The sequence below is a fragment of the Pezoporus flaviventris genome, unplaced genomic scaffold (assembly GCF_033815535.1).
Source record: "Pezoporus flaviventris isolate CSIRO_AGI_PZ_B2104156 unplaced genomic scaffold, CSIRO_AGI_Pfla_v1 ptg000029l, whole genome shotgun sequence".
NCBI lineage: Eukaryota > Metazoa > Chordata > Aves > Psittaciformes > Psittacidae > Pezoporus > Pezoporus flaviventris.
The window spans coordinates 7621879-7693678 of record NW_026892577.1 but is presented as its reverse complement, the minus strand read 5'-3'; the positions used below and the strand labels follow the sequence as shown (position 1 = coordinate 7693678).

Below are 71800 nucleotides of genomic sequence, written 5' to 3'. Positions count from 1 at the left end.
AGCAAGGAGTTTATGAGCCCTGGTGGCAAGCTTCCCACCCTGCAGCACTGCAGTCAGGTCCAGCAAATGAAGCCTCACCAAATTTACAGGGACATTGCTGCTTTTTTAATCCTTAGAATGGAGAGGCAAACACTGCAGAGTTGAGGGATTTGTTTCCTTTTTCTGTATGAGAAAGTCAGGAAAGATGCTGTAAAAAATCCAAAGCTGGGATTCCTCTTCTAATCCAAGCCACCTCCTCCCTACACAAGGGAAGCCCTTGAGTGTAAATATTTCCCTTTACAGAGTGACAAGGACAAATATGCCCTGCACTGTCTAAATGTACCAGCAAAAGTTTCTTCCTTCTGGGGACAAACCAGACCAGGAAAGATGATCTTGTGATTAAAATTCCAGCCTGAGACTCTGGATATCTTGGTTTACTCCTTTTTCAGCATTCACTTTGTTTATGATACCAGAAAGGACACTTAAGCTTGCTATGAGTAGGTTAACCATCTGTAAAAGATGCATAACCGTATTTTCCTTTTTACTTCCTAGAATGTAAATTGTTTGGGTGATCTCCCAGTACTAGGGGGTATTTAGTCATTGCTGCAGTATAGATATGTAAAAGCAATAAAATAACACACTGGAAACCAAACTAAACCAAAAATCTGCTAGAAATGCACAATCTCTCTCATTCCCCAACACCAGTATGGCTCTAACTCCATCGAGAATGAACCAGCTCTGAGGGCTGTCCTGACCCAAGGAGCTCAAGTGGGCCACCTGCAATGAGAGGAAAGCACTGCTGGTTTACCAGGCTCCACGTGATGCTCATAGAGGTTACAAGACAGGTCTGGTGAACTGCCTGTGCGTGAGGACATAAATGGAGTATTCACTGTGTTTATAAGGACTGTAACTTCTGAAAGGATGTGGTGTAAGAACACGTGTCAATCAGTATCAGTGCCCGATATCTGAGGGAGTAGCATTTCCACCTTAACCTGGCATTTTCCAGTCAGTCTAAAACACTATACATATAGAAAATCTGTGTGAGTGTGTGCATACATACGTATGTGTGTGTGTCTGTGTGTATACACACTAAAATTTTCCCTTCAGCAAAGAAACCATATCTAAAAGGTCTTGGAATACAAAATAACGAACTCTTAAAATCAAAGAGCCACAGGACTTCATTGAAGTCAATTGAGTTGGACACAGGTTAGGAAGAGATCCAAAACCTCTGTGAATTCAGCAAGACTGTACCAGTAATGTCTCTACTCATTTATTGCAGAACTCTCCTAGAATGACCCTGCCCAAGAAGACATGAGGCATTTCAGTACATCAAAAGGAGAATCGTCAAAATAAAGTTAGTGAAATGAGAAATCATGCTCAAGTATTAGACATTGAGAAAAGTATTGAGCCCTGGGAGCATTTAGGAGAACAAAATTACTTGGAGTTAAGATTTTGCTCTATAAATGACCAAGAATTTCTCTGGACAGTGAGTTCATGAAACTAAGGGTGAAATGTTTGACAGCTGGGGGCAAAACCTTAGCTGGTAATAAGATGTGGTTTGAAAAGCATCTTCCAAGGAAGGTTAACTTAAAAACCAGTACTGCCACCTTTTGGAAATATCGCCAGGTTATAGTTTGAGCTCTATAATAGACTAACATTGCAGTAATAGCACAGGTTTGGAAAAAAATATGAGCAAGTTCATGAAAATCTGTTTTTTTCACAACTGTTTTGAAAATTCATCTCATAGAAATGTACTTTTATGTAAATAAATGTTACCCTAGCCCCACATATGTGCTTAGGGCTTAGGGATGCACAGTCTCCATCTCCCTGCTGATCCATGGTAAATTGCTGAAGTGCAATAAATTAATCATGTGCATGAACCCTTTTTGACAAATGACCTCTCATAATTATTCCTTTTCTTAAGGACGCTTCGAGACTAGAAATTTAATCATAAGGAAAGAAAATCCAGCAAACTATTCCTTCTGGCCACAGACATCAAATTTCATATCTATGGTTATACTGTATGCAGAAAATGCCATGTTACATTAATTAGTGGAAGCTTTTGGTTCACTACTTTGGCAATCCACATGTACGGTGCCATAGGGGTAAGACACACGAGGTGCTGTATTAAAGCGTACTCTGTGAATAGCTACTGCTGCTGTTCAGTAATAAATATCTTTATCCAGATGATAGAAACATGACTGACCCGGGACCCTCCCAGTGGAGATTGCCCCTTTCTAAGATAACCTCAGCCAACTGCTTCCTACAGCAGTAAGGAAATCACTTCCTTTCAATTCCAATCTGGAGCAATTTCCCTCCACCACCAGCAGAGCAATCATGTCAGCAGGAGCAGTGCACATCTTGACCCCATTTAGTGTCTGCAGATCCAGACCCTTGTGTTTGTGCCCCTGCTGACACAGGGTCAAGCAGCAGTCAAGAGCCTTTGCTACTGCAGCAGCCTCATCCCACACATAGCACAGGGCTGCCCCTATGCCAGAAGCGAGCTGCTGGCCAAACCTCCCTGTGCAGGGAGACCTGAGAGGGAGAGATAAAACAGTTCTCCAGCCACAGCTGAAAGCAACGAAGCTTTTTCTCACCAAAGGCATGAGAAAGCTGTAAAACAGCACGATATGTGAGAGAAGGAAATGGAGCCTGACAGGTTTATATCAGGAAAGCACCAAGCGTAACCCATTAAAAGATTTTGCTATTACTTAGCATAGCTGTAGCATGAAGGTACTGCAGGGTGGGAATCTAGGTATGACCACACGGGAGAGAGCCAGACCTGCTCCTCTGTGTGCGTGTGTGTCTGTGTGCCATGCATCAAGAGGGCTCTTTCAGAATACAGGCACTGTTTGTTTAACATTCCTCTCCTCCTCTCAGAAACGAGGAAAAAGTGAGAAAGGGAAATTTATTTGTCCATGAGGCCTTTTTAAACAGACGAGGTAATTACCTGATTGCATCTATTACATGCAGAGCTGCTCCAATCATCATAAAGCACAATTGCCAAACTACAGTTAACTGCAAAAAGAACCCCTCCAAACACCCAACCCTGTTTAACTAACCCCAATGCAGGGGCACGGACCAGGAATTTCTGTTCTCAACCTCATCAGGCCACATCAGTGAGAGGGCTGGAAGCCAAGAGCAGGGCTTCATCCTGAAATACACACCCTTGGCTCTTCAGCTCACTGTGTCAGAAACCCTTTGCACTGTATTTCTTTAGAACTAGTCTGCCATGGAGAGTTACTAAACATACATCATCAGCCCAACAGAGCACTAACAGGAGTATGCGGCAATCAACTAAATGGACCGGGCAAGAGCAGGGAGGAAGATAGTGTGGGAGGATTTTAAGTGAACTGGTGTGTTCATAAAGAATGACAAATGGCCCAAAAGGCTCAAGGTCCCTGTTCATTCAGGAAAGACAGAGAGGCAGTGCAGGCTCTGAGAGGGGGGTTAAAGAGTGCTGGGGCTGCAGAGCTTGTGGAGCTCTCAGGGCATAAACCCCACTTTTTGTCCCCACTTCTGTGCAAGTGCTGGACTAAGCACGGGCATTTCTCAAGACCAAGTGCTGTGGCTTCCACAATTGCCTCCAGGGGAAGGAGGTTTATCAGTGGGAGCTAGACAGCTCCCCGGGGTCAGCAGTACCAGCACCGCAACAGCAGTGCTGTGATGGAAGCCCAAACTCCTTCCCTTCTTGTTGCTATTTGAAGCCCCTCCTGGTGATGCAAGGAGTACTGGGTTGTAATCCTCTACTCCCATTTCTTCCCCAGACCACAAATACTGCCAAGATGAACTCTGGAAATACAGGGTTCAACACCGGCTGAGAGGGCAGCTCAGTCACAGCAATCCCCCATCCGGCACTGCGTGCTGTAAGGAATAATGCAGCAGACATTTGTCCTTTTTCTCATAGGAGAAAAAGAATAAAATTTCCTCTCTTTTAGGTCTGCCCAGTTCAGTTTCTACAGCTTCAGACAGGCTTTAGCTTCACTTCTTGTACCTCTGACATCTATGCCCGGGAAAGGCAGGAATTCAGCAGGCTGCATCCCTGTTGCCCATAGCTGGAGCCCAGTCTGACCCAGTCCCTCCACACTTTTTCTCCATTAGGAAACTGGTGCAAAGCCAAAGACAGCACCTAAATGGGATGGATAACAGGAAGGTCTGAGCCTCTGTGTGCCCAAATCCCAACTTGATGTGACATTGCAAACACAGTGTTGTTCACAAGCCTATAGCTGAGCACCTCTAAGACTACAGAGACTGTCTCCAGGGAGAGAGAGGTTGCCTGGAAAAAGCATTCCCCAAGCTCAGCTTTGCTTTCCCCTTCTCATATGGCATCACATCCCCCCAGATAGCAGCTGATGTTCCAAGGCAGAGCAGCATCAGAGCAGTGTGCACCACTGGAAAGTGGCAACACGGGCACATATCAGCAAACATGGTCCCCAGTGCTCCTCAGACAGTACTGGGACCTGCTCCACAGCCTGCCATGGACAAACCTCTTGGATCTGTGGAAATGCAGCTGCCCATGGAGGAAAGATGTCCATGAAGCACTGGGGCAGGGGGAGGTAGCTAGATAATGAAACACCATGAGAGAAGTGCTCATACATCCATAGGCTCAATACTGTCAACTCTCAGAGGCATTGAACTGGACGGGTTCTCACTGTTGTCATTACTCCAATAACACTGTGCTAGGCACTTCTCAGACCTACTGGGATAAATGATTACGGCCACAATTTAGTTCTGTTTGGAAATACATGTACCTACAATAGGATAAGTCAGTTGCTACATGAAGCTCATGCATTTGGATTACAGCCAGCATACTGTACTCACAGAACAGCAGACAGGAGAGCAGTAGCAGCATATCAGGTCACTACAGCTCGTTCCCTAACCCACATCCAAGAATCCAGTGACTGGGGAGAACTCACAGAAGTCCAGAGCAGGCAGAAACATCTCATTTCCCCAGCCTCGCTCCCACGCAATTCCACAGAGCTCAAAATCAATTTGTCCTGACTTCCACAAGCATGGAAGGAGAATGAGGAGCCACATATCTATTTATTACAGTGCTAAAAGGGGAAAAAATCAAGCAGATGTGAAAGCAATGGCTTTTTTTGTTTGTTTATTTGGGATTTTTTTTTTGGGGGGGGTTACCTTTCTCCAGCCCAAAAGTTACTGGGACATGCATTCAAGGAAACCTCCAGAGACACACCAGCCCTGCATTTGACTTCCTCCATTGAACAGATTGCTTAGTTGCATTTACACTACCTGACCCAGTTTTTACCTCCCTATTTGAAGAAAAACCAAAATCATACATAAAACCAAGCACAGACCAAATACACTTAGAGAGGCTTTGGACTGTGAATCACATAGAAGGAAATTAGAGAAAAAGAGAGATCTTAATTTGCCCAGTGTGCAAAAGGGACTGATATCACATTCACTTCCAGTGACTTAACCTCCCCTCCCTGACTTCCCCCTTGCACCAGGTTTCACCTTCACTAACTAGGTTATAACCACACACGCCTGTTCTAAAGCTACTCTAATGTCATGTTTGTTGTAGATCAAAGCAAGCAGTGTGTAAGCAAATTATCATATACACTATGCACTTACTTCTAGCAGCAAAGGATGCTCAAGATGTTTGTCTGCAAGAACCTCAAAGCTGCCTGCCAGTTTGAGGGGGTTCTCAAAAGTAAAGAAGCTAAAAGGGCACTGACTTCAGTGTCGGAAGCCTGGATACCCCATCACTTCACACATCTCACATCCTTTCCTGTGGCTGAAGATCCAGTCCCCAGGCCCTCAGCTCACAGCTAAGGGCACATGCATTCATTTTGAGGGGGCCACTACAGAGAGACCAACTTTCCTATCAGTTTGTGCATGCCCTACCAGCCTCCACAAACCTAAACTAAATCTACTCCCGAGTCCTTCCTCACATCATGCGTTGTGACTGGTCTGGCCACAGCCTGAGGGACTGTTCCCAAAGCTCTGCCTAATGAATGTCCTCATATGGCCTCACAATAAATTTTTCATCCAAATGAGAATGAAAGGACTTGGGCTTCAAATAAGAAATAACTTCCAGTTTTCTAAGGAGGAAAAGCTCTACTTCAAATGTATGTGTGTGTGCACACGTACTTGCACATACAACAGACCAAATTTTGCCCATTTGCAACCAAAACAGACAAACCTCAAGCAGTCCCCCACAGCAAAGATTCTGTGTTAAAGAAACGCATCATAGTATCCTATTCCCCTTGCTTTTTTAAATGTGAGAGCTCTAGAGTAATTCAATGTCACTGTTTGCCACACTTTTTATTGAACACGGAGATCAATAACAAACTGCTGGTCAATAAAGAGCTGCTCACGGAAGGGAACAGCTTCTTGCAGGTGCTAAAATGGAAAAAATACAGAGGAATAATTAATATGTGTTTGACAGTGGCCACTGGGCTGTAACTAATAAGGTAAATGTATCATCTGTTAGGAGAAAGTTTTCATTTCACACTGTGTTGAAGGTCTGGGGACACTTCTCTGGCTGCCTGCAAGAGGCAGGCACAGGTAGCTCCCATCTCAGGTGGGTGTTTTAGCCAAGCAAGGAAAACTTTTCTGCATCCCTTTCAAAGTATTTATTGCTTGCACAGAATCGTTTCCTCCAGTCCCCAGCAAGTCAAAAGCCACTTTCACATTCCAGCAATTCGGATGGATATTCTAATGCCCTCATCATTGTCATGAAGCTGTATCTATCTGTTATCTTATCAGGTTTTAGATCCTGCTTCCTCACTGACACAGACCTAATCTTTATTTCCTGACTTCAAGGCAGATGCTAGTTGCAGCCTGTCACCCAGGGTTGAGGGATCTTGGTATCATCCAGAGGAACAGGCTGACATAAGCCCTTTCCCGTTCATTACAGTAGTGATTCTATTCTGCCCACATTGAACTGGAGAGCATCCCAGTCACCCCCAACAGGCTGGCTTCAGCTCATGAGAATAAACCAAAAGGGAGAGGAAGAAAAATGTGATGGTGCATGCTCTGTAAAATGAAAGTGCCCATAAAAACTGAGCGCTTGAACTGATGGAGGAATAAATGCATCAACTGAAATTCACAAATGAGTTATTATATTTTAATATATAACATATATATACATTTATATAGCACATATGCTATATATATTTTATGTATTTATATATATAAAAGAAAGAAAGAAAGAAAGAAAGAAAGAAAGAAAGAAAGAAAGAAAGAAAGAAAGAAAGAAAGAAAGAAAGATTAGATATATAGATAGATAATTCCCCCTGCTTTCCAAATCCTGCCACAGAGCACTCCATGTAGTCAAGGCGCACCTATCACCTCTGCTCAACCTCTCCTTTTAGTAACCTAGAGATCCAAACGGCACCAAGTTCGCATGGACCAAGGTGCTGTGCACAGTCTCTGTTTAGATAGATAATAACCTGATTCCTTTATTTCCAGATGAAGACAGAAACATGAAAGAAGGGAACTGCAGCAGGAAATAGCAAGTCTACAAAGCAAATTTCAAATCCTTTGCCTTGACAGGCAGGCTCTATTGATAAGGTTTTGTGGACATATTCCTGCTGTGTTGTATCACTATCCAAACAAATAGAGGTTCTGCTTTCTTTTGCTCCATAGCCTTTTATTATCTCCCTCAGTGCTATCATATTTTAGTTAGAAGTGATCACTCTACATTATCCCACTATTTTGACCCCTCAGGTGCTTCAGCTATTATACTACCCCATCCCTGCAGACAAGGATATTGATATTATCTGTACATCCATCCTGATGTACTGCTAACCACTACGAGATCACCTTGAGGGAGGAGTCATTTAAAATGCCCAAGAAATTAAATTTAGAGGGGAGAAAAGACAATGCCAAAAAGAAATGAGGTGTTTGACTGCATGGGGTACAAGTCCATGGAACAACAGCCTTCAGCAAAGGTTACCTCCTTCCAACAAGGAGAAGTCATTCCTGCTGTTGTTTTCATAGAAGCGACTATGAACAAAGGACTGAGCTGTTGAAACAGGAGAAATAATTGAGCCTGTAATCAGTTATATGTCTCCATATGGAGGGTCATTAGCTTTCCAGGCAACATACATTAAAACTAAGACAAATTCACACCAAAATCCAAACAACTCAAAGACCTTCCCAGCGTGTCTGTGGCTTACAGAGGTCCCTTTTAACCCTCGATGCTGTAGTGTTTTAGTTAGAGGCAATGAGGAGGATGCTTCAGCTCTCAACTCAATCCATATACAGCAGCGATATGAAGGCATTGGAATGTAAACAGACATTTCATATGTTCAGGGTTTAATCTATATGGAAATTTCCTGAAAATACCTTAATAAAAAAAAAAGTCACAAAAATTTATGCATGATTCTTTATGTCTTTAACTAATGATCTCAGATTTGTGCTGTTGTGTGTTATAACACAGAGCTGGTAAGTTGAACAGGAGCAGACCTGAACATTTCCTTCAGTAAAAAACAAAGGAGACCTGAGAGATTATTGCTAGATGAGTAACAAGCAGTGGTAAGGCTCACAAGACCTCTGGTGAGTTTAAGTCTCTTGGAAGCTACGCATTTGTGAACTGATGCAAGAAAAATGTAAGAACAGCTTGGACATCCAGCTTAGCTTTTAAACCATGTGGCCTGCTGAACCCTCCCAGTTTGCCTGCTTCATCTCCACATGTTTATTGATGTGAAGTGCACAAACCACTGCTTTATATACATTACACATGCAGGGTGGGTTGTTATTCCAAGTACTGGGACTGACTCCAGCTGTTAAGCTATAAATTCAAACCACTGGACTTTTCTCACTTGGACTACACATACTACAGCTGGGATTTTAATTTCACATGACACAGGTGAAACGAGCTGTGGCTTGTAGAAACCTTAAATCTTTGCCCATACAAGCAGTGGTAAAATGTGAACAGCCAAAAGTAACTCCCAGTATGGGTATAAGAAACATTACAGTTGAGACCACAGTTGGTCTCCCTTCACTTATGGTCTCTACCAATGACCAGCAGCAGATGCTCATGGAAAGCATAAGAATCAGAGCAAGATCAGTGATCATTCTTGAGAATGGACTCTCATTCCCTGTGAGCAATGGCTGAGTAAATCCTCTCTCACTGATCTCATGGGTTTTGGTGGACTACTTTGTCCTTAAGTCTTACTTGAAGTACAGGTGCTTCATTAAAAGAGGTTGAAGTGGGTGTCCCTCTGAGGCCATCCCAGCACATGAGATGTCTCACCCTAGCTGATGCACTGTTTTGAGGTGGTAGAGGGACCAGCTGACTGTGTAGTAAACACTTACCAGCCTCCAATGGTTCCTTTAGCACCCAGCTAACAGCTTGGGGTTTCCACTCTTCTCCAGTGGAAAGGAGCAGGTAGAAGATCCTATGTCCCCTACATCTCTGAACAAGTTTCCCCATCTATGAGTGGTAGGAAGTTCCCCAAGGGCTAAGTTGCTTCCACATTCAGGTGCATCCTTATGTGGGGAAGGGACATAGCTGTGTGGTATGTGCCATGTACAGCTTCCCAATCCTGGAATCTACTCCACAAACATGTGCAGCTGTCCCATCACCCTGACTCCCGTGGAGAAGAGGTACCACCTCTGCATGGAGAAGATGGTGGCAGTGTATTAAAGTTGTGATTGTGCGTAACCTGGGGCACTCAGGAGAGCTTCCCAGCCTAAACCCTAACTCAGTGTCAGCACACACCTCTTATCTATCCCTGTCTCTCAGCCCAGCTGTGTTTTGAATAGGCACACAGACCAGCAGGGATGGTCCAGCTGGATCCCCAGTTTGGAGAATGAGAGATGAGGGCTGGAGACCTCTGTGTAGATCACCTGCCCCACAGTCCAAGACTACAGTTACTTGAAGATTTACAGAAAGTGAGAAAACAAATGTCGTGGAGCTCCACAGCATTCCCTCAAGCCAGTGTCAGAGCTCCAAGAGCATTCCCAAAGACATATTCAGCACCATCAGCAGGAGCTGACACCTCCAGAAAACCTAGCCAGACTGAGCAGAAAAAAAGGTGTTTACATCAGAGACATCGTCTTAAGGCTAGAAAAGGGCCCTAAAAAAAGACATCGGTCACTATCTCCTCTAGTTCCTCCTACAATGAGAAATAACTCTCCAAGATGGCCACCCTTGATTGAAAGTCTTTAAGCAATGGAAATTCATCATTCCATTAACTCTCACAATTTCTTCAATGTCTCATTTCCATGGCAGCAGAACAGCAGTTTTCACGTACGCTGAGAAGCAGGCATATTGAGAGGAAATGCTCATACATGTAGAAGGAATGAATCACAAATGCTCATACTTAATCATAGAATATCTCAAGTTGGAAGGAACCCGTAAGAGTAATTGAGACTAACTCCCTGCTCTTCACAGGAGTACTAAAACTAAACCATACAACTGAAAGCATCATCCACATGCTCTTTGAACTCTGACAGACTTGGTATTGTGACCACTTCCCTGAGGAGCCAGGATAATAGCTGATAAAATAACGAAGAACAATAAATTGTGTTCAGGGAATTATAAACCAGCTTTAAACTTGGACATTGTCGGGAAAATGCAGAGATATAAAACTTATTAGCATTTAAAAAACCACCTCGCAACATACAAGATGCGGTTCTGCTGCTCTACCTGTTATGAATGAATCCCTAAGGCACTTCCTTTTGCATTAAAAATATATAAATTGTATAAAGTTGGATATTTTCCTGACAGATCCATCAACAACAAAAAAAATATCTTCCATTCTGAAAAGGTCTGTCTGTCTGGGACAACATTTAGATGTGCTGCTTCAGATAAGTATCATTCTCTCCTCCGGCTTTAGGAAACTTCTGTGCAGCAAATTTGATAAACACATAACTGTGGTGAAAGCTCCTTTCAGAAGCATCGTATGTGACAAGAGAAGTGAAAACATCTGTGAGTTAAGAGTCCAAAGAAACCAGAGAGGATTGGGAAAGCAGTATGAAGAGCCATCCTGACACTCTTGCAACATATCAAAAACTACAGCAGAACTGCACTGTGCTGTTTTTATTACCGAAAGATGAGACAGATGTGGGAGAAATTCTTCCACACTAACATGCAGGCTATGAACAAGAGACCTAACAATTTTCAGACCTTTATCTAGCTGCAAAAATGTTCTTTTTAATCTTAAATCCTGTATAAAGTATGAAATACTTTTGCAGACAACCAAGCCATTCTTATTCAGATGGTTTAATGCCTAGTTCATTAGGAGCTGTGTTAGCTGCATGTACTTTTCAGACTGTTTTATTCATATCATGTTTAAAGAAAGACTGAAAAAGAATTGATGATATGCGCTTTGATGTCTTTGCCTTAAAAAGAAGGAATATTTGCATGCCATATCTGATTAAAAATTTGCCAGTTGGTAATAGTGAATTGGGAAAATTTAAACATTATCTTAAGGCAAACTACACAAAGAGTACATATAGGTGAGTTAAGAGCAGACCTGTTGCAAGCAAAATCAATAAAAATATTCATTAAAACCCTTAGCTGTTCAGAGTTAATGGTTCACTTAGAAGGTTCTCAAAAACCTTAAGGGGAAGACAATGCACAATGAAGACATTTAATTAACCTTAACTCTGACCCCCATAGCAATTGCATTCATGTATCTTGCAATCATTATTTTTTTCCTATCTGCTAGGTACCCCTGAGAGCACACTTTCTCATCACCTTCTCATCAACAGACCTTTCCACCTTTTCTAAATTTCTCCAAGATAAGCATAAAGGATGCTTAATGAAATCACATAAAGAAGCATAGGCAATGGAATGAGATTAAAGGTAAACATAGATGGAGATCATCTCTTCTGCTGGGATGGGAAAACCTTCAAGATAGGAGAAGGCTGCAATAATGCAAATGCAACCGCTCCTCTCCCATGGCTGTGCCACAACAGGAGATCAATGAATAAAGGGCAAGATTTAGAGGAATAGGCAACCTTTTCTTTTACATGCAAGAGAAATTACATGATTCTGGGGATGAGGAACACTGCCAGACCACCCTCTTGCCTTGATGCCCCTGTTTGTAAGAAATAATAACCTGGGCTTTCCCATGGACAGCAAAGTGACAAGCCCTGTAGAGGTAAGATGAAGTATAGGACTTCTACCTGTCCTATCCTAGATAGGGTAGTCAAGGATGGGGAATAGATTGGTTCAGGCTCCTTCTCAGAGAACTTCCCGGGTTTCTGCTAACACTCTTTGTATTCTCCTCACCACCAACACTGCAACCATGATGAGAACCTCAGACTGGGAGTTAGAGATTTATTCGCTAAAAGCTTTACAACTCAGCATCCAAATGCACAGCAAATTCACACACAAGTGTCAAGAACTCCTGAAAAAAACACCATTTGGAAAAAGGAGAAGGCAGGATTTTGAAGAGGTGAATGACAAGTGCCTGATTTACAAACAAAATTCCTCAGTGTTAGCAGGGGTCTATGAGGACACAGAGGTTTAATGGAAAGCAGAAAGAGCTCCACACTTCAGAGAAATGCTCTGCTATGGGAGGTGATGTAAGAAGAGTGTCAGTTCCCTGCCCAGCAAAGAAAACTCACAGAGGAAACCAGAAAGGTCTTTAAAAGGCAGATCTGCTAAAAGCCGACATGCATTAAGCCTTCAGCTGCACTGAAGGAAAAGCAAAAACCACAACTGAAATGTACATTTAGAAGTTATTTGGAGGAGAAGAGACCTATGTCTTCTGCAGCAAAACAAAACAGAGTTTCTAAGACATGGTAGTTACAGGAAATAGCGCCAAAAAAGAATGCAGACCATTTAGGTGAGTGAGACTTTGTATAACATGGATTATTTTTCCTTGACTCTTTCCACTGCAACGGGTAGTATCGAAGAAACTAACCCAAAAATCCTCTAAGTCAATGAAGAGGCTGCCATTGACTGTATCTGACAACAAATCCAGTCCCAAAGAAGATAAGTGCTGTGTGTGTACTTTCTGTCATTGATAAATGATGGAACTGAGAAGAGCTATTTTCCAGCCTTAACCAGTTCCTTTGAATTCAGCCAAGTGCAACTCATGGCTGAATGCAACATCCTCTGAAATACATTCTCTGCCAGGGCAGCACACGGCTCTTTTAAACAGCACGATATAGCAGCATATCCTGCTGCAGAGATGAGAGCAGCTCAAGCACTCAGACATTAATAGTTGGACTTGATGATCTTTTTTCCAACCTAGTTGATTCTACGATTAGTGAAGAGCATGTACTGTGCTCTAGGGGATTCGGTTGATCCCCCTGGCCCATGTTTGCCCAAAGATGTATGGATACATTTTAACATCTGGAAATCTCAGAACAAACTAAGTGCTTGCATAGCCTCCCTCAGGCTGCCCAGGATCTGGAACTCAGTCTCAGCAGAGGTTATATGGTTCCTTCAATCACCAGACCCACTCCCTCGGAAGATGTCAAAATGAAGTCAGCTCAATCCTGTTTCATTTATGAGATTTGACATGACGATAGGCCAAGACCTCACAATCTGAGGGAATAGCCTTTTACATCCATATACAAAGAAAAATCTGAACCCATTACTTGCTGGAGTAGACAGCATCTGTATGGTGTGGTCTTGATGATCTTATGGGTATTTTTCAGCCTAAACAATTCTATGATTCTATGTCACAATAAATGACTTGAAAAGATCGACACTGGTAAAAGATAGCGGGGAGAGACAGGCACTTGGCTCAGATGGGAAGAGCCAAACTTTTCAGCAAGGCTCTGATTTATGCCCATAGTGCCTTGGTTATTCCTTAGACCTGACTTTTCAAAGACTTGCAGACCTGATTACCACCGACAGACTTGCCCGCAGGTGTACTTAGAAAGCACAAAGAGATAGTCCAGACCCTTCCTGTGAGAGCTGTAATATCACTGCTCTTGTTTCCCTGGTAGAAACTAAGCCCTGCATTTAGCTCCAACACCCAGGCTTTGGCTGTGCTTGCTAAGAGTGAGTCTAGTGGCCCATCACAGCAGTAAGTTCGGTCCCTTTCTTTGAACCAGACATGGCAACACCCCTAGCCTGATCTACCGCTCTTGAACACCCATCCATGTATCCTGGGTGCTAGACCAAAACCCAGTGACTCCAGGGACTTTTTGATGGAACTGCAGAAGACTCAGCATGGAATAGAGATGAATGACTTTCTGATTGATAAATACTCCCTCTCTTACCTTTGAAATGCATATGTTGCTGATAGCCCAGCTATTGCATCATGTTGGAAAAGAGTGGGGACTTTTTGCTCTGCCAGCTCTTGCTTTGAGCCTACCAGCTAGTTCAATGCTGCTGTGAACTTTTGCCTTCATACTTTGCATGCAGTATTTTGCTATCCAAAGCATGAAAAGTATGAGAAAAACACCCAGCATCCTAGAAGAAAATTAGCATCCGGCAGCCTAATAACCCATTCTCTGCATCACATGCAGGGTGGTGTAATTAAAGCCATAAAATATTCAGAATTGATTTCTGCATTTGGAAGATACACGCACAACATAACTAATGATGGCTGCTGCTGTGTGCCTGGGAGAGGAATTCTTCCCCCAAAAGGCTGATCTCCCTAGGAAGCCTGCTGGCCCACCCTGCCTTTCCAAGGGAGATGAAGGTCAGATAACACAGGCAGCAAATACATTCAGCTCCTGCCCAGCCACAGCTCAAGCTCAATGCTTCAAAACTTGAGATGGGCTGTTCTGCTGCAGAAAATCCCTTGGCCATGCTTATGCTGTCACTCAGATGCACACTCAAGCCCCGCAGCTTGTCCTGCAGCAGCACTGTGCTAATGCACAGCAGTAACCAGCCTCTGCTCACCCACTTGGTAGTGACTGAACTCATCCACAAAGCAAGGGTCACCAGACACCAGGACATTAACAGGCTGCACCCACACATTCACAGCACTTGTGGAATTGGTGCCAGCTCCCAAAAAGCTCATTTAGCCATGCAACTCATGGCACAGTGAAGTCTCCTCCTACTCTGATAATATCAGCACTGCTCACTGTCATAATATGTCATAATACGGCCTCACAATTAATTTTTTATTTAAAAAATAGTTTTTTCTGTGATTTCCCATAGACAGAAAGACTTCCCCGACCAAGGATGTGTTTTGATGGTCCTAGTTTTGTTTGGTAAGTGTGAAAGTTTCCCCAAGTCTGTCATGATCCCTTTAAAGGCAGAACGAATTCCTTAATTTAGAAAGTTTTAAAAGAAGCATGAGAATTCAAGATGAAAAATCTTTTAAACAAAGTCAATGGGCAGCAGTGGTTTAAGCTGTACAGTAAATACGAAGCATCCTATCTGCTGTAAGAGATCTTTAAATGCTGTATTAACACTTTTATTCCTCTGCTTTCTACCCTTATTCCAGCCACTGCAGTGGTAGCTTTGCTGGCTCTCACTCACCACGCTGCAGGGCAGGGTTATGAAACTCCTTGCAAAGCCAAAGCAGGTACTTTCTTACGTGTACTGGTCTGCTTAAGAAAACAGGGGAGGAGAGGTAGCTGCTGCAGCCAGAAATGATACAGACATGAAAGAAATAGGATCTATCTTGGAACCTTTTGGTAAGAGATCTCCAGACTGATACATCCTGGTCAGTCTCCATTCACCTCAACAAGAGAAAGAAGCTGATGGTCCAGATAGCCAAGGTCATCTCTGCTGCGCTAGACTTGCTGCAGAGCAGCAGTTATCCCAACCTATTACATGGAACAAAACCCATTACCAAAAACCCTGGACACCAGAGCCAGCAACTGCAAGAGTTCATTTTAAAATCCAATGGTTTCTCACACTGTGTTTGATTATGAGAACTAGAAATTCTTCTACCATATGCAGCTGATTGAGCAAATGCAGCCTGAGGTCCAGCCTGCAGCCAGCTCTGAGCTAGGACAAAACTGTTCCCACAATTCAGCTAAAATTTGCTGCTTGTTCTTTCAAATTGAAAAAACAGGAAAAGAATAGCTGTCTTGTAGAGCGCATCAGATGATTCCCCTTCATTTACAGCTACAGCCTTTAGGAGGTGTAAGAAATAATAATGACCTGCTTCTGAAATGTCTTGCTTCTGAAAGCCAAAACCAATCTGAATAAAACATTCATTGATCAATATCCTCCCACCATTTTCCACCAATTAAGCCTGTAAGTTAACTGTACCTTAAGAAACGTGCCAGAACAAAGGCTTCATGGGCTCGGCCTTGGCTGTTCACCGGTGGAAAATCAAACCTGCTTAATTTTTCTGCAATAATAATTTTGTAACTTATTTCTGGAAGTAAATAGTTGAGGAAGGATGTGATGCGCAGCACAGGAGATTGGGCTCTGCCTGTGTTTCGCCTACTGATAAGGGACAGTTTTGCTGTCCCTTTGAGTGCCTGCAGCACCAGCGTTAACCTCTGCAAGCATCTGGAGAGAGAAAGGAAAAAGAACCCTCCCAGCAAGCTAAATCCCACTGCCAGCTGACATTTGTTTCTTTTTATCTATACATTTGTCTAATTAAGAAGACAAAGTGCCGCTTTAATTTTCATATAAACTCTTAACTTCAATGGGGATGCATTCTGCAAACCAAACAAGGATTTATTAAGATAATAAAGCAAGCACTTCATAAAAATTTAAATGCCTGCTACGAGCATCTTTTCCATGGAACGAAGAGGCCAAGAAAATCTCTTAAATTAGGGAAGGGATCTGCAGTAGTAAACACCCTCAGCGAGCCCATGCCCAACACGTGTGGGATGTCCATGTGCGCAGTGGTGGCTTCCCATATCTGAGGCCGCTCTCCCCTCACAACACTGAGGCTTCAGCAGGGTTGTAGCTGTGTGCCAGCTTCACACCTTTTCAGGCACAGGGGTGCACTAGTTCAAATTAATTGTTTCATTTAGAAGGACCTCAGCTAGGGGGGAAAGCATATTATCTTCCCTGGCTTGTGCTGCATCATCTGTTTACAGCACCACAGTTAATCAAAGGAAGGGGACACAAAGTTTTTTTTGCCAGTGTGGCAGGAAAGATTGTGAAGCATTAATTGACCCCTAGAGAGACGAAGTGAAAAGCTTATGGAATGAGTTGAATTTTTAACACAAGGGCACGTTTTCCTTTCAGTTCTGCTCTGGAGACTGAAAGAAAGGGTCACGCTCCCAGCTCCTGGCTGTCCTGGGTGCAGGTGCTGTACCACCTCCTTACCTGAACCCTTACGGTAGCAATGCAGATATTAATACCTATGGGAATGACTCACAATAATCCCTTAATCCCCATAATTGTAAAATGATGAGTAATGATTTTGGAGGCTGGGGCATAATGAATTGATTTCTGCATAGCATGCCTGAGGATGTTAGAGTGATCTGCCTCACTTATCTGGGCTAGGCAAGGCGTTCCCAAAGGCAACATGTCCTGGGTTAGTCAGGCAAAATGGTATCCAGGTCCTCGCACCGGTAACCAGGACTTTGAGGGACCAAGGATGCTGTCCCATGTGCCACGTCCCCCATTCCCTCCCAAAACATGGAGGCACTAAGGTGGATTTAGCAGTCACAGCACTACAGCAGGCTCCCAGCAGGGTGGGTGAGGAGGGAAGATGGCCCTTGTCACTGACGGAAAACACTGCATTTACCTGACAAACTGTTCCAGTTATCTCTATCAAACCAGGTTTTCCAGCCTCCCCTTTCATTCTGGGACAGAGACAGACCAAGAGGCTAAACATACATGGAAAGAAACAGATGAGCTTCCTACTCACTCCTCTCTACAGGAAGATTGCACAAAAGTGAGGACAGGCAGAGATCAACTGGATGGCCAGATGAGGAAAGGTGTGCTGCAGGGTAGTTTGTGATAGTAAGACTTGATAACGTTTGCCCTCCATAAAGTGTGCTGTCACATCTGGAAAGATGGACAGCAGATTCCAGTGGCGAATGTTATTGAGGACTGCGACAGTTTGTTCCCGGTGATGCAGGAGAGCTCTGAACCTCCTTTCTTTCCCCTCTCTGAGTTAACCTGAAGCACAGAAGCAGCAGTTTCCTTAGTGGACCTGGTAGTCAATAAGTTGCCACAAAGTCAGCTGATAATCAATGGTTTAACATGCGGAATTTCCTGGAGAAGTTGAGCCTATGGCTATGTCCACGCTACAGTGAACAACTCCTCTAGGCAAAAAAGCAGAAGACCCATTTGCAATTTGCACAATCACTCCCCAAATGTAGACACCTATGTGGTAACCATGAAAAAGGTGCTTTTAGGTAGAGGCAATAACTTCTGTTACAACTAAAAGCTATTACTTCTCCTTACAAAAATCATTTTGCCCTTATACCACTACACCTCCAACAATGCTATCATAAATAATGGACATACTCAACTGTGTGACAAGAAAGTCTAAACACCAAGGCTGTTACTCACTTAACTTAGATTATTCTAGTTATGTTTCCTCTCTGCTGTAACAAACATTAAGTTTCCCCTCTTCTCAAACCACTGTGACACTCATGACCACATCTGAAGAAAGTTCCCTGCAAGCCCCCAGCATTATGCAGCCTCATTAGTAGCTTTGATTATTTATTCAGCTCATCTCCAGCTTGCCTGCATGATGTTAGACTGTCAGGCCTGTGCACTGATTCATACTGCTGGTGGTTAATACACTTCAAGCGCCAAAAGCAAGCCAAAGGGCAAAGCCAAAAATAGGTGGTAGCATCAGCTGGGAAAAGTAACCGATTGACTTAATGTCAGTGACCCCATGATGATCCTGTTGAGCTGGTGTTTTAATAGAAGGCATTGAAAATGAAGACTTCATGCCTAAGGACATATTTATAACTTCATGGAAATGACCATTACCCAGCACTGCTATTCTGTGAGTTGTCTTTTTAATGATTGCTAATCTTGTTTAAGACAAGAAAAACTGTAGTGTGTTCCAATGTTCTGGGTCTACAGGGAAGTTTAATTTTGTCCTTCCTTTCCTTTCTCCGAAGCACCAGATGCTAGATGGAATTAGACAGCAGTTCAAACCAGAATGCAAAAATATAGCCATCAGAAACATTTGCATTGCCTTAAAAATGCTGCTGGAACCAGACATCCAGATGCTGGTCCTCATTTGAACCAGCTTTTCTTTTTTCTTCACTGCAGCAGCATTAAGGATGTTGACTAAGGATGTTACCAAAGTTGTCTTACATATAATGCCTCTGGGACACCTGACCAATGGCCCATTGACCGTCTCCTGGTTTTAGTGAGCAGGGCAGGAACATTACCTTCAGCTTTGTGTGGAAATGACCAGTTTTGACCTCTTTATCTAAGGAAAATGCCAGCCCACTCTTCATTTTGTGGGCTGAGTTTTCTTCGAAGTGTTTATTCTGACTTTCCAAATCAAATTGTCACCTAGAAATTCTCCATCGCTGTAGCAAATTGTAAGTGATAAGCATTGTCGCCAAAGGAAGCAATAGATGCATAAAAAAACAGCTTTATTTTTAACTCATCCCTTAAAAAGCATAATGACCCCAGAGCTGTCCCACAGGAGTTATCCTTTATCACCGCTGGATGGATGTAAATGTTTCTGGTTCGCAAAGCCCAGATCATCCATATTCATGGCAAACACATAAAGTTCCTGTCAAAAGGCTTTAATCAGACACAAGGCGGAACACAGGTTACTCTTGCACCAATAGCTCCTGATATGGTGATCTACAAAGTGTCATAGCAACCAGTCCTGCAATGGGCTGAATTTTCCCTGAGTTATGCCAACAACTCAAACCACGCCTTGGGATGCAGGCCAGAGTGAGGAACCAGCCCCAGGGACTGTCAGCACCCTCCTCTTCAAGCTGCTAAGTTCCTAAGTTAACTTACATGAGGGAAAAAAAGACATGAAGTGAAAAAACAAGAGGAGTTTGGGCTGAAAATGTTCTTTCCCCTGGAGATAAGCAGTACACAAAAGCTGAAGCATTATATTCAGGAGGAGACATTGAGAAGGCAGGTATTCCACTGGTTGCTGGGATGGGATCTGCCTTTAGACATAACATTCTTCCTAGCTGTCAGTCTTGAGAGCACCCTTAAAGATTAGCTAGCTGCGCTGTGACTTTTGAAAGGTACCAGCTTCTAATAGGAGAGACACATCTATCCTCAACTACACTGCTCCAGCCCAACAAAGCTCATGAGGGACCAGCACTAGAGAACTCTGCACCCTAGAGGATCATGAAGGGGGGCTATAAGGATGCTGGGAGCGACTCTTCATTAGAGACTGTGGTGATATGACAAAAGGTAACAGGTTAAAACTTAAACAGGGGAAGTTTAGATTGGATATAAGGAGGGACTTCTTTACTGTGAGGGTGGTGAGGCACTGGAATGGGTTGCCCAGGGAAGCTGTGAATGCTCCATCCCTGGCGGTGTTCAAGGCCAGGTTGGACAGAGCCTTGGGTAACATGGTTTAGTGTGAGGTGTCCCTGCCCATGGCAGGGGGGTTGGAACTGGATGATCTTAAGGTGCTTTCCAGCCCTAACTATTCCATGATTCTATGATTCTATGACCTGGACATTCAGGTGCAGCAGAAACGCCAGAATAACAGTGTGGCCATGATGTGGCCTCAGACATGGAAGCCCAGATGTTCTCCAGCCACAAAGCATCCCACTGCAAGGCAGTGTTATGGCTCCCACTATGTCTGCAAAAGGCACCATGGGACTCCACTGCCTTACAGCAGGCAGCTCCAACAGTCAGGCAAGACAGCTTTTCCCACATTGTTTTTCCCGTGTTTCCTCCCAAGTCTACCCATCACACTGCAATCAGCCTTGACACCCCTCATCTCCTTGAGACTCACATTCTCATCTCTTCGCACAGACACCATGTGCTTCCTGTACTCTGCTGGGGACAAGGAGAAAAGGGGAAAGGGGTCATATCCCCCTTCAGGAACTGCTGATTGGATTATTTCAACCTCCTCCCTTCAAAATGGACCATTATAGACCAACAAATAGCACACCCAGAGGTGACATTCCCCAAATAAACGATTACTTAAGGATTAGTCACGCAGCTGTACCGAAGGCATATGGCTGGCTTTGCAGGAAGGATTATTGCAGCAAAGATGAATACAGATGACTAAAGCAGCCAGGGCAGGAATCCATCCTTCTACTTCAGCTGGGTACAAAGCTTCTGCCTTGAGGTCTCTTTACCCGTGTTTAGCATCTCGTAGGTGTTTTCACAGCACTGCACTTGGTCATTATGAGAGGAATCTTTTGCAAAAAGAAAGGAATGATGCACGCAAAACAGAGATTTCCCAAATAATCCTTGATCAATGCACTAAGAATCTTTCCCATCCAGCTGGTAGCTTCTGAAGGACAGCAGAAAGACTTTCTTTCTGCTTTCGGTGGCAGAATTCACAGGGGTACCAAGGGGGCTCTTGTCACAGCCTGAGCACACATCCTTCAATACAGACTCCGCTCCAAAAGGCAGTTCCTTCCAGTGAGCTGAGGACAGGGTGTTCATGTCCTCCTTCAAACCCAGGAGCTGCACTTGCTTTGAGGGAAACTGTTCTCTGCAAGGCCCTAATCCACGTTTCAGCCCCAATAAGGGTGGAAAAAGTGCTACAGGCAACTACACTAAGGTTTTGGATCAACCCCTTGTCTGTTGCTTTAATAATTGCAGCGTTTGGTATAGTGGAGACCAGCGGTTTCTTAGGATGTAGCACATACCTTTGGTTGCTCTGCTTTTTCCTATTGCTAATTTATTGACCTTATGACTCCATCAAGAATAACCGATGGGCATTTCTTTCTTTTGGAGGGGGAGGATGAACAGGGTGATGAGGGTCACCTTTAATGCTGGGCCACCAGCAGATGTAAAGGCATATGGTGTTCTCCAAGAAGAGACCAGACTCCTGCTCTCACCTAAACCCATGCATAACCACTCACTACTTTTGTCTTAGTGCCCATAAAGCATGAACAAGACTGTTACAGAACAGGTTTGGTTGGTAGCAGAGGGCCTTAATTTTATCAGAGCTCCTCTGCCTTCATAATTTCAAATGCTTGCCAGCAGCAAAAGAAGAGTCAGGCAATGCGCAGGTGACCAGAAAGACTCGATTATTATTTCTCTTCTTACTTTTCCCCCATAGCCATAGCTCTTTCCGACACTGACTCCCCACGGTAGGAAGCAGATGAGTTACGCCGGGTCCCTCGGATCACACGGCATCGCTGTGCAATTACCGCAGGTTTTCCTAAGGGACACACACCCGGAGGAGCGGAGGTGGATGCAGCACGTGTTTGACATCTCCGTGCCCAGCCCGCGGGTTTCTGCTTGCTCTGCCATCCTGTTTATCGTTACTGAGCCCCATCCCGGGGGGCTCCGGCGGGCACAGCTCCGCCTGGCAGCCGGGCCCCGGGCAGGGCTATCCCCAGCGAGCCGAGCTGGGGGGATCCCATGGCTGGTCCGAGGGGTCCCTCTGGTGATGGGAAGCGGCGGCGGTCGGGAGCAGAGCAGGGGCTGCTCCGGCTCTTTCCTTGCTGAACGCTGCCCACGGGCGGGTTTGTGTCCCCGGGAGCCGGCCCCAGCACCGTGCCCTCTGGATGCCCACCCGAGTGAGCAGCCTCCTCTGGGAGCCCCCGGAGCATCCCAGCGGGGCGGCAGAATCGCAGAACCACAGAATGGTTTGTGTTGAAAGGGACCTTAAAGCTCATCCAGTTCCAGCCCCCTGCCACGGGCAGGGACACCTTCCACTAGAGCAGGTTGCTCAAAGCCCCATCCAACCTGGCCTTGAACACTGACAGGGATGAGGCAGCCACAGCTTCTCTGGGTACCCTGTGCCAGCTCCTCACTGCCCCCAAAGGGAAGAGCTTCTGCCTAAAATCTCATCCCAATCTCCCTTCTCTCAGTTTAAGGTCATTTCCCCTTGTTCTATCACTACATGCCCTCAGAAAAAGGTCTCTCTCCAGCTGTCTTATGCCTTTAGGCACTGGATCTGCTCTAAGATCTCCCTGGAGCCTTCTCTTCTCCAGGTTGAACAACCCCAGCTCTCTCAGCCTGTCTCCATAGCAGAGGTGCTCCAGCTCTCAGAGCATCTTTGTGGCCTCCTCTGGACTCATTCCAACAGCTCTGTGTCTCTCTTGTATTGTGGGTCACAGAACTGAATGCAGTACTGCAGGTGGGGTCTCATGAGAGCAGTGGACCAGAGTCATTTCCCTCAACCTGCTGGTCACACTCCTTTTGATGCAGCCCAGGATACGGTTGGCTTTCTGGGCTGCGAGCGCACACTGAAGCCGGCTCATGTTCATTTTCTCATCGACCAGCATCCCCAAGTCTTTCTCTGCAGGGCTGCTCTGAATCCCTTCTCTGCCCAACCTGTAGCTGTGCCTGGGATTGCTCCAATCCAGGTGTAGGACCTTGCACTTGGCTTGGTTGACCTTCATGAGGTTGGCATTGGTCACCCCTCAAGCGTGTCAAGGTCCCTCCGTTTGACATCCCTTCCCTCCAGCATGTCAACCACATCAACGGAGACCTGTGGGATCTGATCCCATGGTGGTGTGGGGCCCATTGGGTCGAGCAGGATTCACCAGGCTGATGCTAGTAAACCCCATGTCAGGGGATGTAGGATTACTTGCCCCTATACCAGTGCAGTTCATGGTGTGGCCCCACAGCATCCTTCCCTCTCTTCCACCTCAGATCAGGGGAGCAGGTCACATCTTAAAGGCAAAATGAGGCACTGCCTACACTCAAGTTTCTCAGGCTGCAGATAATCTGTCTTTTAACGGTTAGAACTTTCAAGAACAAGAAATACTATTTCTCCCTGGGCTTAAAGAAATGAATCAACAATCCCACCACACAACACAGAAAGCAGGGACACGGTCACATATCCCAAACTCCCACACATGCAGCATTTTTGGAAGAAAAGACAGAATGGGGAAAGAATGGATGATCTCAGTGCGGTGGGCAGAGGATGGACCAAAAGTGATGCTCTGATCACTGCAGCTCAGCAGCCAGTACCAAACGAACTGGCTTCAAATACCTTTCCCACAAATCACCTACAGCACATTCCCACTGATGTAGCCCAAAATAGCAAAATCTTCTTTAGAGATTGAAATAGAGCCACTATTTACATTTCCAAATGGCTAGATTGAAGGTACGGCTGATTCACCATCTCTAATGACCTGTCAAACCTGTGCGAAGCAGGTCAGATCCAAGGAGGATTTTCTAGGCCCTCCCCGGGCTCAGGGGAGACTGCAGAACTCTGCTAAGTGGAAAATAACGTGATGCTGGTCCCAGTCCTCTTTTCACATTCATTTAGGCAGGTGTGATGCTCTCAACAGCGGTAGCAATGCATTACTTTAACACAGGTGTCATTTAGCAGAGGATCATGTGTGCTTTTTTTCCCTGAAGAGCCTTTAAAAAAAGCAATCCGTCAGACCTTCCTATTTGGGTCATTCCCAAATTATGTTCTGCGATACAGTCATAGAGACAGATGTACAGCGTTTTCACCTTAAAGTGTGGCGATAAAAGAATACCTGTGGGAAATTTCAAGGGGTGAAAGCAGTCCTTCCAACTCCTGTGGGGAGTCTGACATTACACACTCCTCAGGCAAAGGACTTACTAACTTGTTTCATTCATGCCCTTTAGCAGGAAGCAGAACTAAGTGCAAATCTGAGTCCTGACTACTGCAGATTTCATGCCTAATTTGGCATCTTAGTTTTTTCCAGCTCTCATAAGTCAGTGTTTATCATCTGAGAAGCTCACCTCTAATGGAAGAAGAAAAGTCTGCCTTTCAGGCCTCCCGTCTGCAGAATACAGATGTTTGCAGTTGCACCCATTCAGAGGGCAGGGTGCTAGCTCTCAAGGCAGCAGGAAGGGGTTTTATAAACCAGTGAGGATGGTGGCTGAGCAAACCCTGCTGAATCATGTCTTAAACAGACCGCATGGATGGAGCTGCTCATGTTCCAGCACTGACACACTGCAGAAAGGTCCCATCTGAATACATCCCAGATGGTGGCAATGCTCCCTCTGACATCTCGAGTCTCAGAGCTCAGCCTTGACACCTCTTGGGTACTTTTGCTCTATGATGGCTATTGTCCTTATGTCCATAGCCAATGCCCAGAGCTCACATCATGACCAAGCATCTCACTCTGCTGCAGAACACAGACAGCTTTGCGTACAAGCAGTTTTCATTGCAAAGGTGCTCACACTCTCCATATGCCGCTTATAGCCTAACAGTGAGGAGCTGCAGATGCCATGCAGCAAATGCTTTGCTCTTCTTATTATTTATCAGCAGTATCAGGTATTACTGCAGCCTTAGAGCTCTGCTGCCCATGGTGCACTCGTGCTTTAGTGCTTCCTCTGCCTGGAAGAAAAGCACTAGGGAGAAACTTTATGCTGCGTTTTATTCTTATTTTACTTTCTTCACATTAGAACTGCATCAGGTTCTGCTTCAAATGCCAGTCTTATTCCCCAGCGAGGCAATCCTCACCCTCAGCGATGCAATTCCCTCCACAGCTCTTGCAGTTATTAATGAAATTCTCTGCTTTCTTGGCACCATTAACAACCAAGCACTTGGGAGCAGAGAGCCGGTGCCCCATTGAAGCAAGCAGCCATACAGACAGACTGCTCTTGATTCTAATGGGCTCAAATTGGGCTACAAGTTCAGCCTCAAACTGTGCATCTCTACCTGTGGCAGATGCAGGCTCTTCACCTGATTTGCAGAGGGCAAAAGTATAGAAACAGCTTCGTGCAAGAAGATCTGAAGATTTAAGTGTGAAATCAGTATTAGGGATACTAGGTTTGACCCAACAATGTTTTAATTGCACGTTCTCCCTTTTCCCAACCCAAGCTGGGAAAGAAGAACTGAAATTTGTCTCACAACACTGCCATGCCAATGACAAAGCAGCAAGGACCTTGCATTTCAGAAGCTCTCTGGAAGCTTTGGTGTTACCAAGAAACGTTGAGGAACGTCAACACCTTCTCCAAGTTTAGCACATCACAATGTGCTGCACAAAGAATCCATAAGCTCTTTTCTGCATCCAACTCTGGGACGAGAAAATCATCTGAGACTGAGACAACTTCCTAAAGAGTCACCTAGTGGTTGCCAAGGTCCAGCACATGCAGAAGTATTTGTTTCTGCTTTGAAGATTTAAAATGTTCCTGTGATATAAATAACGGGGACATCCACCCCTGTCATTTCTACCTGCTGGGAGTGGGAGGACATGGCTGGAAGGGAGAAGAGTGGTGGCTCCATCCAAATGGCGGTTAAATCTCACCATCCCCTGGCCCTGACAGGCAGCGGGTGAAGCTTCTTTGTGGCACCCACGTAAAGGTCAAGCTATTCAAAATCTTGCCCTACTGTGGCTCTTGGAGGATGATTTTCCTACACACCTGAAGGAAGAAAATGGGCCCAAAACAAAATTAGGATATAAACATATGAAGTGTGAAGCTGAGGGCTTATGGCACCTTTATGATGCCTCAAAATCCATTAAAAAGTCAGTTTGTTTTCCAGAAGGATTCAGTTCTACTTAGGGAAACGGTGGAGGTGTTCACTGCACTTGACTTCAGGCTTCCTAGAGAATCCTCTCTCTTTTTCCCCCCATGGGGAGCAAAGGCAGGCATGGACCCCATATCTTTAGCACATCCAGATAAGCTGGTACCTATATACACAGACGTGGTATTTACACACAGTGTGCCAGATTTGGGACTGAAAAGTGTAAAGTTTTTCCCTGCCTAACTTTGGGAGAGAGGTGGGGGAATACTCATCCTTGTCCAGAAAAAAATAATACAGCCATGAGCACATCAGGATGTCCCAAAATTAGTGGGTGATGCGCAATATTAATTTGGTTCCTAACCCATGTGCACCAGGATGCTGCCTTTAATTAAATTAGCATAAGCTATCCCTGACATTCCAATTTAATATCAGAGACTCAAGGCTTTATCCCAGTAAATGTAGAAATTGTGAACTCATCTCAGAGTCATTTTTTCACGTTTCTCTGTACACCCACTGTTTCTATTGTCTTAATGATCCAGTTTGCCTCTGCCAGCTGGGACGTGTGTGTTACAGACCAAGCCAATGCCTGGTTCTCAAAAGGAGAAAGTAAATTACTGCAGCGGCTTCTTTATTGCAGAGTTGTGAGACAGAGGAGCCTTACAGCTGTCATCTTCCCAAAAGTCATCCTGAGCCTAGGGAAGAAGTGTTAATTGAGAGCAATTTGTGCTGGGCTTGAATCTTCTCCTGCCCTATTCTCTAGGGCAGAGCTCACATAGGTCCCTTGACCGTTCTGCAGCAAACAAGGAGGGCTGCACAAAGGCTCTTCTCCCTGGGCTATTTTCTCTCTTTTAAAAGCAGTTTCACACTGTCGAGTGCTGTGAAAAATGCCATGGATAGCTGGCAGCCTTATTCAGTATGCAGTGTACAGCAGGAATAGGTCATGCTGAATTCCTCATGCAAGGAGCATCCCTGCACTCTCTTTGGGTAGCATTTGCTTCACGCCTCTTGCACGTGAAGCCTCTGGACCACACTGACCCATCAGGCCAGGATCCCATGTCCAAGTCACTGCCCACCACCTCCTGAAGGCCTCCTTTCTTGCTGGGTTTCTGCCACCCAGGCAGCTGAGTGCCAACCCAAAACCCATCCTGGATCCTTCACCACATCAGCAATTTGCTTCAGATGGTGTCCTGCTTGCTGGTTTTCTCATGTCAATAAATGCACTGAATGCAGAACAGTATCATCCTTACAGCAACTATTTCCAGCTCTACAGCAGATTAAAGCTAAATCTGCTGATGTTTCGAAACTGGCAAAATCATGCATCTGTGGCACAATTTTTCATGCTAGGCAGATTGTTATTAATGGGGGGATGGCTCATATTAAAAATTCTAGGTTTATGAAATGCACTTTGAAATGCTTGACCACAGCAACATGAAGCTCACTTGCTTTGTTCTTTAAAGGTAGCAGGAACCTACTGCAGGGTCATCACCAGCTTAGTTCTGACTGCTGCTTTTCTGGTGCCATTGCATTGAATCATAGAATAGTTAGGGTTGGAAAGGACCTTAAGATCATGAAGTTCCAACCCCCCTGCCATGGCCTATTTTGATTCACCAGTTGGATCTTTTCTGGGTTTTCCACATTGGGAACTCACTCTCTTCTCCTGCTATAGGTCTAACTGTGTACCAGATATGTCAACCTACAAAGACTATCATCTGACCTGTGATCAAGCAAGCAATGTCCATTTGCACACAGAGAACTGAATACATGGAGCCAGAACGCTGCCTTCTAGAGACCCTCCTCTGTACTACTATTGCTGCTTTCCTGCCCTTGCAGAAAAGCCTCCTACTGTTTCAGGAGCCATCCCATTTATCCAGATCATGCACAACAACCTGCGATTACATGTGTTGCAAGATAACTTCATCTATTCAGGCTCAGGAAAAGATGGGTGTCCTAGCTCTCCTTAAGACAGCTCACATGGCTCAGGAGGAAGACTACAGGCTGGGGAGGGTGGGTGAACCCTGCCTCGCAGCCCATCTTCCATCCCAGGACAGTGGTCACGATGATGTGACTGGGGCTGCTCTTGGACCAGGCTGTTCCCTGTGGACAGCCCACGTTTTGACGGTGCCAACACCCCTTGCTAGAGTGATGTATTCACATAATCTCCATCTCTCAGTCCATATAACAGTTAATGAGCCGGACCGGCGTTACGCTGTCCTGCCCAAGACAGCAGCAGAGAGTGCAGTGTGCTCAGCAGATGATTGAAGCAAGATCCATGTGATTTTACAGCGAGGCTTGGTAGGATTCAAGGTTTATTTTTACTGTGAGTTGATAGTTAAAAGCAACATTAATTTCTGGTTGTCAGCTTTTACTGGCAGTTAGCATCACTGCTCTCCACACTGTCTCGGGGCCCATGGTGGTCCTTTCTGATGCTGGCACCTCCCTGGTGCTCAGCTGGGGTCGCTTGCAGAATCCAGAGCTGATGGAAGATTATAACCAGTGCTGCAGGAGCAAGAGGCAGCACCAGAAGTGCTGTGTCTATCGATGTTTCACAATTAAAAACCGAGTCCTACTGAGCCTCCTTGTAGCTATGCTGAGCCTTTAATATAAAATAGCTTTGCAGATATAAAACAGGCTTGCAGCTTTTGGTGGAAAGACCCTGTGAGGGAGCTGGGTACCGCTCCATCAGGCTGCTCGCGCTATGACTAACTAACAATGCTTTCAGGTTTGCAGATGTTACATTTCAGCCTGGCTTCATAAGGAGCTGGTTATCCCAAAATAGCGACGGTCTTACCCGTGGCTTCCTGCCCAGGAGGGGCTTGTTAAGGTTGGACTTGATGATCTTAAAGGTCTTTCCCATCCTGGTTGATTCTATGATTCTATAATTGTGTGGCTGATTTGCTGTGGGGCAAACACCTGATGTTTGCCTTACAGTGTTATGGAAACAGCCAACTCGGCTCCCACAAAGCATCTTTAAGCAGTGCACTTGTGAAGAGGGGCCATTTTTTAAGCAACAGCACAGGCACCTGCCTCCTGTTACCTCCACTCTGCAGCAGAAGCAGGGCAATGCTGTCTGACTTAACCCCAGCAGGCATCTCTGTCACATCCCCTGCACTACAAGGTGTGCAGGTACTGTTACCCATGGCCTTTAGCAAAGGAAATGCAAAAGCATCAATATCCAGAGTTACTTTGCCAAGTGGAAGCGCTTGTTCTCATTCCCCTGTGGGAAACCCAAAGACAGTAACAGTACCCGACACCTGCCCCAGGAGGTGTGAGCCCTCTTAAACTGCCCTGCCACAATCTAGACAAGAGGTTAGAAGAAACACATGTAATCATAGCTCAGCTTTAGGTAGCAGAGGTGGGATGCAGTTTGCTCACTAGTCTGCACTGGCATACAGTGCTGCCTGCACATGGATGCCACTGCAGGTCTCAGCATCAGCAATAATGCCCACAGGCATGGTCCATCAAGCTGCTCACCTGGCTCAGCATTTCTCACCCAAAATGTGTTCAAAATGTGATTGATTCAGAGCTGCCCAGTGCTGTTGGTCTGGAATTGAAACATCTTTTAAATCTGAATAGTTGAGAACTTTGTAAAGGATGTGAGTGCTTCATAAGTGATAAGGCAGCACTGTGCACAGAGTGGGGCTGGTGAAGGTCCTATGTGGGAACCATTACCTGAAGCAAAGAAGAGTTACTTCTGAGTCTCCTCACTTGAACACAGGTTTATTTATTCCACCTAGCTGTAACCGTTTGCCTGAGATAGCTGAGAGAGAAGCCTTGTCTGCTTGTCAAGTCAGTGGAAAGTCTGTAATTCCAAAAGGATGCTTCCACTCATAAGTATGCTACATCATTTCTGGGGTTACCTATCTCTCTCCACTGAGTATAGAGAGCAAACAGAATGTATTCGCTCTGTTTGATAGGATGAACATGCTTTGATGCATCTTGGCTACTAGTGCAATCACTGCAGCAGGGATTTTTTTCAGCAAAATGTTTGACTTCAAGGGAGTTTTTTATGGGGTTTGTGTTTCTTATCTGAAAAATTCAGAATTCAATCTGCACAGGGTGTTTGGGGCAGGTTTCAGCAGGTTTATGTCAAAAAAGAGATTTTAATACAGTTTCAGCGATGGTCAGGCTGCCTCGTTGCACAGGTTTTAACTGGAAAACTCCCAACTTCGGTTTTCTTTGAAAAATAATCCAACCTTTCAAGTCTAACAGCCAGTGTTTACGAAACGTCTCCTAAACCAGCAAAACCTAAATGGTTTGATGGATATCATCTTTCAGCCCAATCATTTTTCCAGGTTTTCAGTTAGCAAAACTTTTCATGGTCTTATCATGACCTTATCGCCTTGCCCCAGAACAGAACAGCCCTACAAAACATCCTCAAAAAGGCAGGGAAGAGAAGATTTCCTGTTTTGACCAACTGAAGTTGCAGTGACTGCCACCGTGTTGAGCTCCCACAGGCGCTCAGTCTCCTGAATGAAGAAATGGCAATTCCTTGGTTGATTTTACTTTATTAATTACAAGAATATTTGGTCAAATAAAAGAGGACTCTTCCCAGACCGTGCCCTGATCATCAAGCTGTGCTCAGAAACATGCAATCTGATTATCCTCATTTGAGCAAGCTGTCAGGGTTTGTGACCCAGCAGGAAGAGAGGTTATTAACAACTCAGGTATTTATAGTGCAGATGTCAGTAATTTGGAGTATTTAATCACAGCATACTTTGATTTGTCCTTGGCAAGCTGGTTGTGCCAAGGGTCAGGGATGCATATGGAGCTGGTCTGGGACTATCTAATATCATTTGATATTGCCTCATTCTTGTATATGAAATATACAAGGAATACTGGCTCCAACCTCTAACCAAATCATGCTGAATTAACTCATCTCCATCCAAGGCCAGATCCTCTATATCTAAGACTCAGCTCCATGTGGTCTTAAAGAAGCTCTGGATGGGGATGGGGATGATTTGGTTTTTTTCTGACTATGGGCATATATTTTGCTTGCAAACTGTCTCAGATATGAAATTTCTCACATATTATAAAAAGGTCTTTTCCGAGTGCCCAGAGAAGGTGCACAACCTAATCCTGTGGCACTGAGATGATAAAAGCACACCCTGAAGGAATGAATAATTGAAGCCCAGCCCTAAATATTAATAAGATACAAGGGGAAGAGGACATTTCCCTCAACTTTGCACTTACCGAGCTGCCTGCTTGCATTTAAGCAGAGATACCCTCACAACCACTCCAAGCTCCTTATCCCCCCCTCTCCCTCCCCTGAGAAGACTGTGGATTTCCAAACTAATGCTATCTTCATCTGAAATTCCCCAGCACATTTTGTATTCAAACCTCAAGAGGAACATGGTGGTGTTTATCAGAAGATGTGCTCCAAATGCAAATGGAAACAAAGGATGCTCTCCGAGTCCCCTGCCACCATGGAGGGGAGAGCAGGATGCACAGAGGGATGGGACACAGTGAGCAGGGGCTTTCTCTAGCTCCAGAGATGCCCAGCCAGGGCTGCTTGACACGATGCTGGGGTGATAGGGGGGATATTAAAGGCTCCTAGTAGACCCTTTCCTCTTGGTTAATACTCTGGTTTGGGATATGTTTAAAACACACTGACCCCAGACTGGCATACCAACCCTGGGGTTAAATTTATTATTCTTTCAAAAGGCCAGCTCTCAAGGAATGTGATGGTTAAAGCCTTTTCTAGAGATCACAGCATCTGTGCCTTCTGACCACATAACACAAGGCACATTAGGGAAACCCCCTCATCCCTGCAGCTCATGAGAGAGTTGGGTGAGCTCCCAAAGGATGGTGTGACACGGTGATGGGACAGCCAGAAAACAGGTAGGATAACTCATCGCATCCCTTCCAAACATGTGCCATGAGACTACACCAGCTGTCCAGGCTGTATGTGCCAAACCAACACATCCCACTGCCAGGATGCAGCCATCCTGCAGCCACCAACCCCCTGCTCCTCCTGCAGCAACACAGAGAGCACATTAAACAGAGAAAACATAAGAAACAGGAGGGGTTTTATGGGGTCAGATGGCATTACCATCCCCTTTCTTTCCAGTGCTGATTTTCATCGGGCAGACATCACTGCCTCTCAGAAGCAAATGTGTCCGTGGGCATCCACCACATCCCAGATTTAGAATGATTTTTAACAAGCTACAAGGAGCAAAATAAACAGCACTTGATCTGCAAGCTCCCCATTCTTGACAGCATCCCCAGAGGTGGTGGAAAGCCGAGGAGATAGCTCCTTGCTTTAATTGGTACATTAAAATTCTTCCAAGCCGCTACATGACTCTTAATAGGCAACTTAATTAAGCACTAACCCAGTTCATACTTCTACCCTCCAGAGGTTCTTGTTTCAGTTTTTATTTTGTTTTTACTTTTTACATCCAAAGCCATGGGGAGTTTTGTCCTAATCATGTAAAACAAGCTGAGGCCAGTGACACCAGGCAACTTATTTAACTCCTGACACCTCTGCCAGATGCCCAGGCCTGCAGTTTCTTCCCTCGAAAGAAGACGGAGTGCTCTGGGAATGAGGTGTGAATTGGAACAAGAATGAATGTCAGTAATCCTTAGCACAAGGAGCCAACACACCCCCACTGACTGCAAAAAGGAGACAGTGCTGGGCAAAGCCAGGTCTTCTCCAGGCATCAGGTACCAACAGGAAGGTGGTTTTTACACCAAATGACTGAGGAGCCTCATTCAGCCTCTCCTGAGCATCTTCCGAACTGCAGCTGCACTCCACACTGTCCTCAGCCACACACCACACAGAGGAGACAGCTCAGAGCACCACACGAGAGAGAGGAAGTACAAAAGAAAGGAGAGTCCATCCCCTGATCCCCAGGAGACCTTTAATAACCTTTCATAACCCCAGCCCCTCATCACTACTCACTGTGTGTATCCTGAATGTCAGGCTGGGTTGGTGGGTTTGCTGAGGAGGTCCTCAGCAATGATGCTCTCAGAAGTTTTCTTTTTCTTTCTAAGGCTGGGCTGGGGTAAATCAAAACTTGCTCCAATAGCTGTCATGGAAAAGGATGGGTTTAATAGTCACACGAACAATAGTGGGGCTTCCATTAAAGGTGAGTTATGAGCCATTTAAGTTAAAAAACAACTGGATTTTACTGCTGCCAGGCACACTTAAGGTAATACCCACACACTGAGGAAGGAGTAACTGCAGAGAAGCCAAGTAGTCACCCAGCCTATGAAGGGAAGGAGCATTTGTTGCTGGTGATGAATACACATGAATACCTCTGCTTAAGGAGAAATGGTCTATTTGCCTCAAAAGCCTTGTACACCAACAGGCACATTGACAGTGCACACATCATGATTCCTGATTGAATGGTGAGCCCTATGTGGGTTTTCCTCAATGAAAAATACGATCTGTCTCCTGTGCAATGTTTTTATTCCAAAGGGAACAAAGAATTCCAGAGCCTCCAAACACAGCAGTAGCAGAGCTGAAGACTTCTGGCACAAACATGGACAAACAACTGGGCAGGGGACAATGAGAGAAGTCCTCTGGTGACATGAGTCAGGGTGGACACATGCACCTTGAGTATAGCTTGCACTTGCTGAAGTCCTGTCCCACGGGTAGAAACAGGATCAGGTGGTGGTGAGGTACAACTACCCACTGAGCTCCTGGGCTAGATGAAATCATCAAGCATCCCTGTAAGAGAGGCTGTGTAGTGAGCAGAAATGCGCTTTGCAGCATGATCTAAACCTATGAGACATCCACTGGGTTAAAAAAACTGCAAACTGAATGGCTTGAAATAGACCATTGCGAATCTTGTTAATGAAAATGCCCCTTCCTTCCCACAACAACAGAAAAAAGCCAATATGGAAAAAATAAATGAAATGACACTTTTGACTTGAACAGTCTAATTTTATGGTATTTTTCTGTGGGTGGCACTCAAACAAAAATAAAACCCAAACCTGACAGGAACTTGGTCTCCATTCATTCTTCTTGCTCCTCTCTTCCTTAACTTTTTCCTTCCACCAAGAGAGGGGAAGGGAAAGACCCCCCAAGGTAAGCATGCACTGATGGCATAAACCAAAACCTGCGAGAAGGGAAATTAAAAAAGGCATCAAGGAAAGTTTAATTCCCATTAGAAACCTGAGGCTCAGAGAGGAAGAGATATAAAATGTAGTTGTGTTTTCAAGGTGTGAACAGGGAGAGAGGCAGATGCCTTGGAGTGAGGAAAAGTGTGTCAACCAGCTCAGTCCATGAAACACACTGTGCCCTTCTGCTGAGGTGCCAAATCCAAGAAAGGGGTGAAGATCTCCAAGCTGTGACATGGCAGATTCCCTGTAACAAAAGCCCTCAGGGGTGATGTGGCATGGAGGGACAAGCTGGGGGGTGAAAGCAGGAGGTATCTGCTGAGGCTCCCTGGGTTGGTGCCTACAGAAGACAAGTCTGGATTGCTCCACTTCTGGCCCTTGTGTACGGAAGACTTTGGGAAAGAGCAGCGAATTTCCGGGATCCGAGTGGGAATGGCCCCAAGTTGACATCTGACTGAAAAGAGGAATCCATGTGGGGAAAAGGTCTAATAAGGCCACTCAAACCTAGCAAATTGCTTTTGGTGCTGTGCTCCCCCTCCCCATTGAAGTGCCTGAACCAAACACAGTGGATTTGGGTCAAGAGGACAAAATCTTCCCTGGCTGCTGTGTCTCACCATTTGGTAGAAATCCTCCTCTTCCACCTTCCTGTGGGAAGCACCTGCCCTTGAGTTTGAGAAGAGACCTACCAGGGCTGGGTCTTTGCCAGGACATCTGGGACGCCGCTCTTGGGAACATCAGCGGTCAGCAGTATCTGCTTCAGCTTCCACCACTAACCTGGAGAGCAGTTTCCAGCCTCAGAGGTCTCCCACCATTCCCCATTTGTCAGAGCACAACCTGGTCAGACCCCTCACTCGCCCTTTGTCCCCATGGCACAGTCAATACCTAGAGGCAACAGAAGCTGGCAGATACGTTGTCCTCCATCTGTTCTAGTCCACAGCACAAGCTCATGAGACAGTGTGGCCTGGCTGATGTGTGAGCTGGGTTTCCACAGGCACAGCTGAGATGAAAGCAAATACAACCAGGTGGTGAGGGCAAACCACCTGGATATGTAAATATATGCTCGTACCTGCAGGGGCTGCGGTGTGAAAACGACCTTTCCAAGCACTTACTGCACTTTTGGTTTATCACTTTCTTTGATAACATAGCTAGGAACCTAGGCAACTTTATCTTCCCAGGCCTTTTCTGTTTGGCTGCATGATACTGCTTCCAATTTCCAGAACTCCTGAGGGAAATGCTGATTTCTATAAATCCCTATAGAGATTTCAATTAATCTCTCCAGAGATTAGCATTTCCACCTCAGAATTTCTTGGGAGAGAAAGGGGAAGAAAATTATGTATACAAACATTTTCATATGCACTGAACATCTCTTTAAAATACCAGGAATTTGAGTTGCCATTACCTGATTGCTGTTTCTAGATACGATATTGAACTTAGGTTTGATCAAAACACCTTCAGCATGTTAAGAATTACTTCTTTTAATAAACATATTCTTACCCCATCATGTAACATCATGGACGACACTTTGATGCACCTGCACACAGTGATTTTCAGACCACAAAGCACAGAATTTCTCCGGTGAGGGAGCTCTCCTACCTGCTTTTAACTTGCAGCAGCTCACTTCACCACTAGATGTCTCTGAGCGCTGCTTGGGATGCAGAGCACAGTTTCTGGTGCCCAAGGCCAGGCCGCTTTCAACCCTTCTTTTGTCCATTGTATGCACTGAGGTTTTTTTAACTTAATAATTGCTTTGTGTCCAGGAAGAGCTGCAATTCCATGATACTGCCCACACACCCTGCACTGCCAAGGGTTATACAAGTATAACAATGGACAGAACTGGCCTGGGTGGCCTGCACACATAAACCTCTGCCGAGTGTCACCACGTCCCTGCGCGATCTGTCACAAAGCACAAGAACAACTGACTACTCTGGTCCGTAATATCTGTCCAGTGCCTAGCACTGGGCAGCCCTGCACATGTTTTGTTACTGTCTGAGCTGGATGCACACATAAAGGTGGAATTATCTGGTTCTTGCCCTTCTTCAAGCTGTCACACCCAACACGTCAGACGGCAAGAGAAGGCAGATGGAGCAAAGAGTGGGTTGCAATCTTTTATTCAGTAATCAGTCCTGCTGTGTGGTAGCATCTTAGCAACTGGAACCCAAAAATGCAAAAATACTGAGTTTTCAGCAGTGAAAAAACAGGCAGTATAAAATATTCCAGTATTGCCTCTTAGAACCATTATTTCAGTAAGAGCCCTGTTTCAAAGGCAACATGCTTATTTAGTTTGCTTGCTTTCTATTCTCAATCCCTCCCCCCCCAGAATTGTTCAGACAGTAACCTCGTGACCCCCATCCCACCTGCACACATTATGGGGAGCCAAACACTACATGAATCTCCTCCTGATTCCCAAAGGTTTACTGAAGAACATTCTCCCAGTGGTGTCAACGGTCAAGAAAACACAGATCGTTGTGATACGGAGTGGTCCTGATGTTCTACACACTGCAGACAACCATGGTGCTACTGAGCTCCGAGGAGAGGCTCTGTCTCCCGAATGAGCCACTGGAGAGCTTCGTGCCGGCCTTGCCTCTCCAGTTCTGCTCCAACTACTTCTCTGCACTTCCAATGGTAGTTGTCCACCCAGTTACGCTAGAGAAAGGGGCGGGTATGACATTCAGCATAACCACAGAGGAGTCGGTGCCCTTACAAGCTGTGTTCAGGCAAACATTTGTAGGCCCTTAAGTGCTTTGGGACTTAGAAGTTAGGCTGGGATGGGATCCTGTCCCAAAGAGACAGAGCTCTAATGTATGGAAGTGACTTGTAAATTTGGTATGAGTAGGAACTGAAGCAATTGGTCCCAGGTCTTCAGAAGAGCCAAGGTTCAGTTTAGCTGACAAGTATTTAAAGCCTCTGCAAATCACTGTCTCCAGCAAGCCAGAAGAGCTACACTGGCATAGTCTAGTAAACAGCTTTGCAAACTTCTAACTGAACAATGCCGCCCTGAGACACAAGTTGCCCTATTGATCAGAACACGTAACCTTACAGCAGATTCTGATACTCTTCACAGTCCCCTTCAGAAAAAGGAAACGCAAACAGGATTGTCATTCAGAAAAGGAGGATGGATTGAGGCAGAATAAAGAATATGGTAGAAAAACAAGGCAAAACACTAGTGAAGGTGGTGGGAAACCTGAACAGTAAGTTTAGAGTATGAAGCTATTCAGGACATAAATGCTGATGAGACGTATCACTGATGTCTGCTCAGAGTCCATAGGTACTAAAAATGTGGTGTGGCTGAATGGGACTGACCATAAGCAGATGAAAACAACATAAGACATAGTGTAAGTCTCTGGGGAGAAAGCACGATAGTCTCACAGAAGTAAATTAAGGCAGGAGTAGGAAAAGAGGAGAGATGATAGCAGCAAATAGATCCAGTGAACTATCAAACAAATCATTGGAGGGGCCCTTGCTGCCTGTGACGACATAGAATAATTTAGATGGGAAAGACCTCTGGAGGGCTCATCGAGTCCAGCCTCCCACCCAGAGCTGGATCAAGTTTAAAATCAAATCAGATTGCTCAAGATCGCTTGCTGGATCAACCAAATTGAACAGAGGCCAGTGGTTTTTATAAAGAGAACAGAAGAAGGTGGCGCTAGTGCAAAGAAGGCAATACAAACCTATTGTTTCACTTACCTCTTTTTGTGTTAGCAAATTAACATCAATCATTTTCGCCTGGATTGGAACCAGGGTTAAGGGTTCAAAAGTCAGGCTCCCTCTGTTTTTGAAATTATACTGCAGCAGAAAGACAAATGGGGTTGTAAATCTTTAGGAACAGCTCCAGTCAGATCACGCTTACCCCACAGTTCATGCCATCACTACAGAAAAACCCATGTAACATTCAGATGAGAGGGCAGCAACTTACTGTTGAAAATAACATTTTTCTTACAGCTCAAGCAAAGAATCTCAACATAAACACTAGTTATTTCCTTTCAATAGTCACTTCTTAAAGGTCATGCCCCATGTCACAACTGAACAGGACTGAGCTTGATACTGTACAGTCATTTTCAGTCTGGCATTTCTAAAAGCATAACCCAGCCAGACTGGCAGTTATAAAGTCAAAATCTGACTGCAGTTTTGTTTCTACTGCCACTGAGGACTCTCTATCAGAGAAGAAAATCCTGACTTCAGAAGATCAGCTAACTCTACAGCAATAACTTCAAGGGGCTGAACAAAGATGTTTTGACACCCACATGGAAAACATTTTGAAACTACTATCACATAGTTGTTTTATATACACATATGTGTTTGAAAAACACATTTCAACCTATGGAAACTCTGCAGAAGCAGAACAGAACTGTCATCTGTGTCTCTATTAGCAAGGGAGACTTAGAATCAGTCTTCACCATAGTGAGGTTTTGGAGACCTTGTGTAGGATTCAACTGTCTGCAGCATGGTCCCACCTCAAGTTCCAGTACTTTAAAGGTTTACAACCAGTGAGTCATGGAGAAAGGTGCATCTGGAGCACGTCATTCACCTTGGTTTCAGCAGGGATCACAAGGACGACATTTTCTATTCGGATCCCGAAGGACCCATCTTCATAATATCCAGGCTCTGCAGAAACAGACAGTAATTAACTAAGCCACATAGCTTCACTGTGCAAATACTTATTCCCTATGGCCAGACTTCCACTGCATGGGTTTAGTCCGCTGAAGTCACTAAGCAATCTTGACATCAAGCATCCACAGAGGCAAACAAATTTCTTACTCTGCTTAATCTGCACATAAGCCCTGAGCAAGGTTAAAGCAAAAGTTCTCAAAGAGAGGAGAAACAAGACAGACAGCCTTCAAGCTCAGAAAGTCTCCTTGCAAGTCAAGAGAGAGCACAGAGTACATGTGCTCCAAATACCTGATACTAATGGTGCCCTTACAAGTTGCGTTCAGCCAAAGACAATACTAATGCCTTTACAAAAGGCAAGTGGGTAACACCTTCCCCAAAAACACTTATTTTAGAGAGCGCTCCCAACTCCCTGACAGGACTATGCAGCCCTGAAGGAATGTGCTGTCTCTCAGCAAACCTTGACAGGCTGCTCATGTACTATTGGAAGAATACGGCATGTAAAGATTTAATAGCTGCCTCAAATAGCTCATAGTAAAGACAGGATTAGCTCCTGAAAGCTTGGTGTCCAGCTTGTACTGCAGCCAGCTCTTCCACTGCAGAATGGGAGGCAGCATGCCAGAGCCTGGCTGGTCAGCAGCACAACTCTGCTGAGGCTTGCACTGTAGAGAGCAGGCTTGCAGCACCCGACTGCAAAGATGCTTTATGGAAGGTGAAAGAGTTAAAATAAGGATCTTTACCTAGAAAGTTTAAATGACAATTAACACGCTGAGGAGGCAGGACTAGAGCTTATGATCCCATCTTTCTTTTACACTGCTGTCAGATTTATTCCTTCTGCATCTTAAAGAGCTTGGTCCTTCCCCAGTAACTAGAGAGAATCACCAGTGATAAATACCATCAGAGACAATCATTCCAGCCTCCAAGGGCTCGTCTGCAAAGGTTTTGTAGCTAATGCCACAAGGACCCTCATGTACATTTAGGAATGAGCCAACTCCATGTCCTGTCCCGTGCAGGTAATCCAAACCACAGTCCCACAAGGCAGAGCGGGCAAAGGAATCTAGAAGGTGACCTGCAGGCCAAAGAGAAGAGACGGACATGGAGAGAGAATGTGATGAAGTCAGGCTCCCACAGAGAAGCTGATAATCACCCTGAAGGTTCAAACCTGGAAAACATGCAAAAAACCCCCAATCAACCAACCAAAACCCCCCACCATCAACCAAAGAAAGCAAGTCATTGGATTGTTACAAGTTACAGGGTAGACTGGGCAAGCCTCATGTTCAAGCCCTTTCTAAACTAAGAGCCCCTGTCTCTCTGATTGCACAGTTCTTCAGAAGATGGTCTGTAACAGAAACATTGCACTGCTGCTTGCTCCACAGGGGTTTTCATAAAACAATCTAGTGGTTAAATATTGCACTGAGAATTCAGCACCTTTCTTAAAGGTAGCTGCACTAAATAAACTCAAAATAGATGACTTGCCAATTGTATTTGGTGAACTAATCAGCCAGACTTCGTCTGGATGGCCAGTCATTTCAGATTGTTTCAACCTGCCTGTGAACATCAAGCCCGTATGTTCAAGCTCAGACACCCTGCAGTTTTAGTTGGGGTTTCTTGTACCACTATGCAGCTGCTTTTTCCTCACCTACACAAGAATGCAAACTGAAGAAAACTCTAAAAAGAAAAGTCTTTGTGCAAGGGGTCTCATCAGGGGGAAAATAGCTCTGCAACAAATTCACCAGGGGTGAATGTATGTCACAGCTTCTCCTGCACAAAATCAAAACAGCTCCTTCCTGCGTCATTTTTCCATGCTGCTCACTGACAAAAGAGATTCCACATTAACTGGAACAGAATTACCCTGTCCTTTTGGAGCTGGAAAGTGACCTCTCACTTTGACAGGGCCACAAGGAAAGCATAAAGACAACTTCCAAGGACAGAAAGGCCACAGATGTGTTAGAGTGCCACTGAGTGATGAAAGTCACTATCAACCTAAATGCATTTCAAATGCCCTTCAGACTTTCTCCCTCAAAATTTTCAGCACTGGTTGATGTCGAGAGAGGTGGCATCCGTAATCCAGATCCAAAATATTGTGATGGAAACAGACACAGATAGTTACATCAACATCTGCCTAACACATATGGACCTGTCAACCATAATGTTGCTCTCAGACCACCAGTTCTCCAGAGGTCACTGCTGTGGTCAAAACACTCCAACTCACCAACCCACCTTTGGTTCCATTTGGGAAGATGGCTGCACTCACAGCTATATGTCCCTTCAGTACATAGGTGAAGCATTCCTGTCAAAGAAATGTGTGCCATAAGTAAAAAGGGAGAGTCAAAACTTCCCCAGGAATGGAAAGAAAGACTGCATCTTGTGCAAATTGCAGAGGACCTCGGAAGGCTTGCTCATGCTTCCCAGTGGCTGGCAACGCCAAAGCAAACCATGAGCAGAAGGACTTTAAATTACTCTGAAGATATTTCTCTGCTCGTTACAGAGAGTGTCACTAACTCAGAGCGCAGGTTTAGCAGCAGGATTCACCTGACCTACTTGACTGACTTTCTCCGTGGCTGTAGTTTTCCTTCCTGAGCATACCCTACAGCACATTTTCATCACCCGGTGAACTATAATGATGAAATTAGTTTTAATTAAAGAAGCAATTTAAAATAAACAAAATTACACTGCTGAATTTCCAACACAGACCTCCTCAAGTAAGTCTGAGACTGTTTTTTTATATGGTACAGTAGACACAAACCACTACTGCAGCCTTGCATTAGACATTGAGCTTTGCACTAAATTAAACCCCCATGTTGGACAAGCCAGTAACATCTATCTTCAGCCTGCTGATGTGATTATTTAGAGAAGACATGTCACTTTGCAGATGAAAGGTGTGCATTTTAAGATAGAAAGGTGTCATTCTCTAAATCACTTAGTTTATGTTTTGGAAGTATGAAGTCTGACAGCCTCCTTTTCAGTCTTTATCAAGATGCTGTCACATATCATTAAATAAATGATACTTGATAGAGTATTTTGACTATATAGCAATAGGACACATTACTCATTTGTTTAAGTATCTCTCATAATAAGTGTCAGATCACAAGCCACACTGAGATGCCAAATTACCTTTTCATAGGCTGATGGTGTGCCAAAATGCATTGTCCTGGTCACATCTGTTGTACCATCTCTTCAAAGACAAAAAAAGATGCAGGAAGCAGAGGGATGGGGGAGAAAGATCAAAGTGAGAATGCACAAAAAAAAATAGTCGCACTGCAGCAAAGCAACCAAGCTCAAAACTGGGTAAAGTCATCTGCTCATGATGTAACAGCTCTTAATCTCCAAAATTCCTGAACATACACATCCCAGATGTAGCAGTAAGGATTTACAATTCAAAATGTTATCTTTCATCCATAAGCATCCCAAAGCTCTTCGCAAATTAGAATCTAAACTGCTCATAAAAATGATGCTAATTTGAGGTTTAGCAACTGGTACCCATCCATAGAGAACAGAAAAGGCCAAATTTGTATGGAAGATGATTCAACAGCAGTTTAAAAAGATATACTTATGCACAAATGACAGCTACCAGCTCAGGGAAGAGAAATGTAAGGGGGTACAGCGTCCCTTCCATCCTCAGGGAGTCTTGTTCTAAGATTTCTACAAGTTATCCAGCATTTGGATAGGGGTTAGTCTGAGATGTCTGAAACTGGCTCTAAGTTCCTTCTAACAAATATCAATTTGAGCCTGCTGCCAAAAACACAGAGGCTCTTAAACAATGAGTTCCCTTTGAAACACTCCTGTGCCTACGCTTTTCCCCGGCACACACAGGCCATGGTCACAAAGAGCTCACGGTTTAACTTCTTAGCAGGGCCAAGCAGAGCATCCCTGTCACAATGCTGTGGCGCCATTGATGTTCAGCTTATATTGTATTCAAAGGGCTGCTTTTCACAGCGGCACTAAGGAAATCATTAATTAGGCCATCAGAGGAAGGAAAAAAGATCTCCTTGTAAAAATCTTATCAAAGGATGCCTGTATGGTTCTTCTGCAAAGTTCTTCCTGACTAACAAAAAAGCATACCTCTAAAGACAAAAGCTCATCTCAAAGAAGCAGCCAGGCCTGTTCTGCATCTTAGTGAACAAGCCATTTCTCATCTATTTACACTGGTTAAAAATACCACTTCTTTCATTTTCCATGGAGTCAAGAGTTCCACAGTAAACAGCTGCAGAGATTTAAGGCCACTGAATGTCACTGTCAAAACAGTACTGAGTGAGTCAACAGACATATGACGCCCTCCCAGAAACACACCTGAGACCCAAGTATCCACTGCAATGAGACACCCTGTCTCTGAGTCTCTCTCTGGAAAGGCACAGAACACCACAAACCAGTGCTGTCCTCCCTTGCTCTGACCTCGGCATCAGTCAAATCTGCCCACAGGGCAGACCTGGCAGGGGAGGTGCCTCACTCAGCTGTGCAGGCTGCTGTGTAGGCAGCCCAAGCCTAAACAGGGCAGTCAGGCCTGTGCTAGAGCACAGCTACCATTACCCTGGTAATGGGACTTATGTGAGAACTGTACTTTTAGACCTCATCCCCTACCCCAGACAAGGCTTGTCAGCAGCCCCAGTCTGCTGCCCTGAGCCCAGCTCAGAGCCTCCTGTCACACATCAGCCACCCACTGACTGATGCATTTGGCTTTATAAAGGGGATACAATGAGCAGGCTGTGAAATGGCACTGTGCTCAAAACTACATGTTACCATGCCCGCCATAGCAATGGGGAGCTGACCCTGCAGGTGGTCACAGGGAGCAGAAAATATAGCACCATTCATCCCACTCACTTGTATTGTGCTCCTGAGTCAAGGAGGTAGATCTCGTTCACAGACAGCGTTCTGTTGGTCTCAGGAACTGGCCTGTTCAGTTAAACACAAAGCTTTTTGTTCCACAGTTTTAAGGTCTCCAGCCCATGTCTGCAGTCCAGAAACCATATTAAGTGCAAGCTTGGATGTGTTGGCTCTGATTTCTTGTGGCAGTGATGGAAAACACACACGCTGAGCCAGGGATCATACTGAGGAGTGTATTTGTCTACAGTAAAATAGCACTACAGTACAGTATAGCTTTGTTGCTCACAGCAAAACCCTCAACATCTGTTCCTGGACATATTTCAGAACAGTCTGCAGTTCATACTCCTCTTTCTCAGACTTCTACCCCCAAAACAGCCCTTTTCTATGGCCCCTGAGCAGATCAGCATGATAATACATGCATGCTGCCAGCAGGGAGAGATTTTAATTTAGTAAGTGTGGAAGCTCTGGTGGAATAAAGAGAGATGGCAATCAACATCTCCCTAGAGTACTCTGTTGTGACACCACAATGAAGCCTGACAGCTCCTTCCAACTATGTTTGCTGAAGGATGAAAGGAGAAGCTGTGTTTCTCTTACTTGTAGTGAATGATGGCTCCATTTGGACCTGTGCTTGATATGGTAGCAAAACTCAATTCAACAAAGTCTTTCTGTTGGCTGAAAGAAAAGATTGTGATCACTACAGTACAAGTGAGAGGAGCACACAGGCACCTGAGGTACCTGGAGTGCCCCATCATCAATTTCACATCGCCTCAGCCTTCCCCTTAGCCTTGAAAGCCATCTGGGCAAGCATACTTGGGTAGGAGAGTTGTACAGATTGAAGCCCTATCCTCCCAACCATGTGGAAACCTGCTTTCCATCTCTTTCTTACCAGCAGAAAATTCACCACCCAACCCACCTATGAAACACATGTCCTGAACAATTTCTTCTTTGTTACTTATTTACTCAAAGGCATTTTTAGAAGTCTTGTTGATGTACGTATGTACGTGAGTATCTCCCAATACAAATGGTGCTCACTCTCCATCAGAAGAGAAGGAAATTTAACTCTCATATCAGCTCCTCTGTGGTAACAAAGCAACTGTCTTATATTTAAGTGTCCTAACCTGTGGCATTCCTCATTGCTATCTCAAAAGAAAACTGGATAGGATCCAGTGGGCTGGGACTTCTATCTCCCAAGAGACCCAATTCTTTCCCAACTCCTTCAAGCATTCAAAGAAATCCTGTAGTAATGGTTTGTCCTCAGATAAAATTTATTTGCGAGTGAGGTGGATTTCTAAGGAATGAAATAAAAACAAAGTATAAAAACACCACCCAGAAACCATCCTCACAGGGGATTTACTTTTTACCTGCGGAACTCCTCTGCTTTGTCTGCAGCAATTATTTCTGTTACTGTTCCTTTTGGAACCTAGTGGACAAAGATGTAGGTTGAATTAGCACACCAAGAAAATGCTAAATGCTTAAGCACTTTGTCTGTGCATTACAAAACCCAATCTTGAAGTGACCTCTTTCCAGGCTTTTTGTCCTCATTCCTCAGTACTGACAAGCACCAACCTAGCAATATTGTGCAGGGCATGTGAGAAGAGGAAGCAGAGAAAGACAAAGCAGTATTGCTGAACCCTGACTAGGAAGCAGTTAATGCAGTGTTAATTTCACTGAGATATGTGCAGAGGTAACATCTCACAAGACAACATCTCTTCACAGACAGGTTACACTAAGCTTAAACAGTTCTCTCCAACAAACCATGGTATTAGCAGAATTTTTATGCTTCTAAATAAGAAATGGAAGCAGTTGCAGGAAAAACAAAGGACGTCAAATTTTACTTTAGGCATTTCATAAATTAAAACCTGTGACAACCTCCTCAGGACTGGACAACAAGCAAAGGGAAGCAAGAGCTAGGTTTCATAGCCCCTGAGGCAGACTTCTTGAGGTACTCAGACATGTAAAAAGGTACCTTTGGGAAGCCATCAAGCCATCTCCATAGGTAAAGTCAATGGACTCAGACATGCAGTAGCACAGAAGGAGCACAGCTTAGTAAGTTGCTGTGTAACACTGGGCACTCTGCACCTTCACTGTGTACTTCCAGAGAAAACATGACTAATTTGTCTTTATCCCATTTTCACTGCATATGGGCATGACTGCACCTCTCCATTCATAAACGCCAAATTTGTCCATACTGCCAGACAATACTGATCACCATGAGAATAGTGCTGAAGTATTGCACCAAACTGGGTATTTCTTCATGATTTATACTATCAAGCCAGCACAAGACAGTATTAACACTATATTAAGCCTATTCAGGTCATTTCTCACCTGCTCTGGCTTTGGTCTGTGTAAAATGAATGGGGGCCTTGGATGAAAGCACGATTGAAATCCCCACCAACAAAAAACAGATAAAACCCCAACTGTTTTTCCACTTTTAGCAAAGGCACTATAAAGACTATAAAATTTTATGCTCATGAAGAATTTTACATAGTAATAAAATCTCCAAGTTAAAAAAAAAAAAGAATACACTACCTCTTTCTCCAGCCAGTTAAAGAGCTCACACAGGGCAACAGCATCTTTAATCTGTGTTAAAATAGGCAGAAGGGAATTGAGAAGACAAAAGATTTATCAAGCCTCAGTATAAACAGGTTTTAAGGCAAAATAATTTAACCTGCAAGTTTCAGAGACACTAAGAGATGATCTAAGAGGTCTTTCTGGGTTCTGTCTCCTGAAATTAATAAAAGCACTGGAAATGTATCTGGACAATTAAATAAACATTAATAAAAGTTTACTGCTGGAAAGTACCATATTGTGAAGAATTACCAAGTACACAGCAAACCCTACACATGACTTTCAAGTCCCTTGTGCTTCAACACGCAAGACCTTGCATTTCAGCTTGTGGCAGGCAACCACACGACACATCTGGTGATGTGACAGGGGAACATACCCTTTGGGCACATAGCACCACAGTCTGTCACATAGCTTCTGACTTTTCTCGTGCCTGATAACCCCATTTTTTCTTCCTTTTTTCTACATGCTTACAGCATGCAGGGGCAAGGAGACAAGTATACAAGAGCAAGGCACAATTTTGTCCTCAGGTGGCCGGTGACAAAGTGTCTGTTCAGTACAAGTATTTTTACTTCCCATTACCTAACAGGCAAAGAAAAGCACTGGAATAGAAAGCAGCAGTTCCCAAGAAGCTAGCAGAAAATATGGAACAAGTCCAGAACTGCCAGCCCTGCTTTAACTGCCACACTTCTCCTCTTGTGAAAACTGCTGCTTGAAATTTAGCAGGAAATAAACAAGAGAAAATTTCAGCCCCACCATGAACCTGTTTCACAAGCAGCTTTTTTTGTTTGAAAATATGAAGCTTTCTGGGAAATCAGTCTCATTTCCATTGTGTCATGATGATGACACAAAATCAAGAGTGCTTTGAGGACACTTGACTGCTCCTGAGCATCTTGAACTGTGTTTTGCACCATGTGTCGAAGAATTTCTCTGTGTTCTCTAGGCTGTGTTTATACAAGTCATAACAGTTTGAAGACTCCACTGAGAAAGACAACAGAACTAGCACAGGGGAAAGAACAGCCTTTTAAAGGCTCATACTCTCAACAACACTTCTCAAGTCTGCAGGGTCTTCCAACAGAGCAAGGCTGGTTCCTCACACTATCACAAATGTTGTTCTTCACTCCAAGGGATTGCTAACCAAGCAAAAAACACTGCTTCAGCAGCAGTAGATATGTGACAGAAAACCACTTTTACCCTGCCATCCACATTCTTATTTACTTTTTAGCTGAAACACTAAAACTGGATGAAAAATGTAATTTCTCTCCCTAAATGTAAAACAAACCTCTTGCCATGTGCAAGGAGACTCTCAAAGCTTCACTTACATGTGCTCTTCTCATTCCTTCTGTTTCCGATGCATTCTTCACAGCTTTTGCAATGCAGATGGGAGTATATGGGGTGAGGTATCGGTAAGCCTGCAGTAGAAGGACAGGGATTACTTGTGGATTAGCCAGACGATATAATCCTGCAGGTTTAATAACTCAGCCTGGCCACAATTTGTACTTTGGCAGTCTCTCTCAACCTTCAGAGCTGGGAAATACTGGTTGTCAGTAGGCAGCTAAGTGCACTGGTGAATAAAGAGGAGAAACAGTTCCTGACTGAAGGAAGAACAGCCACAAGGAAATGCAAGGAGCTTGTCATGAAGCAGGGTGAAGATTTGGATATCCTAATTAGAATATATATCAATGTCTGAGCCATGGGTTTCCTACTGCTGATGTACACTAAAGTCCCAGAGACAGACAATGAGAAACACCAATCCCAGGGCTAAGGTGGAATTTAGGCTGTGCAAACAGACCAAAAGTCACCTTGACTTGTTACCTGACTGTCACCCAAGTAGCAGGAAGCAAAGGGTATCCAGCCCAAGTTACAAGCACTGGAGTTGAACCTGGTGGGCCCCTCAAGGGTCTGGCTCCTCCACCACTGACCATCACCACTTCTAATGATCAGCAGCTCTAACAAATACCCCAAGGCCCTAAAAAACATGAAGGGCCTTTGCAAAGCTCTCCACATATGCTGTCCACTTCTGAAAGAAGCTTACATCAGCAGTTTTGAGACAAAACTTTCCTGTGCCTGGATGGGATGGCCCTACATTACAGTAACTGATCCCTTACCACCTCCCCAGACGTCAGCTGTCCTTAGATTAGCAGGAATGCCTGGCTGGTTCTGAACATGTCTTCAGAAATTCACCAACTGAGGTGACTTGCCCAAGCCTTGTCACATTTGGCATCAGAAGAAGGATCAAAGACAAAGTCTTTTGCCCCAGAGCTCTCCGCTCTACTCATTATATATGAGGATAGGGGATGAGCACCTACACAAGCACAGGCTTGGCAGACCTTCAGCAAAGACCAGTTTCACACAAATCCTACAGGTCTAAAAATAGCAAGACAATTACACTACGTTATGCAGGAATTAAAGTACTGAAGAAGCCACAAGTCAGGAAAGTTCTTTTATCAGCTTCAGGGCAATACTTCTCAACTGTCAGATTCTTAGATTGGTTTGCCTTTTACAGATACTGGCAGGTTCTACTAATATTTACATGCAGCTGTAGGCAAATCTATAAAGGGTTTGCAGATCTGTGTTTAACAATGGACTGGATTTTTGCCAGTGTCAATACCTGGCTTTGATGGAGACAGACAGTAGATGGACTTCCAGCACTAGGGCTCTTCAAAGCACCACAGACCAGCTGCTCAGCTGGTGTAAAGCTGAAGAAAGAAAGCCCAGCATGAGGAACCAGGAAACCTCTGGCTCTTCCAATGACTCTCTCAGTGGTTTTTAATCAAGACATTTCAGTCCTCCCTCTCATGCTTTCTATTGCACAGAACTCCTTGAGGCAGGGCCTCTCCCATTGCAAAGAGAGAGCATGTAGCACTGTAATGACTCAGTACCAGCTGAAATTGCTAACAGGGTAAATAATGTCACTACAACTCATTACATTCCTTAAGCTAGGCCAGATCTGCTGTACTTCTCTATATGGATGCTCTGAGTAAATCATCTACAGCAACTTAGCCAAACTAGGGTTAGTCAATTAACTCCAATTACAGCAATTCTACTCTGAAGTCAAAAGAGCAACAACAATTTAACCTGAATGCTCCCCAAACCATTTGCTTTCTGCTACCCTAAACAAGAGGCCATTTGTACCTAGAAATGGATTAAAAGTGTCAGAAGATTTAACCCCGAAAAGGGGCAAAAAAGGGTCTTGCTCACGTACATGTCTTCTTGGTTTTTAGAACAAAAAAAACCTACACAAGGCAAACTTCACATTTCCCTCAAGTCAGTGCAAAGGCACAGAGAGCCACATCCTGTATTAAGGGGATACACTGAAAGTAACGAAACTTTCCAGACCTGTTTGTCCTCGTGCACCAAGTGCAATGAACCTATTGAAGTATATAAGTGGATGTCTTCACTGGAGAAAAATAACTCCTTCTAGTTTGGCCATGACAGCCAAAGAGTGTAAGCAGAGATGTGTGCTGGCATCAAACTGTGGCAGCCTAATGACACACTAACAGACCCTGCTCTTGGGGATTTGTTTTTCAGAAGACACAAAGCTGATACCACTCTTAAAATCCCTGTATACAGAAAAAGCCTTCAGGCCCCATGAGTTAGCTTTTTTGTCATGGATATGGCTATATCATACACATACCTGCAGCACACCCCTGCAGTACATGAAACAGGCAGGAATCATCCTTCCCCAAGTATCTTCTTTCATGACTACTGAATATCAGGTGGACTGCAGGACGCCCAGACTGTCAAGTTCAAGGGTAAGATATAGCAAGTACAGCTGTACTGAAATTATTCTGATGTCTCTTAGCAGATGCACTCACTGTATGGACAACCACTGCCTGCAGGTTATCTGTGTCCTCACAAGGTTCCCTCGTGCAACAACTCTATTGCCCTGTACTTCCTGTCTTCCATACAGGATGTCACATATTGCCTGATATCCTCAAGCCACTGAAATAAATAAGGAGAATGATCTTCAGACCTTCAGATCAAGCCAAATGCCTGCTCCCGAATGTCCTGCTCAACTTTATTGCTTTAGTTTCTGCAAGTTTCCAGCTCTTACTGCTGGTCTGCATAAGGCTGATGCTCCATCCCTGGGCAGCATGACCCGAGTTCACCCTGTTCCCTCTCTCCCTGTACTGGCTTTATCTTAAGCTGACAATTCTTTGGGTAAATCAGCTTAGCGAGTTGGAAGGGCAGCTCTGTCAAGAGCAACTCCAGGATTAACAACCCCTCAATACTCAGCATGGCTGGATCCCTTCCGCACAAGCTCCAGCCTGAATCATCCTTTGCAGACAGGAACCTGAGTCCAGCTGCCCTCATTAACACCATTCCTGACCGTGCTGGGCAGAAAAGAGGAAAGCATTTTCCTTTTCAAGGGCCACTAACCTTGGGAATGGCCTCAGTCAGAGCATAGCTTGCTTTGTCACTGAGCCACACTTTGTCCTTGGGTGAGAGGCCTGCACCAACAGCCTGCAGCTCCGACAGGATAGATCCATAAGGCATCACCTGGATTTTAAAGTCAGGCTCCTGGGTGGAATCGAGCTGTAAATGTTCCCTCACAGCTGGGTCTGTCATCCGGTCACCATCAATGAAGAGTCTGAGAAACAAATCAGACAGAAATTATAGGTGGGACCATATCTGACAGTGGTTGGAGTGAAGGAGGGAAGGAGAAACCACTCTGGTGACATTTCAGGGAGAAAGGAGTTTGTTAATTTATGTGCTACACTTTAACCTATATTGTTTTAACCACTGGCCTTCACACTGCTTAAATCCTGCTTTGAAATTAAGAGGTACCACCCTGCTGAGAGGAAAGGAGCTGACAGCATTTTTGTTTGTACGACACATTCAAACTGGCTGCATCCCATCACTGCCCTTCAAGCAGGAAAGAATAAGACAGGCAAATAATGGCCATTCTTTAATTTTTAAGGGCAACATCTGGAAAGGAAAAGCTAATGTATCACAGAGTTCTCACTTTCCTAAATTGGAAAGTGCAGCTCAACCTTCACATACAGCCTGTACTCACCCAGCCAGGTTTTACACCTCAGACACATCTAACTAGCAGCTTGGAGATGCCTTCAAAAGACTTGTGCTTGCTGAGGTTCATTACACAGGGCAGTCACAGGAAAGATGCCTTCTGTCATAAGCCAGTCCTGAAACTTTTCTACACAGTCCCTGCAGTTTTGAAGTTACTCATCAATGACAGTAAAGTTTTCCAACATGCAGCCCAGCATTGGCTCTTACCCACATTTCGCCCAGGGCTTCAAGGGCCGTCTGTGTTATCTCAGAGTGACAGACAGAGGGGTCAGCCATCACGCCCAAGGTCACCCAGCAAGTCATCTGAGGCACTGAGGAGTGCAGCAGAGCCCTTGGCTGCCTCTCTAGCTCTGATCAGGTGAGGAGAGTAATTAAAGTTGAAGACGAAAGTGCTCAGAAAGGACATTAAAGTGCCCAAGCATGGGCATTTTGAAAAGACAAATGTTTCGCTAGAACAGCAATCCCACAGTAAAAAATGCATCTTGGGGGGACAGAAGAGGGGAATACAAGCACCTGATTGTGTTCATTCCTATGACGGCGTATGCAAAAAACACAGGATTGTACTCAACATCAGAGCCTCGGAGGTTGAAAAGCCCTGGAAAATAAGAACGCCAAGAATCACAGTCCTGGTTCATCTGCTGCAACATTAGAAAAAGCCAAAAATAATCTCAGCAAAACACAGTCAAGCAATGAGTCGTCGTCACGGATGCAGGCCGCGGGTCCAGCTCCCACCCAGCTGTCCCGTGTCCTGCTGCTTTGCCAGCAATCCTAAGTTTTTGCCAGGAGATGGCACCAGAACTGCAGTTTAAACGCTCCCATCGGGCAAGAAAATGGGGTTAACTTCTAAAGGAGGGCAGGCTTGGAAGAAAGGTAGAGGCAAAAAAGGGGAAAAAAAAAAGTAGCGTTTGCCCTTTCTGGCCTGTGCGATGCAATTAAAGTTCACTTCTCAACAGCCAGAAGACTTCAAAGGTACAAGTTATCTCATCCCAATCCTTCTCTTGATCATTGAGGGAAAGAGGCGCAATAGGCAAGACTAAAATACTCCCAAAAGGCCTCTCTCTCATTTGGGTGCCTACACCACCTCAGATTCTGACTGCACAGTCTCACTTAACTCCAGGCAAAGTCAAGAGGGGAAGTAGATGTTCAGCATCTCCAAACTCCTGATTTTAGGGTCACATAAAAACCCCAGGGTATCCAATTAGCTGAAATGAGTTACTCAAGGCAACAAGACCAGCCAGCAGGACAGCTGGGAAAAGAACCAACATGTCCTAAATCACAGCCCAGCACTGTATTCACCGAACCGTGCAAATTCTGCCTCAAAAGTAAAAATAGAGTTTGATTCTCCCCAGGGAAGGAGGAGGTCACTTGGAAGCAGGAAAGAGCCACAAAGAACTCTCTACTGCATGGGTACAAACTTCCTCGCTCAGCCGACTCCCAGTGCAGTAAAGAGGCAACAGCCTCCTCTGGGGCTCTCTTTCTGTCCCCAGAAACTTGTCTGGAGTTTCATGCAGTGAACTGAATTAAATACAATTAAAGACAACTTCTCCCCCTTTCCCCTTTAGGATAGGAAATCAACCAGGCACCTGGCAACAAGCTTCTCTTATAAACTCTGGTCCATCTTAAAAACCTTTGATTCATAACCAAGCTTGGCTTTGCTGCAGACATTTAATCTGAAACCACCTCAGGGCACCAATTTATCATTAATTTAATTGGAGATGCACCTGAAAAGGTGAGACACACAATCTCTGCTCACGCAGGCCTCCCTGGGGAGGAGTCATATTCACCACGCTCCAAAGTACTTCTTTCATGAAACAAGCTCTTTGCTCAGTGTCCCAGATCCAGGAGAGCCCACAGACCACAGCAAGCTAGCTTCACCCAGCACCACAGACGCTGAGCTAGCAGTGCTGTTGCTAGGAACACACGACCTTCAATTCTACCTTTTCAAATCATACACGGCACAGGCATTAGCAGCACTCAGAACCTACTCGTGCCGTGTTCCCACTGCACCAGTCTGTGCACTGGTGATTTCTGGACAAAGGATACACAGCACTAGCAACAACAGTCCTGGGGAAACCACTGCTGGTTTTGGCCATCCTCCCTTCCTAGACACTGGGCTGGGAGCCAAGGTGTGCAGACCTAGTCATCCTGGGGCCCCAAACACAGAGGGGACTCTCCAGCAGCACCCCGCGACCCTCAGTCAAAGTGATCTGGGAATACAAGATGAGCCCCAACTTACTTGTTTAACCAAAGCATTTGCCAAACACCTGGAGAGGGAGACTGACTTAAAAAGTAGTGACAATTAGGAAGATTACTGTGAACGCTGTGTACTCCACCCTTGCCTTATGTATACAAAGCTGCATGTTGCATTGCTTTGTTTATAGCCCAGACTCCACAGCAGAAAACAGACTCCATCTCCCCATAGGGTAAGGCAGCATCAGGATATTTTACAGCCAGAAGATCTCACTGGTCTTTTTTTTTTCCTTCAAACTGCCTCAGGCTTTATATATAACTCCTCTCCCTTTGCCTGGGCTGTTTTTTAAAGGTGGTGATTTACAATTTCCTGGGCCAAAAATGTACTCAGGAGCTGCCCTGGTGTAATAAGGCGCTGTGTAGAAATACTGGCTTGCTGTTTATGACCTGTTATCACCACTGCACATCATACAAGTTAACTGGTCTCTAACAAACACATTGGCTGTCATAAGTGCCTCTCACCCTCGCAGAGGTCTTCCTTTCCAAGGCAGGAAGGACATGTATTTTGTAGGAAGAACTGAGAAAGGAGATGCAAAGACTTACATGCTACTTCATCCAAGGCCGTTACCACAAACCACAGGACTTTTCTCTCAGCCATTTTTGAACGGAGGGCTGCAATTTTGTCTTTCCAGCTGACCCCTGCAAAACACAGTATGAACAGCTACAGTTACCACAGCTTTACTGGGCATGATGATGTAAACACAGACCAACACATTGGATTTTGGAGGTACCCAAAACACACTGTGCTTGTGATAACTGACATGAGCCATATCAAACAAGCTGCCCTCCAGACATACATGGATTTGTTTTGAGGTTATCTAGCCGCTAACAAATGGCTATTTTAAGTTTTGAGGACAGAGGTGCTGCAGTAGTGTTCTTCTCCCTGCATTGTAAGAGGAAAGTAAAATGGGGATAGGGCAGTAGAAACAGCCCCTGTCTATAGGGAGTTAAGTTTTTCACCTGTGTAACTCAAGTCAAGTGTGATGAGAGGCTTGCAGGGGCGCTGAGGACAGTCTGTCCAGATTGTATCTATCAGGTTTTCTTTGACAGGCACAAGATCATGGCCAGCACTTCTCAAGGCTTTGGACATCCTCTTCCACTGGTCTGCCAAAGGGAAAGGAGTCAAGAGTGATGACTTTGAAGAACACACACTGGTTCAACCACAGCCCTATTCACAGAGGGCAGACTCAAGAATCTGAATCTCCTCCTTTCCTTCCAGCTTCTCCTTCTTCCCGTTCCCTTAAAAACAAAGCAAAAGTTACTGCAATTAGAGCTCCATAAACACAATCACTACAGCCAGCAGCAGGTACAGAACCTCACAGTCCTGGAGCCTCACGCTTGTGGTGGAGAACTGCTCCAGCTGGAAGACAGATGCTGTACCCCAAAGGGTGCTGTAAGGGTGTCCTCTACCCCAGTGCAGAACCATGCTAGATCTAAGCTAGACAAGAGACCAGATGAGCTTCTGCAAAGCCACAAGACTGATACTTAGTCAATCTGAATCAAGCATATGTCTCCCCTTGCCTCCAGTGACCTTTGAATTGGGCTTAGGGAGGAGATGGATACTTGTTCATCTGATAAAAACGGTACTTCTCCAGGAATGTGCTTCCCACAGGGAAAGCTGCAGCTATACCAAGACAACAAAGCAGGAGTAGCAGCATGAGTTTTGCCTGAGTGTTCTGGCTCCCAACCTTGCCAAAGCACTCAGCAACTTCATACTGAAATACCTGTGCCAAGCCACAGCACAGACAAAAAAAGGTAAACCAGGACTCTGCTTTTCAGGTATAGTCACTGCTAGCCCAGAGACTAGCTCTCATCCCTTGTGTTTTGGAGTCAATGCACTACTATGGAGCTCTTGTGATACATGCCTAAAAACAAAATCCAACCTGTTTTGCGTAACAGTCTAACCCACCATCCGATCTGGGCTGAAACATGGTTATCTACATACCGTCATACAACAGCTTAGCTAGAGAAGCAACATCTAGTTGCCCAACCCAGAGTTATAAAATAAAGTAAAACCAACCAGCTGGAATAATGAAAGGGTCCACTCCCACCTTCGAGCCTTCTGGAAGGACACTTACTAGCCAGTCCTCCTGAGTTGGTGTATCTTTCAGACCTCCAAGGATTCAAGGGAAGAAAAAGAAAAATAGGTTCAAAGCATCAGTCATACTGAAGCACTCCCACACAACCCACAAAGTCCATGTTAATGCATCAAATATGTCTACTAATGAATGTCTAGACCCATGGGCAAGAAGAGTCACAGGACACTAAAGCAGGAGCAGTGTATCCAAGATGTTCCCAAGTCCTGCATGATGGGAAATTCCTACAGCCCAAGCCATAACCTGTCCGAAGTGACCAAATGGTCTGTGATTGTCCCCTGTTTATCAGTGGAGCAGTATCCCAGCCTCCTGCATACCCATTTTCATGAGTGTCCAGTTGTTATCCATTTGATGTGCAGCTTGCAGGAAGTAGCGTCCATCTGTCCACATGGCTGCATGCTGGTCAGTTACTATGGCAGTACCTAGGCAGGAAGGCAGAAAGATGCAGTGATGTAGAGGTGGGCAGCACCATGCAGAGACACAGAGAGCAGGCAGAGCGTTTGAAATGCACCCCAGTTCCCAGAAAGGCAGCTTTTCTCACTGTTCAAAGGTTAGTCCAGTTTCAGTGGAGATATTGTTCACCCTGCACTACAACTTTCCAGATCCTCTCAGGGATAGTATGCACAAAGATGCAGCTTAATGAATTGCCTCAGACAAATTCAACTTAAGCAATCTCAACCAGTCAGTGGAACTGGGTAAATGGCACTTTCCAAACATTTCCAAACAAATTGTGTAACAGACTGTGGTCTCCATTTGGCTGTTGTCACAGTAACACATACTGTACATCCCTGGATTTCATCCCATCTTTTTGAGGTGAGGAAGCCTGGGCTCTGGCCATCCACAAGAAACAGCTGTTAAAGGCCAGCAGACATGGGTATCACTCCAGCTGTCAGATGCATCCCTTTCCCAAATGTTACAGCTCTAACAGAGATGGCTGAACAGGAAACACAAACATAAACTTCTGCTGGTTTCAATGTCTGTCCCATTCCCCTGACTCCACATGGAGGGCTGCAAGCAGACAGCTCAGGGGTAGTGACATCTCAGCAAGGCACTCTAGCTGCCTTGCCCTTGGCAATTCAAAAACAAAATGTCTTTTGAAACTCTGCATCTTGCCCACACTCTCTCACACCAGAAACTGAAGCCCAGATTAGCAGAGCAGAGTTTCCAAATAGGAATTAACTGTCTTCTACCAAACTTCCCCAAGACAAACTCACTCTGCGAAGATGAAGCAAGAAACACAAGGTTGAGCCCCTGGTGAAATCTCACTGCTAGGCGGGGAACACAGACCTTCCAAGAACATAACAAGGACCCAAAATAGAGAAGAAGGTTATGAGGAGGCCATGCAGAAGACGTGAAATTAATACAGGATTCATGTTATCCATTAACAGCAGCTCAGAGCCCCGGATTTATAATAACCTTCCACATGAGGTCCCAGAGTAGTTCATAGGAAGTGGTGAATGGACTCTCCAAATACATAGGTAGCAGTATTTATTAAACCAATTTGCAATTAGAAAGGAAAAGACCTCAAAAGACTAAAGTGACTTTCCAACAACCACACAGCAGAGTAAGCTGCAGAGCTCAGGGCACAGCTACAGTAAAAACTAGGCTTTTGAAACAGACCTATCCTGGAGCCAAGAAAACATCCTGTCTCAGCAAGATAAGCAAACTTTTCCACAGTGTTGTTTCCAAATGCAGTTTCTGGCTGTGTTTAAACAGAGAGGCTAGCTGAAGTCCACCTACTATTCACCCCGCCCAAACGGTCAGTGTAAAAACCTGCACATCAAAAGGAATGACTGTAGGTTACAATCACCACATGAAAGAGTTAAATAGGATTTTACTTTCTGAGAGGTTCATTCAGGGGTCAACCATTTTCTGAAAACTTGTTATTGAGCTGATATTACATAATTCCAGTGGGCAGCCAAGACATAACTCTGCAGATGCTGAAATGGGAAGAAAACAGTTCAAACAATCTGGATAGGCTTCCTTTTCCATACTGCCTCTGTGTTATGAATGAGAATATTTCTTTATAGGAGCATTATGTACTTAAGCAAGAACCCAAGTTCTGGAAAGGTACCTGCAGAGCCATCAAATCCAGAGATGAATGCCCGTCTGCAATCACAGGGTGCAATGTACTCGCTCTAGGAAACAAAAGAGGCAGCGATTATTTATAGCAGCAGGGGGAGGGGGGGGAAATCAGCTGACAACAAAAACTTTGATAGGCTTTTTCTCCTAAAGGACACCACAGAGAGAACAAAATGAGTTAAAAATCCTGGGCTCTACTCTACTGAAACATTTAATCATCTGTGATTAAATTGCATTTATGTCCAACTGCTTTTGGGGTTTTTCTTAAGCTGCAGCACTTTTCTCCCACAAACATCTGTAAACACTGAAGCGTTTCAGAGTTTGCAGATGTTTATTTCACACTCAGCCTCCCCTTTGGGCAACAAACAAATGCTGCCTTTGAAGCTGCAATGTGAAAGGAAGGGAAACCAGAAGCACCCCTTGATCTTGGAGACCAGGGTAATCAGCACATAAAATCTGTGAGATTCACTATCTCCAGTGAAGTCCCCTCACTGGCATTTATAGGAATTGCTTGAAGACTTTTGTTTTCCACTACAATGACATCGAAAGAAAATTATCAAGGTAATAAAACTGGAAAAACTTTAACCTTTAATTAGGTGCTGATCCTCTCACTTTTTCCTTGCCTACTCAAAACCCAACTCCACCATAAACCACCGAGACCATGGTTTATATACTATGCACGACGTGCTGTGTACGGAATACCCCTTTGCCTAGTTTGGATCAGGTGTCCTGTCTCTGCTTCCTCCCAGCTTCCCCTCCCCCCTAGCAGAACATGAGACTGGGAAAGTCAGAGTAAGCATTACTTAGCAACAACTAAAAACATCAGTGTTATCAGTGCTGTTCTCAGGCTAAAGTCGAAAAAACAGCACTGCACCAGCTACTAAGAAGGAGAAAAACGACTGCTACTGCTGAACCCAGGACAGTGGGCAAGACAGGATCAAAGATTACCAGTCTATCCTCATCCCAAACCCCATCCCAACCTGTGTTTGTGGACACATCTGTTGCCAGCGTTACAGACAAGTCTGAGAATGCACAGATATCCAACATCCACAGATTAAAATTAAAGGAACTGTACCTTGAAGTGGCTCACACACCATTTTTATGGGATACCATTTTGGCAAGTTGGGAGGTCAGAACTGCTGAGTAGGGCTGGTAATTAACTGGTGCAACTCAGCACATCAGCTTAATCCAGGCTGACAGCACTGATGTTTGAGCTGCAAAACCCCTGCATTTGTGTCTTACAAATGATCTGAAGCCAAAGCCTGTTCTTCTGCCCATAAAGCTTCCCTGCATTCAGCTGTGCTATGGGAAAAGAAACATTTTAGGGACTGAGCTGAGAAATCACAGCCCAATTCTCAGGTGGTTTTAGTTCCTACTGTGACAGATACTGCATCTGCCTGTCTCTGGCCAGGGCTATTTTAAAATCACCTGACTGTTAGAAAATACTCCCTTCAAACCTGTTACTCTTTACTGCTCTTAAGGAAGGCAGAGGGTTCAAAGCACAGGAGGGAGTGTGAAGCACAATTCAAAGCACCTAGGGCCAACTCTTTATTTCTGCTTCACATCACCCCATGGTCAAAACCCCTCAAGAACAGCGACGCCTCTCCCCTCACAGGAGTCACCACAGGCAGCAGCGATTAACCATTCACCACTAGTTTTGAAACTGAGCCTTGGAATAAAACCCATGGCCCAAAAGAGGATCTGGGTGAACAGTATTTGCTCCTGGCTGCCAGGGAAGACTCCTGGGAATATCTTGGGATATATTCCCAAGAAATCCTCTATTTTAACCAACCACTAATGAAAGTTGGCAGAAATGGGACAGGTATTGAGACCATGGGCACCCTCTTCTCTGAGCCCGTCCAGTTCCCTATGCCTTGTCCTGTCCAGCCTCACAGACTCCACAGGGCTGTGACATACACTCAGCAGCTGTAGGGATGAGAGGGGTCAGGATACCTACCTCAGGAAGGGATGACTGCACTCTGCACACCTCTGACTGGATCCACCTCAGCCCACCACAGCACCACTAACCCCCTTTAATGTAACAACATCAGCAGATCAAGAGGACAAAGTCAATCAAGAAAGGAATCAAGTGCTCATTTCTCCAGCTGCCTATCTCACAGCAGCAGGACAGAACATGAAGGCAGAGCCATGTAGATCTGAGAAGGATTCCCCATTTTAACTTTTCCTAATGACTATTCAGCCTGTGAACTGCTACAACTCCCCCTTCTCCTGCAGATCTCAACTCAAAGCTGGGACACAACCTCCCAGGGTTAGAAGCCTAAAGGGGACGCTCAGAATTTCCCATTGTGGATCATACCACTAAGTACAGCTCAAATCAGACCAGCAATTTCTCTTCCCTTTCTCTTGACCAACACAGCAGAGACTACAGGCTAGTTTGCTTGTGCAGACAAGGGATCTCACATTCATAGGAAGGGTTAACACTGAGCTGGCTGCATTAACAGCACAGAACAATTAATTAAAACAATAAAAAAGAGAAATCTTAAAGAAAAAAAAAAGAATCCCATCAGTTTTAGACCAAGCAAAAGCTGACATAAGCTAATAAAGACCTTGGCTGTGTGGGAAATACCTCATGCTGTCTCACTTACAGACAAATCCAGGGAATGTTTTGAGTTTACAATGAGGCAGATGGGCTTTAAAAAGGAGTATGAGGGATATGGAGGGGAAGATGGTTCATTCATCTGTCAGTCTGAATACTTGCACACCCACCTGTTCTGTTCCATGCAGCAACCCCCACTGTGCAAAGATGAGCCCATGTTTTGCATAAGCTAAAATTACAAGGGGAACACCTGCGTACGCCACACAAAGTACAGGCCACAGCAGTCAGAACAAGGTATTTCCCTGGGGCTTGTCTTGCAGATCTGATGGCCTTCAAACTGGCTCTCCTCAGGCCTTTTATGTCTGCTTTGCACCACACCTGTCAGTGTCTGACACACAGACAAAACTGGGGCTGCATCACAGAAACCCTCACCTAAGCCAGGAAGAAGCCCAAAGAAAATCAGTGGTGCTGATCACCAGAGCCAGCCTGGTTGGGCCATTAACATGTTGAAGCTTATTCTATCCTAGTGTCAACCAAGATCAGCACTGAACAATGAAGCTCACTGCCCTTACAGCTACAACACTGATGCCATTAAAGAACAAACACTGCTGTGTACTTGGAGGGAGGTCAGTATTCACTGCCAAAAACCTAACTGCATTGGCAAGATCTAGAACAGGTCAGTACAACCTGCACACAAGCCATCTCTTGCTTTATAACTTCGCTGATTCCTTGGCTCTGAAAAAGTGTGTCTCAGAGGAGCCAGCCCTGAGCAGAAGACAGCATCTCTGCCAACTCAGAGGCCCTGAGCTGGGCAGGTGCTTCCTTGATGTGGAAGACCAGCCAGATCTGACCAAATTTGTTTTCACCGAGTCAAGGCCTAGGGGTGGAAGCCAGCCCCAGTTAAGCTGTGACTGGCTCCAAACCCAAGCTGTAATCCAAACATCATTCCCTCCCATTAAGAAGAAAGCTCCTCCAATCTCTGAATATTCCCGTATGGGCAGACTCCAGATTCAATGTAAACTGAGTGACTTAACATAAATTGGATCCTGCATTTACCACTGCAACATCCCAAAAGCTCAGAGAGGCAATTTTAACCAAACCATAAAGGATTTAGGTACCTCATTCCCAAAAGCATAGCATTTCACCCCTTCCTGATCCTTTGAGACCTCCAGCCACAAGATCCACCCAGAACTCCTGAAAGGAAGCAGGCTCTTTCTAAGGACTTCAGCCCACTTTTGCCTGGGACTGCCCTCCTTGTTCACCAGCCTTTAGACCACCAACATTCCTAAGGAATCAGCCTGCTTCTTCTGACTTCTTATCAAAAATCAAAGCAAGCCAACATTCAGGGCTGGCTGGAGGAGCCACAAATCCACGGTATTAGCATCCTCGGTTAAATCAGAGTCAGAGCCAGATGTGTTTGAGAAGCTCTGCAAGTCCTTCAGCTCCTTACACAGCTATACATGGGAAGCAAAGGACACAGCTGGTGGCAAGCAGCCTGGCAGTATTATAACCTAAGCCTTCTAGCCTTGGCAGGAAAACCAATACTGAAGTAAGACAGAGCTCAGAGCTCAAACACTCCTGATGTTACAAAGAGAAATTAGTAAGTTGCAGCATTGGGGTGTATCAGCACCAGTGCAATCCAGGAGTTCCTTTGCAACCTAGAAAGGAATAAGGTTTTCCCTAATCTTAACCCCATGTTAACAGCAGAGGAGGGAAAGTCCTCTTTGTTGACAAGGACTCTGATCCCAGGACAGCCTCAGGAACAGCTGACTGAGGCAAGGACAGCAGTAAGTAGCTTGGACTGTGCAGAAGAAATGGCTCAAGCCACCAAAAATTTGGCTATCATTAAACTGCAGCCTTCTGAGTCACAGAGGAAGCTGCCCAAGAGCAAAAGCTGACTGCAGGGCTGTAAAGTTCCTATTTGTGTACAGGAAACAAACCTTTGCTTGGAACATGGGGAAGCTGCAAATCTCAGCTCATCACAATTTACCTGGAATCAGTAAGTCTGCTGTGGGATCAAGAGGTTCCTGCCAATGCCTAAAATTGCACTAATTCCCAAAGCCCACAGACAAAATCCTGCACTAGCTGTTCAGGAGGCGCCAGAATCAGCAGCTTTCAGTAATCGTTTCCATTCAGATAGATTCGGTCTGTAGAGAAACCTGACCAACTCGCCTGGCAGGAAATAGCAACATGGGGTTCTCTGCTTAACTGCACTCTGTCAAGGAAAAGCAAGCAACAGAAAACCCCAGAAGTCCTGAGGGTCACATTCTTCAACTCACATGACAGCATTTAACGTCTAGTGAAATGAAACCAGAGTTATATATGGACAGAGGCAGCTTGAGGCAGGAATGCAGCAGACAATAGCAGCTGCAGAAAAAGCCTTCCCTCTACCTGCCTAAGTTTGGATCTCCCTAGGAGGAAACACACTGCTGCACATACAGTCCCAAGGCACAGGCAAGTCTGGGCTCAGCTCACCCCAGTGCCAAGTCAAGGGCAAAGGTTCCGATTCAGTTGCATTTTGCTCTTGCACACCCTGGGGTAAAAGGGAGCTTTGGGTGTGAGCCAGGAAAGCTTCAGGTCTTTTGTTTCCTGAAAATGGCTGAGGAGGGAAAAACCCTTGGCAGCTCTTGGGTCTCCTAACAGAGTGAGCAGAAGAGCATGTGAGCAGGCAGGCGAGGTAAAAGGCAGTTCAGCCATTTAAAATTCATGTCATGAACTATAAAACTCTTACCAGTGGAAGCAGCACGCAACAATTAATGCCACAAGTTACCACCCAGAGCCCCCACTTTCCTCCTGGCTTTAGTGCTCAAAACAAGCTGATGAAGAGTAGCACTGAAGGGGAAGTGTTGGCATGGCCTGCTCCTTCTCTGCCTCTCCCTGTCCCTTCCCTGCCCCTTCCCTGTCCCTTCCCTGCCTCCTCCCTGTCCCTCTGCATGGGATCTGAAGGGCTTTTGTATAAGACAGCAAATTCAACCAAGAACTGGATCTAGCAAAAGGAGAGCTTTGCAACTAATCCTTTGCCACCTCACTTAAGAACATCTGTTGATCAGGAGGTGTTAATGGGGAAACTAAAGGCTAGATAATGTCTTTTCCTTCCCTACTAAATCCATTCTTCCCAACAGCCAGGAAAGGGACAGCAAGTGCTCTGGCAAGCTCCCTTCTTTTGGAGCATGAGCTCCCTGGAAACAATCTGATGAGAAGTTGCTGGTGGAACATCCACGCTGATTTGTTACAAGAACATAAAACCTCAGCCTCCTGAACAGACTCCAGAAACCTTTTCCAACACGATGTTTCTCAGGTTACCCAGGCTTTTATGCTAGAAAAATTAAAACTGCAATCATGAGAAGGCCGAGTTTGAGATCCTCAGGACAGTGAGAAGAGTGTGCAGCAAGCTCACTGCCTTGGACTTCAAGAGAGCAGACTTTGGCCTCTTCAGGAACCTGCTTTGTAAGGTTCCATGGGATACAGCCCTAGAGGGCAGGGGGGCCCAAGACTCTTGGTTGATATTCAAGGATCACCTACTGCAAGCTCAGGAGTGTTGCATCCCAACTAGAAGGAAGCGCAGCAGGAGGGCCAGGAGACCTCCTTGGATGGATAAGGAGCTCCTGAGGAAAATTCAATTGAAAAGAGAGGCTTATAAAAGGTGAAAGCGAGGACAGGCGGCCTGGGAAGAATATAGGGATGTGGTCCAGGAAACTAGGGACCAGGTTAGGAAAGCTAAGGCCCAGTTAGAATTAAACTTAGCTAGGGGTGTGAAAGATAACAGGAAGGGATTCTGTAAGTACGTAGTAAATAAAAGACAAACTAGGGACAACACAGGCCCCCTCTGGAAGCTGTCAGGAGAACTGGCTACACTGGATTTGGAGAAGGCTGAGGTTCTTAATGACTTCTTTGCCTCAGTCTTCACTGGCAAAGGCTCTGACCACACCACCAAAGTCTTGGAAGGCAGATGCAGGGACTGTGAGAATGAAGACCTTGGGACCACTGTAGGAGAGGATCTGTTCGAAACCATCTTAAGGACCTGAACATGCACAAGTCCATGGGACCTGATGAAATACATCTGCAAGTCCTGAAGGAGCTCGCAAATTAAGTTGCTAAGCCACTGGCCATCATATTTGAAAAATTATGGCAGCCGGGTGAAGTTCCCGATGACTGGAATAAGGGAAATATAACCCTCATTTTCAAGAAGGGGAAAATGGATGACCTGGGGAATTACAGACCCAGAGACAGAATTACAGTCAGTCTCACCTGTGCCTGGCAAAATCTTGGAGCAGATTCTCCTGGATGGCATGCTAAGGCACATGAAAAACAACAAGGTGCTTGGTGACAGCCAGCATGGCTTCACTAAGGGGAAATCCTGCCTGACCAATGTGGTGGCCTTCTATGATGGGGCTACAGAACTGATGGACGGGGGTAGAGCAGTTGATGCCATCTACCTGGACTTGTGCAAAGCGTTCGACACTGTCCCACATGACATCCTTGTCTCTAAATTGGAGAGAAATCAATTTGATGGATGGACCACTCGGTGGATAAAGAACTGGCTGGATGGCTGCACACAAAGAGTTGCGGTCAATGGCTCAATGTCCGGCTCGAGACCAGTAACGAGTGGTGTTCCTCAGGGATCGGTGTTGGGACCGGTCTTGTTCAACATCTTCATCACTGACATGGACAGTGGGATTGAATGTGCCCGCTGCAAGTTTGCCGATGACACCAAGATGTGTGGTTCAGTTGATACCCTGGAGGGAAGGAATGCCATCCAGAGGGACCCTGACACGGTTGTGAGGTGGGCTGATGCCAACCTCATGAAGTTTAACCATGCCAAGTGCAAGGTCCTACACCTGGCTCGGAGCAATCCCAGGCACAGCTACAGGTTGGGCAGAGAAGAGATTCAGAGCAGCCCTGTGGAGAAAGACTTGGGGGTGTTGGTTGACGAGAAACTGAACATGAACCGGCTTCAGTGTGCGCTCGCAGCCCAGAAAGCCAACCATATCCTGGGCTGCATCAAAAGGAGCGTGACCAGCAGGTCGAAGGAGGTGATCCTGCCCCTTTACTCTGCTCTTGTGAGACCTCACCTGGAGTATTGTGTGCAGTTCTGGTGTCCTCAACATAAAAAGGACATGGAGCTGCTGCAACAAGTCCAGAGGAGGGCCACAAGGATGATCAGGGGACTGGAGCACCTCCCGTATGAAGACAGGCTGAGGAAGTTGGGGCTGTTCAGCCTGGAGAAGAGAAGGCTGCGTAGAGACCTCATAGCAGCCTTCCAGTATCTGAAGGGGGCCTATAGGGATGCTGGGGAGGGACTCTTCATTAGGGACTGTAGTGATAAGACAAGGGGTAATGGGTTCAAACTTAAACAGGGGAAGTTTAGAGTGGATATAAGGAGGAAGTTCTTTACTGTAAGGTTGGTGAGGCACTGGAATGGGTTGCCCAAGGAAGTTGTGAATGCTCCATCCCTGGCGGTGTTCAAGGACAAAGCCTTGGGTGACATGGTGTGAGGTGTCTCTGCCCATGGCAGGGGGGTTGGAACTGTATGATTTTAAGGTCCTTTCCAACCCTAACTATTCTATGATTCTATGTTTCTAAATGAGTGAACAAAGGATGACTTTAGTTATCCCTGGCTTTTATTTTTTGCAGGGAAGGAAAGTGCAATCACTCCCTTAATACATCCATACCTGGTGGGCATCTCCAGAGGGCACTATGTAGGCTTGGACAGGCTCCTGGACATACTTGGGACTCTTCATCACCTGCCGCAGTTGCTTCAGCAGTTCTGTTGTAATTTTTGGACTCATCTTCCTACCTGTAACTAAAAGAAAACACAAAACTTCAGAGCTTCTCCAGCCATCCCAGGCCACTCATGCATACAGGCTAGAAGCAGTCACTACTGGAATCTTCTCTTGAGGACAACTGTGCCAACATCATCCCTCTCAGCCCAGAATTTCTTCTGTCTTGTCTCTTCGTTCATGTTCCTTGAGCATGAGGGATCAGGTTGAGGCCAGAAAGTCAAAACTGATTTATCCTGTAAAGGACCACTCCCACCCATAGAAGGACTGGCATCCCAGTGGTGATACACACAAGCTCAGCAGGCTTGCCAACCCTTCCTACATGTGGACAGCAGCAGGAACCAGAGCACCTCAGACGTGCCTTATGACAGCCAGGAAAGGTCTTGGCATGTGATGTTGATGGTCCCAAGCACCCACAGACCACAAGCAGCCCCACACATCATGTGCCCAGAGAGAAACTTTCAGTCTTTTCATTTGGGGGGCAGAGATGCTGTGGCTTACATGCCACAGGAGCACAGGCTGCTGGGAGAGTAAGCCACAGATGTAGGAACTCAGAAATGGAACAGTTAAGAATGCAATTTTTACAAGTTTCACTATAGCCCAGGGTTTCAGAAAAAAAGAAATCTGCCAAGGACATTCACAGGGATGTGTTCACTGGCCATATTTACCTCAGGGCTGCATGTTAATTCATGTAGCAAGAACACAAGGATAACGGGAGGAACTGCCCGTTGAGCTCTCATAAGTGACTGCCAGAGAACAACTACAGAGGCTTAAAGGAACCTTCTCTGAAGACCTTTGGCAAATGCTCTGCAGATCTGAGCTGGCAGCAGGCAGGCAGGGGTGGGGCACGGCTGGATGGAAGGCAGCAGATCAGAGGGGAAAACAAAGGCACAGGCCAATCCCTGTCCCTTGCTGTGGTTTTGCAATGGATGTACCTTTGGCACTGCAGTGAACACCAGCCTCTCAATTTGCTACCCAGAAATCATCAGCAGCCGAGGCCTGCTGTGAGCACCACACACTGTGACACAGCAGAGCACGCTGCCATGCTGGCACAAGTGAAGGCTGCAGTGGAAGGCACCAGCTGACTGCAGAGGATGTTCAAGATGGGGGCAGGCCTGGCCTGAAAACCTATGAAAATCAAGAAACCTGAACCTCTTCATAGGTTTTCTCCAGCTTTTCTTCACTCACATCTCCAAAGGGTGCCCAAAGTGGGATAATCCCCTTCCTGGTTCTCCACCCATTCCTCTCAAGTTTTTAAGAACATGCTGGGATGTTGCAAGTTTAATGCTGTCACTGTCCAGGGCAAGGTCGATAGGCTCTGTGCTGCCTGAATGCCATGCTATGAAGTATTTAACTCTGACCAGCTCATTTCACAACTCATTTCACAGCCATGTCCACAAACAGATCATACATGGGAGCAGCAAATAGCATGCAAGTCTCCAACATTTTTTGCTTATGCAAGTATTTATTCTATTTAAACCTCAGTAACTACCAGGAGTCCCAAGGGACATTACGGTCTTACGCCAAAACCCAGTAAAGCACAGCCCCTCTCTGTGATATCTGCCATCTAAACACGAAGGCAGAAAGCTCCCTCCATTTCACAAACCATAGGAAGACGTGATTTGACCAAGGTCACCAAGCATCGCTGTGACCAAGTCAGGAACTGAACCAAGATCTGATACATTTCAGGACTAAAAATCTCAGCCCAACACCACCACATGTCTCACCACAGGAAGTCTGGAGTACACCAGACTTGCGTGTGACTGATTGTCTGTCCACAGGTACAGTGTGTTTTAAAATCCGAACCACCAGAAGCAAATCAAGCTCAAAAGGCACCACACACTAAATCCTCAAAGTGGTATCTTGACTCCAATGGGATAATACCTCAGATTTATTTCCAGGACAAACTTCATAGTTTATACAGTGTTTGCAAGATACACTAGACTTTATTATAATATGATTGTTTCTATCTGTCCTTTGTGACAAGCTGCTGTAGCATTCTATAACTTTGCTGCTGATGTATGTCCAAAGGAAAAGCACAAAGGAGAGAAAGCAACTACACAGCGACCAGCCAGTAAGAAAGAATCTGACTCATAAGGACACAGCTTCCTTTCTTGACCTGTGCTTTGTTTCCACAAGCCTGAAAGTCTCATTCAAACAGGCAAGGAATGACAAGGCTTTCCCTTTTAATAAAGCTCCTTGCTGACAAGCCATGGTTTTCTTAGCAAGCAAAAGAGTCTCTCAAGGGCAAAACTAAGTACTCTCACTGTTGAAAGATTTGCTTTCAATATTAAAACACAACTAAGCCAGATTACCAACAAAACCCATATTGAGGAGGACATCTATTTTAGATGTCCTACAGTATAAGAAATGGCTTTAAGAAAAATCCTTCACAATCTTTCCAATAGAATTGTCTTCAGCTTCCAGAGAAAGTGAAGCTCTTTTCTCCTACATCTCTGGTAGTCATTTACTCTGGTCCACCCATAATTTTTAACAAGTGACCTTTCCTTTCCAGGTCATAATTATAATCCTCTACAAAGTTAAAACTTGTTCCCTATAATTATTTAATCATCCCAGTGATTTAACACCAAACACAGCTGAAAGAAGTTCTTTACTGCCCAAAGAAGTGGTGAATGCTCCATCCTTGGCAGTGCTCAAGGCCAGGCTGGACATGGCCCTGGGCGACATGGTCTAGGGTGAGCCACCCCTACCCATGGCAGAGCATTGGAACTGGATGATCTTAAGGTCATTTCCAACCCAAATCATTCTATGATTCTATGATTAGCAGTGCAAGAAACAGTCCCATTCCCTGCCCTTTCTCCAATGTGTCACACTCCCATGTTACCTGCCTCTGTAGTTCCTCAAGTCTGGATGCCTCTTGCCTCTGCTCACACAAAATACCATTCAGCTTTTTGCTTGGTCTTCATAAGCTCCACTGTGCCTGAGAAAGCAAAGGGCAAAACTGAAGCAGCTGACAAACTTTGCCCTCCATAAAACATTCTAATTCTCAAAGAGCTAGAAGTCCATTAACACTATATTCCACTGGCTAGACTGGAGATGCATGGAGGGTGAACCATGGGGGAGCAGGGAGTGTCAACAGCCAGCCACTTGACTTTACTTGTCAAGACTTATAATTAAATCTTACAAGCATGTGTTGGTTTATGCCAATTTATTTCACAACCATTATGTCAAAGGCAAGTCCCCACTTTACAGATGGGGAAACTAAGGCAGAGCAGAAGTAACATGTGAAGTACCACTGCAGCATGATGACAGAGTTGGATCCCAAAATCTGTCACTGTCTAGACATATATTATCTACACCTCACTAGACCACAGGAGCCAGCTCTCCAAGGGCCCTGGCCGGATCCTGCCTGGAGAACATGTCTATCAGACACACAAGTCAAACAGCAACCATGAAAATGCTGCTGGAGGAACCAGACGTCTCCTCCTGCTTCCTACATGCACACAGAGCGATGGGCTGCTGAAACCCTGGGTGCAGGCCATGGCTGGGGACATGAGGCCCATGGTGGGGAAGGGAGGCAAGAACAGGTGAGGCTACATCTGGATTTGCCTGTGTCTGCTGCATTAGACCACCCTGAGTGGTTATGTCCTGTTTGCTTCACATACACTCATTCCTCTGATAATTTCCTCTTCGTTTTCTCTCTTCTATGAATACACTTACTCATATAATCATAGAATAGTTTGGGTTGGAACGGATGTTAAAGCTCATCCAGTTCTAACCCCCTTCTAAGGGCAGGAACACCTTCCACTAGACCAGGTTGCTCCAAGCCACGTCGAACCTGGCCTTGAACACTACCAGGGATGGGGCAGCCACAGCTTCTCTGGGCACCCTGTGCCAGCGTTCAAAATCAGTATGTCAGCTTGTATCACCAGGAACCAGCGGCACTGCCTCAAAGCCAGGCCCTCCTGCCCGGGCTGGCCGCATGCAGGGCAGCCCAAGCACTCGCAGCCCTGCACTGAGGCACAAACCCCAAAGCTTGCCCCCCAGTACCCTGCACACCAACCTCACCGAGAGCCCCAGCCCTGCCTGCGCCTCCCCAGCCCCACACAGACTAACGGGGCCCCTTGGGCCTGGACTCCCTGACCGGGCCTGCCTAAGAGGGCCTGGGTACCCCGGCAGGGCCTGGGCGCCCCGGACAGGGAGCGGCTGGCGGTGCCGGTTCTGAGGCCGTGCGGAAAGCCCTGCACACCCGCCAGCCGTGCTCCACCATCACCCCACAGCACCCACCCGGACCCGGGCCTTCCCCTGCCCCTGCCCCCGCCCCGCCGCTCCTCACCTGCCGCCGGCCCGCCCGCCCGCCGCAGCGCAGCGACGTCAGCGATCACGTGGGCAGCTGCGGCCAGCCGCCGATGACGTGACGGCGGATGTCACGGATGGGACCGGGACCGGGATCGGGATCGGGATCGGGATCGGGACCGGGACCGGGACCGGGACCGGGGGGGGGGCTCGCCCGCCCTGTGCCGTGGTCCCAGCCTGGTGCTCGGCGCCCTCCCTGCTGGGGGTGCCTGGGCAGGGACCTCCGGACGCAGGGCTCTGTGTTCCGGTCCAGGCGGAGGATCCGAGGGTGCTGCAAGCAGCGGGAAGTGTCGGCGTTTGGCCGGTACCGGTGCTTCCCCGCGGTGTAAAACCGGAGCAGAGCGAACCGCTTCGGGGCTGTGTCCACGGAACCTCGGCCCTTGCAGCCGCTTCGCGCTGTGACTCCCAAACACACCGTCCGTAGCAGGGATTTGACGCTTGGCTTCTCTCCCTCCCGCCCGGCCTGGCTCCGGAGCCACCAGTGCTAGGGAGCGGCCGAGGCGGGCGGGAAGGAGCCAGGGCAGGGCCCGGTGTCCCGGAGGAGCGAGTGAGTGAGCGCTGGCACGGCTCACTCTCTGGGGCTGAGCACAGCGGCAGAAGAACGGCAGCGTCCCGCATCCCATCACTGCTAAGGCCTCAGCACAAGGCTCCACCATCTACTTTTCAAGCTAGCTTACCATCAGTTTTGTGCTTGGACCGGAGGAGTCACAACAGTGTTTGTAACAACAGTCAGTGGAACTGTTGTAAAATACGGCTGTTTGTCATGCATGCTCCTGATGAAAACACCTTCCACCACTCTCCTCTGCCCCTGGCGGTGTTTTACAGGGGGACTATAAGTGGACCCTATTGACAAAGCCAGGAGGCAGTTACAGAAATGCAGGAATGAGAAGACCATCACCAAGAAAGGCTATAACAAAGTAAAAAAAAAGCTGTTTTGTAGCTGCATCTGGGGCGGAGGGGTTTCCTTGCAGCAGTCGGTGCCCTGGGGACCCTCTGTCCCCACGCTGGGACAGTGCTGCAGCCGCCCCTCCTTCTGTGAGGAAGAAGAGAGAAGGAAAATGTGGAGCTCAGTGAAACCCATCTTAGGTCAGGGCTTCCCGTGCATCCTGGGGACTCATTAGGAGAGCAGGTGCTGGGCTGGGCCCTTAGGACTAGGAGATGCTCAGTACTAGCCCCTCAGAGATACACAGGCTGAGCCCTACATGCAGCATCCTGCTGGCAGGGGAGAACTGTTTGGATACAAGGTCAACTCATGAAACTGGTCCCTGGGCCTGTCGGCATTTTTCCAGAGGAGAAAAGGTGCAG

General features: G+C 45.6%; 1 protein-coding gene across 3 annotated transcripts; it reads right to left on the bottom strand.

Moving 5' to 3' along the window:
- Positions 1-36483: 36483 nt before the first annotated feature.
- Positions 36484-70575, bottom strand: XPNPEP1 (X-prolyl aminopeptidase 1). 3 transcript variants are annotated; one of them, XM_061458804.1, is made up of 21 exons: positions 70476-70563; positions 69024-69119; positions 66071-66201; positions 57834-57897; positions 56077-56181; positions 55684-55776; positions 54624-54767; positions 54207-54302; positions 51927-52008; positions 50766-50976; positions 47705-47794; positions 46347-46397; positions 45179-45237; positions 44412-44489; positions 43815-43886; positions 42111-42171; positions 41217-41286; positions 39892-40065; positions 38917-38993; positions 38076-38174; positions 36484-37034 (listed from the first exon to the last, which is right to left on the bottom strand). In XM_061458804.1, the coding sequence occupies exons 3-21, from the start codon at positions 66185-66187 to the stop codon at positions 36906-36908; spliced, it is 1872 nt and encodes a 623-aa protein (XP_061314788.1). In that variant the 5' UTR covers positions 66188-66201; positions 69024-69119; positions 70476-70563; the 3' UTR covers positions 36484-36905. The 3 variants fall into 3 exon arrangements, with proteins under 3 accessions (XP_061314788.1, XP_061314789.1, XP_061314790.1); XM_061458805.1 differs by lacking the exon at positions 69024-69119 and having other exon boundaries at positions 70476-70575; XM_061458806.1 differs by lacking the exons at positions 57834-57897; positions 69024-69119; positions 70476-70563 and having other exon boundaries at positions 66071-66203.
- Between the last annotated feature and the right edge of the window lie 1225 nt (positions 70576-71800).

Excerpts from the sequence above, each read along its gene's own strand:
- XPNPEP1 (XM_061458805.1), bottom strand. The coding sequence starts at position 66,187 with ATGAGTCCAAAAATTACAACAGAACTGCTGAAGCAACTGCGGCAGGTG. Across the intron at positions 46,398-47,704 it reads AAGGAATGAGAAGAGCACAT|ATTAAAGATGCTGTTGCCCT; the intron begins GTAAGTGAAGCT and ends ATTTTAACACAG. Across the intron at positions 37,035-38,075 it reads ATTTGCTAACACAAAAAGAG|CGTAACTGGGTGGACAACTA; the intron begins GTAAGTGAAACA and ends CCCTTTCTCTAG.